This window comes from Callospermophilus lateralis, chromosome 16, assembly GCF_048772815.1.
Source record: "Callospermophilus lateralis isolate mCalLat2 chromosome 16, mCalLat2.hap1, whole genome shotgun sequence".
NCBI lineage: Eukaryota > Metazoa > Chordata > Mammalia > Rodentia > Sciuridae > Callospermophilus > Callospermophilus lateralis.
The window spans coordinates 50,352,422-50,424,510 of NC_135320.1; the positions used below are offsets into that span (position 1 = coordinate 50,352,422).

General features: G+C 38.6%; 1 long non-coding RNA gene across 1 annotated transcript; it reads left to right on the plus strand.

Moving 5' to 3' along the window:
• The first annotated feature begins 34,182 nt into the window (after nucleotides 1–34,182).
• On the plus strand, nucleotides 34,183–37,163 carry LOC143382326 (uncharacterized). Its single transcript, XR_013088960.1, has 3 exons — nucleotides 34,183–34,791; nucleotides 35,149–35,241; nucleotides 37,072–37,163. It is a non-coding gene; the product is annotated as an uncharacterized LOC143382326 (long non-coding RNA).
• The last annotated feature ends 34,926 nt before the right edge of the window (nucleotides 37,164–72,089 follow it).

Consider the following 72,089-nt stretch of genomic DNA (forward strand, 5'->3'; position numbering starts at 1 on the left):
GTTCACTGATAAATAAAGGCACAGTTTACAAGATTGTTAAAATATTTGCAAGGTAATTTTGGAAAGACTCTCCTAGGGGTTAACTAATAAAATACTCCACAGAACACTGTACAGAACAAACCCACTTCCTTCTCTGTCAGAACACATTTGAATGCCTTTCTTTCCGATCATCTGAATGGTCTCTTGCTTGACTAATTATTTTCCCATGGAATGTGTGCCTTTTGGTCTCAAAATTACCCCAACTATCATTTAAAATTTTATCTTTGACGTATGTTAGGCAAATAAAAAAAAATTAAAAAGTAATGAGAAGGGGGCTCAACCGCTTTGAGAAGTTTCCGCATATGTGCTAATTAGTGATTCCATCTGAAAATATTCCCAGAAAGCTGGATGGGTACAGCAGACTGGGATAAATAATGCAAAGACCCCGTGGCAGTGTCACAAACACCATAATGAAGGCTGCTTGTGAGTTCAGAGAGAATCTCCTAGTGCAGTGGGGCTGAGAATAAAAACATCAATGAAGTAAAACTGCTCTAACAACCTCAGGGTTCTCTCTCTCTCTCTCTCTCTCTCTCTCTCTCTCTCTCTCACACACACACACACACACACACACACACACATACACACCCCACTTTATTTTTTCAACATTTTGGTTCAGGCTAAGCAACTCTTTTAAGGTTCTATCCCACCCACCCTCCACTTTCAGGTATGTTTTTACGTAAAGTGAAATAGAATTTCTTCCATCTAGTTTGCAGTGCTGCTGAAATGTATAGTCCTCATTCAAACACTGGTCCAGTTACATAAGCACATGGGGATGATTAGCTGTGAAATAAGGCATTAGTCCACCGCCTGAAATACCAAATGAAATACTCTCCGATTACAGGGACTGCAACCTCTGGAAGTCCCTTTTGTGAAATGACAAGCCTGCTGCTTTAGTCTTCTGATACAATGCCCAACTGTGTCTTTTAAGTACAATTGAGTTTCATCAACTGGACCAGAAGCACTGCTGGTTGAAATGCATTCTGTAAAGTCAGTAGAAAAATAACACTAGTAGCTCCATAAATGAGGGGTAAATAGCACTATTATGGTAATTTCTGGTTTTAATGCTTTCAGCTAACACAAGAAGACTATGATTTGGAAGTTGCAATGGAGATATTAGGAGAAACACCTAGATACTTCACTAGATGTGCCGCAGAAATGACAGCATAAATTGCGCAATTTCATAACCCCCCCAAAAAAACCACACAAGTACTTAATGGTCTTATGAGTATGTATGTGACATGTGTGTTTTATTAGAAGCATTTCTAAGGTTTTGTCATCCAAGCTGTTAAGATTGTACATGACAAAGTCAAAACTGCTTCTGCCCCTCCCCACCTGCTGAAATGAGCACTCTGTGGTCCTAATTGCCCAGGGCAAAGGGGAAGCTTGAGTGCTCCCCAACTGACCCATTGGTGTCCATATTCATGGGACAACAGCACTTTTGTACTTTGCAAGACCAGAGTGGCTCCCACCTGTGTCTGTGAGCCACTTACCGGACAGATATTTTTTGCTTTATCAAACTTACTGGGCATGAAAACAAAGTCTGCTCTATAGAAGTAAACAAAGGGTCTAGAAACAGTTTGAAGCCTGCCTGCTAATGAAGGCCCTTAGTCTCTTCCTCCTTGAAAATCAAAGCTTCCTATAAAAAGAATAAACTGCCCTCCATGACAGAGAGTGAAGTAACCAGGTATTTACATTTAGACAAGATAGAGTCTCATCTGGCAGCCTAGAAGAATGCACAGCTGTCAAGAATCAAATAAAGGCTTTCAAACATCGTTCTCAAGCACCAAGCATGCCATTTGAAGAGCAAAGTAGTGAGCAATTTCCTCTAACATCACAGGAATTTTGAAAACTAATTCTGTTTGAAAGACACAACCTGACCATACCCATCAGAAAGCCTATGGCTCAAACCTTTAAAAAATATTACTATAAATTTTAACATACTATATTTTTTCATTCCTGCACATAAGCTTTTACCTTTAATGGAATAAAAGACATAATGCACTGATTTTTTATGATAAAAAGGAATTTTAACATTTGAAAAAAATAGTTTTTTCTTCATATATATACAAATGTACACATATATATGTATAGTTTCTTAACAAGTTTGATCATTCTGTCAGAATTAATTTCTATCTTATCTCTTAGTCTTGTTATAAAAGAAGTTTATCCCTATCATACATGAGGGTCCACTCATTTTATTAATTTTAGTGCTCTGTAGACCTCTGTTGTTCTGTGCCCCAGAATTTGGGTGTTTCTGGAAATGTCTGGAGGATGATGAGGATAGGGTGTGAAGATTTGAGGGCTTGCTTGAACAGCATCAGGTGTGGAAAATGGATGGGTAACCATTCTGAGTGTGCCTCAGCCTGCCTGGCCTCCTGCCTAGGTCCTGGGGAGAGGAACACACAATAAGAGTAAAATTAGCCAATAAGTAGATAGATAAACACATCTAAATTCATAGATGGAGCGTTCCATCATTCTGCAAGTATTTATTGAGCTCCTGGCACTCAGAACACTGACATTAGTTACATCAATGATGGATGCAGAAGACCCTGCCCACCTGAAGTTTATAATTCATATAAATGAGTTTATATAATTTATAAATGGAGAGCAATGAGATCAGAATATATATATAATTATATAATATGTGTATATACAATTATTTATATATGTATAATGAGTGGTTTTTTTCTATAATACATAGCATATTTTTTTCTATAATACATGGCATATATATGCCATGTAATATAGAAAAATAAATAAATTAGGGAAGAGAATATGAGACAGAGGGTGAGTTGACAGTATAAATAGGCTAGCCAGGCAGATCCTTCTGAGAAGACTTAAGACTTAAGTAAAACAATAGAAGAAATGGATATCCAAGGAAAGAGCCTTATAGACAGATGAGCAAATGTAAAGGCTCTGAGTCAGGATTGTGTCTAGAGTGTTCAAGGAGTCGTGAAGGGAGCAAGCAGAGGGCGGTAGATGGAGTCAGAGTGAAATGGTAAGGACAGGCCAGTTAGGTAACCCCCAATGTATCACATCTACTTTTACTTGATAGGAAGCCACTGGAGTGTTCAAGAACAAGACAGATGTGTTCTCACTTATGATTTAATAGGATCAGTGGGCAACTCAGATGGGAATAACCACAGGAGGACTAGGAGAGAAAGAGAAAGGCTTATCAAGAGATGACTGCTGCCTCCAGGTATGAAATCATGCCAGCTCGACAGGATGTTGGGATTAGGTTTAAGGAAAAGAGATACCTAGAGCACAAATTCAATTTGAGGAGGCTCTCAGTGTCAGGACTTTTCAAATGTAGTGTCAGAAGCAGCTTCACTTGCATGACTGAGAGTAAAAACTTTGTGATTGAGGCATCTCTTCTGCCTCATTCTACTCTTAGACAAGCTGGGCCAGGTAGAGACGGTAGAATATATAAAGAAGAGCTACCCAGACTTGCTGATGGTTTGGAGTATGAATGAAAAAGAGGAGTCCAAGATGACTTCAATATTTTGACTAGAAAAACTGGTAGAAGGAGACTTCCTTTTTGTTATAGGAGTCCTCTATAAGAAGGGTGGAGAAGGAACACAAGAAGCTTAGTTTTAGACATGTCATATTCAAGATGTTCATTAAACATCTTTATGATGATGATCCATGAGTCTGGAGTTCAGGTGCTGGGGATTTATAAGGATAAGCAAGAATGAGAGTAAGATGTCATGGGGCCCCACAATCCAGTGTAGATATGAACAAATAGGGAAATATCCTACAACATAGTACTTGCTATGAATTGATAACATAAGAGTGCTATAAATGTTCTTAAAAGAAATATCCAACCTGGACTTGAGGACATCATAAATAGTAAGTATTTGAAAAATACTTGTTGAATGTAGAATGCTACCCTTATTTATTTACTTATTTTAATCTCTTTTACTTCAGATTTACTTCCCAGGACTCAGGGATGAAGTCGTGGAATTTGGAAGGAGAAACACTCAAATTGAGATTTTAAGGAAAAATAAGAGTTAGCTAGAACCAAGTGGTTTCAGGGGAGATGGGACAGAAGACTCTTTTGAGGCAAAAAACAATATGTAAGAAAGCATACAACAGGATTGTTTCAGGCACTTTAGGAACCATTGGCAAATAACGCCCATTCCAAATCAGACAACGTTTTCCTTCCATAGCAAGTATCATACAGTAGTTTGGGGGCATTTTTGAGAATATCACAATGGTCATGTCCCTGGAATAATCAAGGCAGTGATAGAAGGCACGGCTGAAGCAGAGGGGAGGGGAATAATAGATGTCCCATGGTAAGCAGTAGAGATCCCCACCCTGAGAACCCTAGAATACTTAGGGAGGAATTTAGGGATCTGAAGCTGGAATTTTCCAAGAGCAGGCTATAGCAAATCCAAAGAGTTAGGAAACAGCTGTAGAAACCTGAGCTACAGATGAAACCAATGAAAAATGGATAGTACTTATGTATTATGTCAGAGCTTTCTTTTGAATGTATTGCTTCCCTTTGTCCATACCAATACACTCTGAGTTAGAGAGGACAAGAGAAGAAAGTGGGTCACAGAGAGAGTTAATGAATTATATAACACCACAGAGATAATTAATGGCAGATGGGGAATTGGAACACACCACTCTTGGTACTCAGTTCATGTTCTTTTAGTCCAAGCCTTGATTAAATAAAGGCAGGTGGGGGAAAGAGGGAAAAGCAAAGGAAAAAAAACTCATTTAGAGAAAGAATTGTAGGCATCTCTCAGAACAATTGACAGAAAAGAGCTATTGTTTGCCATGTGCTCTGATGATAAGCTTATAGTCATGAAGCACAAAATAAACTTTAGAATGTTTTTCAAGAAACTGTACCACTTGATTTTAGGAGAATGAGTTAGTATGAACTTTTGGGTGGAATTTTCTCATTTTACAATTCTTAAAATTGGAATTTTAAGCACTAAGAGCCTTGATTTCTAATTTCTGGGCTATAAGTAACTGACACATCCAATCAAACTACATTAGAAATGAAGAAATAAATTGGATCATATAACTAAATATGGAAAGCTTGAGTAGGTCAAAGTATTGGCTCTAATTCTAGAGTCTAGTGGCTCTAATTCTGTTCTCCACCACTGTCATTCCCATGTTGAGCTTCCTTTTCAAACAGAGGAGAAGTCCTGGGTTTCTGAGGTCTCACATGCACACACAACTGAACAAAAAAGAAAGTCGCTTCCACATGTTCTCACAAAGAGTGATGGATAACTTTATTAGCAGATCCTAGAAAACTTTTCTTGCTATCTTTGGGTCCCAAAGCCAGTACTGAATCAATCATTGACAAAAGGAGTAAAATTGGCAAATCTAAGCCATTCTTGGTTAGAGTGGGCTCAGTGTCTCCCCAGGCACTTGAACTACATGAATGAGAAGTAGAAAGCTATAAAGAGAACTAAGATACTGGTGAGAAAAGAGGAAGAAGAAAAAGGATACAGAATACCAGCAATGTCTACCTATGTGACATTTCACCTGGAAATTCCACCTTTCCAATTTTTTTCATCTAAGGAATTGTGTGTGTGTATGTATGTGTAATATATATATATATATATATATATATATATATATATATATATATATACACTATGAGAATGTTTACAATATTATTTTCAACAGTAAATATTGGTACCACATAAATGTCCAAAAGCAGAAGGTTGACTTAGTATTGTGGAATATTATGCATCCATAAAAATATGTTAGGGTACTTTAAACATTTGAAAATATGGTCACAATATACCATTAAATCAAACAAATTCTTTAAAGAAATATGTTTAATATGATTTATTTTGTTGTAAAAATATGCAGTATGTTTACAAAAAGAACTAAACAACATATACTAAAACGTTAACAGCTATAGTTTCACTTGAGCCATGGAAAGCAGAGACATTTTTTCCTCTTATTTGATGTAAGAATTTAAAAATTTTCTACAATAAGCATATATTGTGGGGGGAAAGTGGAAGTTATTTTATTTTTACATAATGATATTTAGGAGTTTTATCCTTAAATTTGTATGCAATTTTTCTTTTTGGTCTGGTACTGCTTAGCCATTGATAACTTGAATCCTTAAAGGTCAATGTGATATAGCTGCAGTCAATTCACCCTGTGGAAAACTGCCAGGCTGTTCTGCTAGGTAAATTACCAGAGCCAATCTAAGCAGATGATGTGGAAACAAGATTCTTAGAAATCCTCAAGTTAGGGTCATTCTGAAAATAAACCAGGTTGTTTGCAGATAATCTAGGCAGTTCACACCATGAGAGAGATGAGATTTCTTCAAAGCTACTCAGGAATTTACACTTAATGATAATAACCATCATTTGTTAAAACTTAGAATGAAATTGGCACTGGGTGAGGTGCTTTATTAATATGCTTTGATAATATATTATTAATCCTATTTTACTGATGAAAATTCAGGGGCTAAAGAGGTTAAGTAACATGGTATGGCTCATGTAGATGGTGGAACTGGGGTTTGAGTTCTGGCTTCTTGCTGCAGAGGCTGTGAGTTCCATACTGCCCTCATAAGACTTGTACATACAAATACTGAACAGCTTTCATTTTATAACCCTTACTCATGTCAGAAAGCAAAATTTTTGATCACCCAAAATTTTCAACATTTCATAGATATGCTTAGAAAAATTATATATAGGTATGATTTTATTAAAATTCACTAATTTTACTAAAAAAGCTGCATTGCTCAAATTTAAATATTGTTCATAAAAAACGTGCCCCAAAACATCTTCATTAAACACATGTTTAATGGACTTCCAAATGGACTATTACTCATTTGTAATATAGGAACTGCCTTTCAATGGTATGCACTATTTCCACATGAGCCAAACATGAAACAATCCATTAGAAAGAATTATTTTCCTGGGCTAAATCACAACTACATGAGAGGTCTCCCAATCAAATCCATCCCTATAGACATTAACAATTAGGAAAGATCCCGTGATATGCTTAAATCGAAGGCCCCTGCTAAAAAATGAGCAGTGGACTTAAAATATAGAGAAATTACAAATATGAGGAAAAATTGTGTAAATTGCATTTTGACATCTCTTTTTGACATTCCTCTTCTTTTCTGTGTGATATCAAGAAATTTCTGGCAATTTACTATCCCAAAGATAGATTACCCTGTGGCAGTTATAATCTGTTTATATATATATATATATATATATATATATATATACACACACAAGAACATGGGAGAGAAAAACAGAAAAACAGTTCAAATACCCTTCACACATGTTCATTATTTATAACAATTCTTCACTATGCATTGCTTCTGACAAAGTGAAATACCTATGTATTAATTTTTCCCTGAGGGAAAAACAACTTACACAAATATATAAAAACCATATAACAATGCATTCTATTCAATAATTATTTTCTCACATAGAAATATAACCTCCCATGTATTATTTAATATGTAACATCATAAGACTAGAATATGACTATAATATATTCCTAATAATACTTAGCAGATTATTCTCCCAAGTTTTGTCCCATTCATTTTTCTTCCTTGTATATAAATGATTAGTTCATTTAATGATGGAATTAACATTTTTTTTAATTTCCAAGTAGGAAATAAAACAAGGGATTTCCTGTCCTCTTCTGAGCTCCCACATGCTCTGATGATGTTTTCATCCAGTTTAAATTAAGGTAAACCTACGTGACATTTTATAAGGAATTCACATATCACATGGAGCTCTTTGGCTGCTGGCTTGTCTTCTATATGATACATAAAACCTTTGCTTTTAATCAACAGAATGGAAGGCAGAAGAGTCACAACTACATGTAGGAAAAAAAATAAAAAATAAAACCCTTCTGTCTGGATGAATGAGCAGCACATGCGATATCTCCTACAACAAAAATAACTGCAAAAGTTGGTCTCTCCTTTGTGGATGCACCACCTAACAGTTGATTCCTCTTGTAATTACGCCATGTTTACTTATAGATTTGGCTGTGCCTATTAAACTAGCAACTCTTTGAGAACAATAATCATCCTTGATCTTCTTTCACATGACATGGGAGTCATGGAACACTCTGGGAGATCTCCAAAAGAAGACAAAAACTTTATTGCCACACATCATTTAGTTGGATAAAGATATCCCAAAAAAGTCACATTCTTTTCTTAGTAAAATTTGGAATCTTACAATGAATCTCTGCAAATTTGTCTTACAGGTACCTGACCTTTCCTGCCCCAGACTGTTGATGTACAGACCCTCTTAACTCCCACACAAGAAGAGGGATGAGGACTTCCTCTTTGCACTGTGACAACTTCAGCCCCGCCCCCTTGACTTGCCTAGGAACTGCCCAGCCACATTCCCTACTGGTCAGCTTTTAAGGCTCACTGAAAGTTACTTCCTCTTTGTTCAGAAAATTCATTTGCTTCCTTTTTCTTTTTTTTTTTTTAAGGTCCTCATGCTTTTTACTCTATTTTCTATTTAGTATATGACAGCATCTAGAATAATATTGCATTCATTCATTCATTTGACTCCTATTAAACTAGAATCTGTCTGAAAATGATAATCATGTTGAAATCATCATTGATCTCTCTCCATGACTCTAGCTCTTAGTACATATTATTTTCTTATTAGATGTTTGACAACATGAATTAATAAGTTAATGATAGAGAAATGAGAGAAAGTGAGATAACAGAAATTAAGAAACTTGCCCAAGGTCTCACAGAACTGGAAGAGTCAGAACTGGAAACCAGGTGACTCTATTTGTCAGACTCCAAAACTCACATTCTTTCCACTATAAAACAGATTAATAAAAGCTCTTTTCTTTATATTATAAAGATTTCTCAGGCTGGGGTTGTGGCTCAGTGGTGGAACGCTCACCTAGCATGTGTAAGGCCCTGGGTTTGATCCTTAGCACCACATAAAGATAAATAAATAGAGATATTGTGTCCATCTACACTAAAAAAAAAATTTTTTAAAAAAAAGTTTCTCACTTTATGTTATGACACTAAAAGAACTTCAGGCATTGCCCAGTTTCAGTAGCCCAGTAGCTTCCAGTAAACCCTTCTCCATTCCTTCTCTATCTTCAACGTGGCCTTGTTATGTTAAAGTTAGTGACACAAATTCAAAGAAGGCAAGGGCCATAGGAGTTGGGCCTGAGAACCCTACTCCACATACCTCAGGAGGCCATCGTCCAATACGCAGAATACTGAGTCCCCAGGGACCAACAAACCTGATTCTACCACTCAGAGCATAGCTTTGTCACCTCCATTCTCCAGCACCCTGTGATGTCTCTCATCTCCTTAGTAGTACTGATTCCCTCAGTACCTCCTCCCCTAGTTGGTCATCAATGTCTCTTTCCTGATGGTGCCTAAAACTCAGCCTGGCCTCTTAGGAGCTGCAGGTTTTACAGATCTTCACTCTCAGGCAGACTCAGAACCACAGAAGCTAAAACCATTTGTAAAGTCTGTTTGCCACTTCCTCCCTCCCTCCCTCCTTCCCTCCCTTCCTTCCTTTCTTTTATTCAGTAACATTTGAAACATCATTTTATTGTATTAATATCCATAATAATCTATCTATTCCTCCCTGTAAACCAACTTTTAAGTGAAAAAAAGGTTTATCTTTTTAAAATCATCTATATCCATACTTCAACAGAGTAAAAGCAAATTCAAAAATATGCAGAAGAACTAAAAGTGGTTGGATGGAGAATTTGCCTATGCTTTTTCTCTCCCTCACCAATTGATACCCAAAGGAGAAGCTCCCCGATCGTGATGTTTACAGAATGACATCCATCACACAGGTAATTACTCATCCATCTTAATGCTTCCTTTTAAGTTTGCCCTTAAGAAGCCTGTGATCTCCCAAGTCCAGGGCCTCAGTAAAATCAATAAAACCCCGTCCTATCAGGCCACCAGCCAGATCATTTTCCACCTTTTAACAAGGCAGTGGTTATTAAATGCCTTGTTTGAAAACCCAAGTGGGGTCATCAGACTTTCATGATGAGAATAATCCATCAATTGTACATGTGCTATCTTTTCAGTGTCTTTGATATGAGTGATAAAGTAGGTAATGGCCTACGGTTTTTCAATATCTGAACATGTTCTCCTTTTTCACATTGGGGTTGCAACATAGCAAAGGGAATTTCATGACTGAAGGAAGCTTGTTAAGAGAGAAAGAAATTTCACCACTTATTCCAGTCAATGCATAAGCTACGCTGTTGGTTCCAACTTTGAAAGCTGAACTCCAAACTGTCAATGCTTTAGCCCTTAACGCACCTAATCAATGGCCATATTTTGAAACCTGTACATTTATAAAATGGATACACCTTATCACAATGATTTATGACATACTTTTTCATTAGTTAGATTCTTTCTCTGAATTTATAGGAGTGACTAGAGATCTAGGATCACACAAATTAAAAAGCGTCATCTGATATTAGACTCTTTTTCAATGCCAAATGATCATAAAACAACAAAAAAAATACAAGTATGCTATTTGTGCACATCTGTGAAAATAAATCTGTCTTTCAATACCTTTCTGGCATCGTAATTGCTAAAGACTTGTATTCTGACACTGTCAGACATCTACATGAATGATAAAATCAATCCATCACTTGACAAATGGAAGCTCCTTCTCTCTTTGTGTTCTGCTTGATTTGGTTGGGAAAGCATTGTGGGAATGATGCATTTGCCACTTAAGATCTAAGCCTTTTTATTGTTTTCTCATTAATGATGAAATTAAAAGGAGACTATTTCAAAACCCTCACTGCATTATTCCAAATTTACAGAATTAATCAATGAATTCAAATTTCAATCTATGACAGCTTCCAGTAAGAGATGCTGATCTGGCATTCTACCAACTAAAATTGTCTGTTAAGCCATACTCCTGCACTTCATCTGGGCAGTAGCAATGGACATGATGGTAGGAATCCTGAGAAACAGCACAGTTCTGAAGTGTCTTCATATTTATTAAAGAAAATCAAATATGCTTTTATAATTTTAGTGTTAGATTACATTTTATACTCTAATTGTTTGAAATTATGTAAACCTCAAATGGTGATTTTTCTCAATTTACCAGATTATTTAATTGCTCCAAATACTTGATTTCCAGAACATAAGAGCGTACATGGAGCAAGCTCTTCTAGTCTTACTGTTACTTCAGATAAGTTCTGGTACCCAGGCCAAAAGGAATGAGCCACAAGTCAATGAAGACATGAATGCACTTGGCATCTTTCATTTTTATTAGAATTTATGTAGAGAGAAAATGAATTAGGAGAGGAAATTATATAGGTCAACTTCAGCTGGCTGAAGTTGTTATAATATTGTGTAGACAATAAGAGAGGATAATATGAAGAATCACAAGACTTTTATTTATGGATTAGGTTTACTCTACAAAACACTCTCAGTGTGTAATCTCATTTATTACAGAGTCCCCACCGGGGGTGGGTGTCTCCTATGGTGGAGAGCACCAGCTCCATATAGGCAGACGTACCATGTTTCAAATTCTTGCTCTCTGGTGATTTCCCTTATGAGCTGGAAAACTTATATAACGTTCTCTGCCTCAGTTTCTAGACACATCTTAAGGCTGATGCAAGAATAAATGGGATCACGATGAGGACAATTAGTAAAATTCATGGAGCATTTGCTGTATACACATGCATTTTCTTATCTGAACTTCACACTCACTAAGAATAGTAGTTCTTACAGACTGTAGAGCAGGATGTACATCATCTCATTTATGATCTACTAAGAACTACTATCATTGCTATCTCTCTATTATCAATGAAGGCACGAAGGCATGGAAAAGTCAAGTGACTTGCCTGTGGTCACTTGTCTGAATCAGTAGGAGTTTGAATAACATACTTTGAAGTGCCAGCATGGTACAGACACAGTTACTCTTACTGCTGTAATGACAATAGCCATCTTTAGATCCTGTCCACTCACTCTCTTCCCTTCCTCCATGAGTATTTGTATCATCCACTTCCTTTCTCTCTCTCTGCCTTGTTTAGTCCAAATATTCTCCATATCTTGATATAGGAATCACTTCCTAGGAGAGTCTTCCCCAAACTTCCTTAGGAGCCAGATCCTTTATTTTAAGCCCTCATAATGTAAGTCACTTGTTATGATTTAGATATATAATGTCCCCCAAAAGCTTATGTGTGAGACAATGTAAGAATTTTCATATTATGAATTTTTTTTTTAAAGAGAGAGAGAATTTTAATATTTATTTTTTAGTTTTCGGCGGACACAGCATCTTTGTATGTGGTGCTGAGGATTGAACCCAGGCTGCACGCATGCCAGACAAGCGCGCTACCGCTTGAGCCACATTCCCAGCCCCGTATTATGAATTTTAACGTATTTGGTGGATTCATTCACTGATATGGATTAATTGGGTGGTCACTGTAGGCAGGCAGGTAGGGTGTGGTTGGAGGAAGTAGGTCACTGGGGGCATGCCTTTGGGATATATATTCTGACCCAGGTGAGCAATGATCTGTCTCTGCTTCCAGTTGCCATGTCCTGAGTTGCTTTCCTCTGCTGTGACTCTCTGCCAGAATGTTCTGCTTTACCTGGGGCCCAGATCTGTAGACTCAGTTAAGCCTCTGTAACCATGAGCTAAAATAAACTTTTCCTTCTCTACAGTGTTCTTGTCAGGTTTTTTGGTCATAGCAACAAAAAAGCTAACTAAAACATTGCTTTGCAGTAGATGCAGTTTTTTATGGTTTATGATTCTTTGTTAGATTATAAATATGACGATGGACATCTTGCTCCACAGTCTGTAAGTTGCTGAGACAGACTCCATGCCACGGTCTACTTATTCTGTCCTCAGCCTCTGATACTCTTCCTGGCATGAAAGAGAGCAGAATAATATGTATATATACATATATATCTCTCTATATATTATATAATATGTAATATATGAAATATATATTTTATATATTTTTAAATTGTGAATGAGTGGCTATATTAAGTTCATAGCACATTTTGGCTCTTACTTCTACCCACTCCAATTGCAGATGAAAAATTTAAGACTCTGGGAGACTGACTCAATTGCCTAAGTTTCTCCAGTGGTTTTGTTTCAAGTCAAACTCAATGCAAGCCTTTGAACTCTGCAAGGCTCTTCTTACCCTTATAATAGACCTTTTGTGTTTAAATACATATCAAATGTAGATGGGATAGATATAATAACACCCTCCTAAAGATATCCACATCCTAATCTCCAAAACCATGAATTTGTTACCTTACAGGGAAAAATGGGTTTTGCAGATGTGATTAAGTTAAGGATCTTGAGATGCAGAGGTTGTCTGAGATTGTTAAGTGAAGATCCATGGAATCACAAGGTCCTCAGAAGAGGCAGGCAGCTTCATAGCAGAAGGTGTAATGATCAAGCCAAGGTCAGAATGATGCCACTGATGGAAAGAGATCAGGAGCCAAGGAATGTGGGAAACCTCTGGATGACAGAAAAGGCAAGGGACAGACTGCTTGCTATATACTAATCTGTCTCTCCCAACATCCTCCCCAAGGTTCTTCTGAAATATTGAAAATAAGAAATCTAAAATTCTAAAATCCATTCTAGAGAAATAAACACCATTTATAACTCATTTATAGAAGCTACCATAAGCTCCTGTGTCTGAGTTCAGAATCATCACTAAACTGGGTGTTAGAAATAGTTCCACTCTAGTCCACCCCTGAAGTCTAATAAAATTCTGACAGGTTGAAGAACCTTCTCATTAATAAATTCTCTGCCCTAATTTATAGAGATATTTAAAGACAATGAATAAAACAGAGCATTTTAAAGCACAGTTTTTTAAATCCCACAATTTTATCAATATGTTTTCTATATCTTAGGTTGCTTTAGGTATTCCTTGTTTTAAAGACTCAGAGAAGACTTAAATAAGGGATGTAAGAGAAAGCAGTCAGAAAGAAGGAGTGAAGGGAAGAGCTTGCAAATAAATCCTTGGTCTTTTCCCCACTGGAGACCTGTAAAAATGAAAAGATTTAGAACAGTCAAAATTAGAGATGCTACTGGCGTCACCACATGCCTGCTGACAGACAGATAATTTTGCTAATACACTCAGTGGAACTTGAAAAATTGAAAAATCTATTGCTTGTATATCGTAATGGCTCAAGCAATGAAAAATTTATATTAATATTGATAATGACATCCTTGGAACAAGAAAGACACAGGGACTGGAAGTGTGTTGCATTTTTAAAAATCACACCAGGCATTGCCTCTGAAAAGCACAGCTCCTGACTTAACTAGTGACTTATCCTCATTAAGTTATATATAAAATGAAAAGATACAGAAGATGAAGAATATTAGTAAAGTTGAGGCAACAATACAAAATGATTTTCTTCCCAAAGAGACGTTTGTCAACATGCTGTATATATCCAGCAACCTTCATTATTAATGAACAAACATATCTTTAGCTCTTTATATATTACAGCATTGACTCATGGTTGGCTCTGAAATGGAGTAGCAAAGAGATTGGTTTCATGGTTGTCTCTAGGACTAGATATTACTCCAGAAGTTCTCACAAGGAGTTCAAAAGGGAAAAGATTCTGATCAGATGAGATGCATATCTTTGCCAAACTATTTTCATGTCAGATCAATGGAGACAAAGTAGCCTCAACTGTAAGGTTCCCTACTCAAGCACTAAATGACAGACCTGTAGGAAGATAGGATATTTCCATTGCTGAAATGGAGAAGTAGATGGAAAAGTGAATAAGAGTGGTAGACTAGAATCTGGAAACGAAGATGTTATGAAAAAAGAGAATAGGTAGTGTTTGGGCACAGGGCTCAGTCTCCAAGATGGCCTCCATGATCCATGCCTGCTGCTATTCATGTACATGTCAGTTCTTCACAGGTTGAATCAGAGTTGGCTGTGTGATGATCACAATGTGGTAGGAATCATGGTATGTTACTTCTGAGGCTAGCTCACAAAAGGTATCAATGCTCAGTCTTGATCTTTTGGATCACTCATTAGGGAAGAAGCCAACCACCGTGCTACAAGGATGCCCAACAGTCTTTTGGAATTATCCACACGGAGAGCAGCAGAAGCCCCCAGCCAGGAGCCAGCACTAATTTGCCAGTCTTGTAAGTAAGCCACCTTGAAAGTGAAATCTTCAAGCACGAGTCAAGTCTTCAGATGACTGCAGATTCAGCCAACATCTGACTGCAACTTCATGGGAGACCCTAATCAGAACTGCCAAATCAAGACTCTCCCGAATTCCTAACCTACAGAAATTACAAAAAAAAAAAAAAAAAAAAAAAGTCACTAAGTTTAGGGAAGATCTGTTACATAGCAATAGATAACTAACACTTTCAAATGTGTGGCATGAGTTAAGAGTGACCTAAGAGGCAGTCTTGCTTAGTGGTTAGGAACAAAGTCATTGGAGTTAGGCAGATCTGGGTTTGAATCCAAGTTAGGTGACTCTCCAACTTATTTCACCTTTCCAGACTTCAGTTTCCTCATTTGAAGAATATGGATAAAAACAGTGCTCATCTCAATTGCAGCAAATTAATGTTTGTACAAAGAAAGCAGAAAACAAAGAGAAAGACTTATATTGTATAACTTGTAGGGGGCTGTCCCTTTTATACTCTAGGGACTAAGAAAAGGCATCAATCCATGGGTGTTCCCTACCAGAGAAACTGAGGCTTAGAGAGGAGCAGCTTTGCCCCCCGGTGAGCAATACTGCAAGTCTGTTTCTACTCCTGGCCTAGCCCTAACCCTCCCCAGCCTTGTACCAAGGCTTGATATACCTTGAGGCTGTGCTTTGATTTACCAAAACAAAAGTATCATTAAACCACCCTTTTGTTTATAAAGATCTGAAAATTCACTAAGTGACAAGTATTTTAAAAAGAGAGAGAGGAAAAAAAAGTCCTGATTCAAACATTTTATTTTGCTTTTCTTTTATTCTCATTCTCCCTTTCTACCCTCCCTGCAGTTTCTGGTAATCATGAGAACCTTGGCTATTATCATTCCACAGTCTCTTTCTCCATTTTTTTTTTTTTTTTTTTTTTGCCAATTCCAATTTGTTCTGAGTCCTGCAATAAATGAAATAAATAATAAATGAAAAGGCCAGAGGCAACAGCACCATCACCCTGCACACCCAGGGGAGAACCCAAAGGTTGCAGGGCGCTCTCTGCAGAGAAGATGGAAAACAATGTCTCAGGGGCCCAATTATTTACTGTAGCTGCTGAAATGAGATGATTTATGGCAGTGACAATGCTATCCTGGAAATAGTAGCCAACCGGTATAAATTTAGATCTATTATTTAAAAAATCATCCTTGCACCTGAAAGAGTTCAACTTAAAAAGAAATGAAGTGACTCAGTCCCCACACCTACTGCACTTTGTATGTATAAACAAGTTTTTGCTATTTAATGACTGTGGGTTTTCTGACATGTTTAATTGGTGTTTAAGAAGCTAAATATATAAACATTTTGTATCTCAAATTCATAATGCCATACCACATAATTTGAGGGAGGTCGTAGGCAGAAGAGAATGAACTTTTAACTGAGGGTCAGCTTTAATTTTCTGGTACATTATATGAATAACCAATGTATTTAATTGCCCACGACCTTGACAGAGGGACATACAAGGGTTAAGCTCACTAGATTGAGATCAAGATTTGGTTACTTCAAAACAACACCCTACAAGGTCACATACTGAAATGAGAAATTCAAAATGTCAAATAGCAATGCTGGTTCCATTGGATGAGCATCAAAAGGAAATTCATTAGAGCCCCTGGGAGAGTCCAAAGCACAGAATTCCCAGGCCTTCACTATCAGAAAAGAGGAGCCAGTCATTGGCTCAAGCTTGGAGGATCAGGTTGCTCCATGATCAAGATAGTTGATAGCAAGTTTTTTGAAGGTTTATAAGATCGGTTAAAGAAAAGCCTGAACATGTGTATTTACATTTTTAAATGAATTGACTCTATTATGCTTCATGTACATTATAAAACACACATAAAAATAAACACTTAATGACAATAAATAAATATACTCAGACTTTCCTTAGTATTTCTCACAACTGGTTACAGTGATGTCATCAAAATTTAGAGATCAGGATAAGGGTTATAGAAATAGGACAGGGACTGGGGTGAGGCATTGGGGACTGTGTACATTTTCGATTTGCCTGCCCAGTAACTAAGGCTGAAAAAAATAAAAAAGAAAAAAAAAAAAACAAGAAAAAGCAATGAGAAGTTATTAAGGATATCAGTACAAATGCCCACGATAACATTCTACTCCTTTCCTTGTGGTCCTTGAAGATGGTACCCATAGGAGGTATTTCCCTGATTTTTCTCCATTCCATCACTCCTAGGACTCTACTCTCCCTACTTCATAAGACAAAAGAAAAGCCAAACATTAATATGATGTAGACAAAGAAATGAAAGTAAATTAATCATTATTTTCATGGGAGCAGCAACAGGACTGATAACAGGATTTTCTCACAATCTGTCCATGGTGGAGCAGTGATCTCAACTTGAAACATCAGCAAAATGCAAATCACCTATTTTAAATGCAAATGCATGAGCTCTACTCCCACCCTTGGAAATACTACCTTTTGGTCTTCTCTCCACCTGGAATTCTGATTTTGTCAGTATTAGAGGATGCTGAAGGAGGTGACTGAAAACAGCCACAGGAAGAGGTGGACTTGCAGAATCTGACTCCTTAGACATCCTGTCCTGTCTCTGTCCCCATACACCCATTCCTCTGAAGAAAGCAGATCAGAAGATGTTGACTGTGAAGACTGGGTCTCACAGGGGATGTCAGACAAGAGGGCAGAGCAAGTCTCCCTGACCCTCTGTAAAATCAGGATCCTCAAATGTCCTCTGTGTATTGTAGTGACCTCTAGTGACCAATCCTTGGGTGCTGACTTCTGCTGCCCTGCCATTCAGCTCCAAACCCTGACAACAGAGCACCTGGGTGTCCAGGAAGGGCAGTGAGAAGTCACAGGACAGCTTCAGGATACTGTGATGAAGTGAGAGATAGGAAAGGTACTGAGGGCTATGTGGGACCGAGGGAGTGTTCAAAATTTAAGGAGGGACTTGGTCCTTGATGGGAGTAGAAATCTACACAGGCCAACAATGAAGTGCATTGAAATGCTACTGTGGAATTGCATATAATTCATTAAGCAATAGGAGCCCTTGAAGGTGTTTAAACACAGTAAATAGGAAAAGTGGGTTAAGCTTAAGGATAACTAAATCTCATAGAAATATGAGGAATGTATTGCAGGCATGGGAATTGGAATGCAAGAAAACCAGATTCAATAATTATAGGTTCAATAGTTCTCTAGTTTAGTTTGACACCTTATTAAGGAATTTTCTAAGGAATTTGAAAGGCCTTAGCCACCTGGCAACCTAGTGATAGGTATAAAAAGGAAATTCTCACATATATAGCTGCCTAAATAGAGATATTTACCTATTCACAGATTAATGTATGTACACAGTCCCATTGTAGCACTAATAAATCAGCATGTTTAAGATAAAACTATGCCCTCCACTCCCATATTTTATTCCCAATTCCCTCCCGCACTTTATTCACTATGACCAAGGAGATAAAACAAATTTAGGGAACAGTTGAATTTAACTTTACACATAGAGAAATTCTTTTCAATATTTCTTTGGTTTTAAACAACAGAAATATAGCCACAATTTTTTGTTCATATAGAGAATTGCTGAAAATAAGTGCAACATACTCTGGCTTCATAACACCCATCACTGTTTTTTAGATATCTGTTTCTCCTACTAAAATAAGATTCGCAAAGGCAGGGTTCATGTCTGTCTTACTCATTGTGTTATTCCCAACTAAAGCAGTGCCTGGTTGAAATGCAGGGAATATTTATGAAATATTTTTGGTTGAATAAGTTGTTCAGGTCCATTAGAATGTCATAGAAATAATTTCATAACTCACTAATGGAAACAGCTGTTTAAAAAACCCTACTGATCTGCCAAACAAATCCAGACCTCCAAGGACTAAGGCCAAGTAGCCTGATTGATTCCCTCCATGTTAGAGGCCCTCTGCCAAATGTTCACACCATGACAGCTGAGGATGATCCCTGGTGTTGCATGCCTGTGTCCTGGGGCTGGCACTGACACCAAGTTCAGGTGTTCCACACGTGGGTTATGTGAACGAATATGTCACACATGGCGTATGTGATGTAGCTGAATGAGAACCAAATGATCTCATTCTTATTTTCATGATCTATTTTCTGTACATTTGATAGATTGAAGTTGCAATACTAACCTTTGTCAATGTCTACAATAGAATTTGGACTCTGCAAACATTTATTGAATTACCCACAGTGTATTATACAATTATCACCTCCAGTGTTATATAGGATAAAAGGAGGGGAGATAAAGAAGATGAATATAAAAGCAGAAATGTATATGTCATTTTGTGGGGGTGTACCAATGTGGAATGACTTTTGCAACAAGCAATCCCAAATTCCAAGGGTCTTGCATAATGTAAGATGACACCTCACTCAACTGATGCAAAGTCTAGTGCATAAGCTTCTGGTTAAACAGAGGTTCCAGGGGACACTTCTAATTGTGCCCCAGGGACTCACATTCTCCCATCCTTGACACCACTCTCTTCAACAGTGGCTCTCTGAGCCCCCATGGAAGGGAAAGGGAGAGAGTAAAAGAGCAAGCATGGAAGATTTTATTGGTCAGTTCTGGATATAGAAAGGGTAATGGGAAACAGAGTCCAGCAATAAGTCCAAAAGGAAAATAAAGTAGGTTTGGAAAATACATAGCATTGATTTTGCCACTGAGAATTAATTAACAAAGTTTCTGTTTATCTCATTAGTTGGTGTTTTTCCCCCCATAGTTAGGCCTAAGTCAGTCAAGCACAAACTAAAAGGCAATGTATTGTAGTAGGAAGCTAGCATTATTATTTATATGAATGATATTGGGTATAAATATTTATTTATTTATTAGCATTTTTTTTTTTTTTATCAACTCCATGACAATTTTGTCCCCATCGCAGTTTCAAAACCTTCCTTCTTAGGATATTTAGGTCTAATTCATTCTGGTAGCCCTTCAAAATCAGGCTGATACATTTTAAATGATTATTTTACAAGAGCAAGCCACTTTCTCCATTCTAGTAGAGATGACCTTTATACAAATCTAAGACCTAATCATTTTAGTTAATTCAAAACAGGTGGAAAATATCTTATAGGAAGTCATTTGTTATGCATAAGATCAAGCTGAAATGTCATCACCTCTCTGTAACTCTCTCTCCTTGAGACTTCCCATCCCAGCTATAATTAATTGCCCCTCATCTGTGTTTTCACAGAATTTTTTTATAGCCTTAGTTTTAAAATGAATCACATTTTATTATGGTTCTTCACATACATATTTGTCTTTTCTGTAGACTTAAGTTCTTTGGGGTTAAGGCAGGATGATATTCAGGGCTGTTCCAGAACAACCCGTCTCAGGGTATGAAAACCAACCCCAAGATGCCCTGTGATGGCAGAAAGAGGCAGACAGATCCAGGATTGTCCAGAGTGCAATTATTGAGGACTTAGTGACAGAATTGTGGTCTGAGCAGCTGCAAAACCACTTTGAGCCAGATTAGGGCAAAAGCAACTGCATGCAAGCCAAAATGGGCCTGGTTTATTTGAAGCTAAGATCAAGAATTGCAGGCAGATTCCTGGCACTGATGGCAGGAGCGTCCAGCCACGGGGCTGCACATACCATTCTAATTCTATCGTCAGTGTGCTGGTGAACCATGTGAAGAAAACCAAACAGCGTTATTCAGGGGTAGCCATGGCAGCTGTGACTCAAGATGGCTGCAGTCAGGTCAAGCTGAATCTGTACAAGTCCTTAGAAGAATTGGTGGCTCAGAACAGGCACAGAATAAGTGCTACCAAACAAATTGGTGACACTTCCTCAGCTGCTCCTTGTAACGCTACGTCCCCTCGCTACCTCAACAACACTTACAAAACAGCATTGCAAGTGTGTGTGTGTGTGTGTGTGTGTGTGTGTGTGTGTGTTTCTGTGAATCTCTAGTCACTATATTGTGGACTCTTAAGGGCAAGAATAATATTTTCTGTGCCAATTGCATAGCTTATATTTATCTAGAAGTTCAAAATCCCCCAAATGGGCTTAGTTTGTAGCTTAGTGATAGAGCACTTGCCTAGCATGTTTGAGGCGCTGGGTTTGATCCTCAGCACCACATAAAAATAAATAAATAAAGGTATTGTGTCCATCTACAACTAAAAAAAAATGAGTTCCAAAATAGGAGTTTAAGTTTTATATTATATGTAGTGGATTAAAATTTAAGAGTACCTAAAGGTAAGGAAAGTGACATAGAGTCTAAGAGTGAGACAAATACAGAATGCCTGGCAGACTATCTAGCACTATACTTATGAAAAATAAGCTATATCTTGGCCCTATGCCTCCACATAGTCAAAGCAAAATTAAAAAAAAAGATTCATTTTCAGCTATGAAATAAAATATCTAAAGCATTCAAGCAAAAGTTTTCTTAAGGCAATGGTGATTTGCTTTGGTTTTTCAATTTTTTGTTTCTGTGTTTCAGCTCCCCAATGGGTTTTTGTTTGTTTGTTTTTTAGTAGATGCTCACAATACAATACCTTTATTTTGTTTATTTAGTTTTTTGTTTTTTTTTTAATGTAGTGCTGGGGATCTATTCCCACGCCTCATGCATGCTAGGCAAGCGCTCTACGACTGAGCCACAACCCCAGCCCCTGCCCAGTGTTTTTTGTTAAACCAGGTTCCATAACCATGAGCTAGAGCCAGGGACTGTTGTTTCAGTGGGAGATGAGACATCTTCTGAGCTCTAAGATAAAGTTTCAAGAGATTCACAAGAGGTCATCACACAAATTTCAATAGCCCCTCAATTTCTCTCTTTTCTCTCAGCCCTCTGATGTTACACATCCAGAAATGGGGGCACATGGGCCCCAGGATGCTTTCAACAAAGACCAGATAAAGCAGGAAATTTTCTTTTCCCCGGTGCAGCACATCTACCTAATAATGGCATTTTAACCTCCTCCACTATCCACAATATATATTAGTACTCAAATGCTGATTTTGAGCTAGCTACCTACAAAATACTAGGGTGGGGATACTTAGAATAGAAATGCCAGGAGATGCTAATTTATTAGATCCAAAATGGAATGCATTTAATAAACCTGTATCATTAAAAATCTCCCAGGGGATTCTGACAGAATACTAAGTTTACAAAAATCATCAATATATTCTTTTTTTATATTTTGATACTGGGAATTGAACCCAGGGGTACTCTACCACTGAGTTATATCCCCAGCCCTTTTAACAATTTATTTTAAGACAGGGTCTTACGAAGTTGTTTATGGCTTTGCTAAGTTGCCAGGACAGGCTTAGAACTTGCTATGTCACTGCACCTGGCTACATTCCTTAATATAAGAACATGAGCCCGGCGTGGTGGTGCACACCTGTAATCCCATTGACTCAGGAGGCTGAGACAGGAGGATCACGGGTTCAAAGCCACCCTCAGGAAAAGTGAGGCACTAAGCAACTCAGTGAGACAATAATAGGGCTGGGGATGTGGCTCAGTGGTCAAGTGCCTAAATTCAATCCCTGGTAACCACCTCCCACTCCAAAAAAATAGAAATATGAACATAGTTTATTCTTTGTTTCCATTTTACCAAACCTAGGTTTTGTAGCTTAGTATATCTGTTCCTAGACATACAGCTGCTAGAAGTAACAATTCCAGCCTTTATTGGTGGAGGTAAAATCTTTCAATTCTATGGCCCTATCTTGGCTCTAAGGCTTGAAGAATAATTAATCCATGTTCTCTCTATTATCCAAACAAGTATATTAGTGGAAATCTAAAATTTTTGCAAAAATATCCAAAATGTTTACAAATCAATCCAGTAATCAAAGAAATTGAACACTAACAATACCAATGTTAACAATTGGCATCTATTAAATAATTCTTGTGGTCCAGGTGCTATTCTAAGAGCTGTAGAGAACTTTTCACTTGATACCCAGAAAAGCCCCACGGAACAAATATCATTATTTCCACTTCATAGGTAGTAAAATAGAGGTATACAGGAGTTGGACATCTTACCTGGTTTTCCATGTAGAAAGTGCCAAAGCCAGAGTTTAGCCTCAGTAAGTCTGTCTTCAATGCCCAAACTTTTAACCTTCTCACTATCCTGCCAGAAACCAGGGGAAAATGGTATCTTAAAACTAACAGGTATTAGAATAGAAATTTCAACCCTGCTTTGGCTAAGGCACTTTACCTTTTATAGACTGAGAGAGAAACATCTGATACATTTAGTAACAAATAATTTTCTAGAATTTAACATTTAATACTGAAAACTACCAGAAATACTCCACATCAGGATATCTACTTCCTTTATTCCAAATGGACATGTTCTAGGAAAGGGATTTTAGAAAGGGATTTTAGTTATGATAATACCTTGCACATGGTAAATTTTCAAGTCATACTAACAAATAAACAAATGCATGAAAGAAGAGATGAATACAAAAATAACCTCAAATTGATGAGAAGATACTCAAAAGAGGGAAGATAGGGGAATGAGATCTGAAAACACAATCTTATTGTAATGTCAAATTGCATCATATTTTATAGAAATAATCTAAACGTTAGGAATTTATTTCATCACTCTGGACCTCATATGTAAGGAAAAGATTCAGCAATATGATTATTAATTTTTATGGCTATATTAAGACAGATTCCATGATTACTTAAATCTGTGACAAAGAAATTCCAGGGAAGTCTGCAGTTATCCTCCCTACTTTACATATGCCATCAAGGGTGTCTGAAAAAGCAGTTGCAAAATTTTAACACTTAAAAAAAAATATTTTTTGTCTCATATATCCACATTGTCTAAACATCACTTTCATGTAATACCAAAGAAAAGTTGCTAGATAAATAATTATCTGAGGGACTAATGTGAATAGGTTCATTTAGGCTGGGACTGCTGGCCTTTGGACACAAAAAGAGCCCAGCATGTTCCATGCAGAGTGCATTTGAAGTGCATACATCTGTTCAGCTAACACTGAACACTCAGGAATTATCTGGACTTGGATGAATTTCCACATCCTGGTGTACTAGGCCTGAGGCAATATGATTAAGATCCCAGAGAAAGGGTACAACATATATGAGACTTTAAGGAAATAGGTATGAATGAAGTAGGACCATAGAGGAGACTACATGAAGTGAGAGTACAAGGATCCATTAATCCGCTGTCCTACCTCTGGAAACACTATTATCCATTCACACACATGCACAAACACACACAAATACACAACGGGCATGAGCAGAGAAGAGCCTACACCGTCATGTGATATGGACCTAAGGCCACGTGAAGAATTTGGGTCTGATAGGAGACTAGAAGCCTGGGGTACATCTATTCTAAATTTAGAGAGAATGTTTGCCTCCTTCCCTAGTAAACTTTTAAAGAGATGGATCCTGCTTCTTCATGTATGTCCTGGTATGTTGCATAGGCCCAGACACAATCAGTTTTGATGCAAGTTTGTTGAAATGTTGGAAAATAAATCAATGAATGAACAGTGGATTCAAACATCCCACTGTATACTAGAACCCCCAGCCTTCTGATTACTCCCACTGCCTGGTCAGGAGCCAAGTAATAATGTCTTCCACTATGAGAGCTTTAAAAGTTTGTATCTATTAAACTTCTTTTATCCCCATAACAAGAAGTTGTTGTGGACAAGTTTAACACTGTTATGGTTTGGATGTGGGGTGTTCCACAAAAGCTCTGGTGTGATTGCAAAAGGTAAAATGATATAACTGTAACCTAATCGGTGACTTGACCTATTAAGATTAATAATTTGGAAGGACTACTGTACTGGTGGCAACTGTAGGCAGATCGGGCGTGACTGGAGGAGGTGAGCCACTTGGGGGTGTGCCCTTGGGGATTACATTGTCCCTTTGGCTCCTTCTTCTCTCTCTTTCTTTCCCAGATGCCAGGAAGTGAGTGACTTTCCTTAGTCAGGCTCATCCACCATGATGTTCTGCCCACCTTGAACCCAGAGTAATGGAATCGCCTAACCGTGAACTGATCCTGTGAAACTATGAGCCAAAATAGACTTTTCCTCCTCTAAATTGTTACTGTGGGTATTTTGGTCACAATGACAAAAAGAAGACTCACACAGACCAACACCTTGACCCCAACCTTACCCCATTAGGGAATCATGGGGCATAGAGGTAAATTAACTTTTCTCAGTTCATGCATTCAGTGGACCCTATTAATGAAAACAAAACTGAAGCCAAGGTCTATTTATTATTCCCTACCTATGTGTCTTCTGGGATATCTCCTTACCCATCTATCTAAATACCTATTTATATACACATACATAAAAACACAAATGCACACAAATATACATATAACAGTTGATTATCATTATTCATTATTCATGGTCTTCTAAAAAGTCTCCAGGAACACTAAGCATTGTGTAAGTCAATACTGAACCATTCCTCCTAAGGATCAATGTATATATGTGTGTATGCATATAGGTACATTTTTTAATACTTTTATATATAAAGAGATCATATCCTAACAAAAACTCAGGTAGACAGACTCCATTTTCTTTGTTTTGTAAAAGAGAAAATGAGGCCCAGAAATGTTTAGTGACTTGCCTGAAGCTGCACACCTGTGAATGGGGATTCAAATCCCATACCACTGGCCCCATAGCCAGAACTTCTTGCTCTACCCGACATTTCCTCTGACTATCTTCATCCTCTGGTCACTTCTGTGGGAATGGAAACAAAAAGAGAGGGAAACCTTGTTTAACCTCAATTTATGGTAACCTGTACTTGGGGGACTAAGCTCTCTCATGCTTTGCATATGACTGTGAATAACTGGAGAAGCACTGGGAGAATTGACTTTTATTACAAATAAATTTTAGTGAGAAGGTGAATTCATAAGTATGGCTCTGTGAATGAGGACTGACTTATATCATATGGGTTGGGGATGTAGCTCAGTGGTAGAAGGTTGTCCTGTCATGCATGAAGCTCTGGGTTTGATCCCAAGCACTGAAATGTGCGGGGGGGTGTATTTTTTCATATCATATCACAGGATCATAGGAATCACATTTCCTCAAGTTCTCATCTCTTAAACAAGGGAAGCAAGACCAGATTTGTAATAACAAGGCTGATTTACAGGTAGGCAAGAGAGACGTCCACCAGTATTCTACATTTGGTCCCTCTCCAGTCTGTCAGATGATAGACATGATCAGTTCTGGTGTCCATACTTTCATAGTCCTTATAATATCTATGGGCAAAAGGGAAAGGAAATATATTTTACACAAAGAAGCCAGTTCCCTTTTAATCTACCTCATCCTTCAGTGTTGAGAGCCACAGTCGAAGGGGCCCCAGCAAACTTCCAGCTGCCAGCAAACTTCCAGACTGCTGGCTGATGATTGGCTCACAGCGGCCCCAGCAACATCTAGCTGATTGGCTCCTCTGCGGTGATGCTCATTGGAGATGCTCATTGGAGATGCTCATTGAGCTGTTTCCCTGCACTTTCAGACTACCAGCTGATGATTGGCTCACAGCGGCCCCAGCAACATCTAGCAACATCTAGCTGATTGGCTCCTCTGCGGTGATGCTCATTGGGCTGTTTCCCTGCCCTTTCAGACCACGGAGCTGCTCATCGGGGGACTTTTTTGGCTCCACCCATGCGACCCAGCCAATCAGCCTCAAGAGCAGGAGGATTGTGGGAGGTGGAGAGGCTGGTGGATGAGAGAGAGGCTTGTGGGAAGCCGGTGGTGGCAGTTGGGCTCTGAGGGTTTTTCCTGAGGAGCTGTGTGGTGTGGTATGTGTGGTTCTAAAAATAAAGTTAGTTTCTTTTGACAAGTGGCTCCTGAATTGTGCCCAGCCAGACTGCGGCATTTGGTGGCTTGCATGGGGAACGACTGAGGGTAAGTGATAAGGTAAACTGCTCGCCCCTGAGGGCAGGGCGAGAGGATGGGTAGCCATTTTAAGATTCCTCTTTTGTTTTGCTTCATTTTTGTTTTAAGTTGCCTGTCCCTGGAGATGAGTGAGACGGAAGAAAAACCGCTCACATCTGAGGAAAAACTATTTACGTCTGAGGAACAGATAGGGAGAGAGGACAGATGGACATTTCAGGAGGATAGAAAGGCTATAATGATTTTCTGTTTTTCCAATTTTGTTTCATTCTGTTTCAGTTTTGTTTGGTGTTATCTTGTTGGGTTGTATTATAGTTATAGTAGAAATATTCAAGTAAAAGAGAAGGTCTCTCGAGCTAGTCAGACAGAGAAAAAAATTCAAGTAACAGAAAAGGCCTCTCGAGCTAATCAGACAGATAAAGAAAGTTTAGAGCAGAAAAAGCCACCAGGGGAAAAGTTACAACAGGAGACTGCTACTAATACCTTTCTATCACCAGAGGGTGTAAGTGTCCAACCAACAGCGCCACCTCCATATGCTGGGAGGCCTCCAACCCCTATAGTTGATAGATGGGATCCTGAGACAGGACCTCAAAGATCAGCATGCTCTGTATTTGAACAGTCAGGAGGGCAGCGAATTCACCATGTTTTAGATTTCAAAACAGTGAAGCAGCTAAAAGAGGCTGTAACAACCTATGGTCCTCAAGCACCCTTCACTGTAAGCATGGTCGAATCCATTACCAACTTGAACATGATGCCAGCAGATTGGGCTAATATGTGTAAAGCTGTGCTAAATGGAGGACAATACCTGTTATGGAAGGTTGCCAATGAGGAATTTTGCAAGGAGACGGCTAGGCGAAATGCAGCAGCTGGTTATCCTCAGAGAAATCTAGATATGTTGTTAGGAAAGGGACCTTATGAGGATCAGCAGCAACAAATTGCATATGATCCTGGTGTATATTTACAAATTGCTGTAGATGCAGTTAAGGCATGGAAGACTTTACAAGGACATGGAGGTTTACAAGGTCAATTATCTAAGATAATACAATGAGCTAATGAATCTTACGCTGAATTTGTAGATAGGCTTATTCAAACAGCTACCAGAGTTTTTGGGAATACAGAACAAGCAATGCCATTAATAAAACAACTGGCTTATGACCAAGCGAATCATTGGTGCAGAGATATCATTAGACCATGGAAAAATGAAGATTTAAACACATATATTAAATTATGTAGAGACATTAATGAACAAGAGCAAGTCGTGGCAACTGCAGTAAAACAGGCTTTAGATGCCAGAGACATTAATGAACTAGGTAAAATTGTGGCAGCTGCAGTAAAACAGGCTTTAGATGCCAGGTCAAGAACATGCTATAATTGTGAACAAACAGGACATTTTAAAAGGAATTGCCCCCATAGAAGGAGGGTTTAACAATACTAGGTATCAAAGGGGTACAATACCGGGTATTTGCCCACAATGCTGTAGAGGGAGAACAGCAGCCAATTTGGATTCCAGAGAGATTAACTAAGGTCCTGACCCAGTGATTGTCTGGAGTAGGGGGTCTGTTTGTGTGTTTCCACAGGGAGAACAGCAGCCAATTTGGATTCCAGAGAGATTAACTAAAGCGATTTCTGCAGACCAAAAAGAAGATGATTTGGCTCAAATCCATAACAGCTGATATCCAAAACTCCAGTTTGGCTATCCTTACATCTGTGACAGAACCAGGATGCTTTTTTTCAATATCTATGAAGTTCTATTTTGTTTTTTGAGCTCATACAGACCCAGGTTAATGTTTTGCTGATCAGTTCTATTTTTTGACTATAGAGTTTTTAAACATTGCAATGGAGATTTCACCTGTAAAAAGTTATAAGGCCTTTACTATTATGTTATGTGTTGTATGTATTATATTATGTGTGCACACTTGTGTTTTGTGTTGTATGTTTGTATGTACGTATGTCCATATATCATATATGATGAGCGCTCATGAAAAAAATGGATCCAAATATTGTTTTTTAATTCACGTGATTTAAATGGTTTAATTTAAATTGGGTAAACAGCTGTTGAGGATTGTTTTAAAATGTGAACAACAAAGGAGGTTAACAGATCTGTTTGTTTACTTTCACCTTTCCTTTTCATTATATTTAATAATTCTCTTCAAGATAAGGTAAATTGTTAAGAAAATTGTTTTCTTTTAGTGCCTTCTGGAATGTTACATAATTTTTTCTTTAGCCATTATTGCCAGAATTCCTATCTTCATCCCAGTGCCGATGAAGACAATGTAAATTGTTAAGAAAATTGTCTTCTTTTAGTGCCTTCTGGAATGTTACATAATTTTTTCTTTAGCCATTATTGCCAGAATTCCTATCTTCATCCCAGTGCATGAAGACAAAGATAAAACCAATCTACAGCTTCTGCAATAGCCATCACTGAACTGCTTACAGAACTTGCCTGGACTATGTATCACTTGTATGCATTGTGAACTCACCTGTATGCATTGTGAACTATCTGTTAGTGCAGCGACTTGTGGTAGTATTGGGGTATTTTTGCTGATGATGTCATCGGTGGTACAATTTTTCCAAAAGGAGCCGTCAATTGGCTTGGTGTATCTTCCTCCCTTCTGCTTGTCATGATCGTTCAGCTAAAATTTGTGGGCCAACAGAGGTGAGGCAAAGAACCTCACCCCCGCCGCTGGTACAAAGACTTCTCCACAGGTGTGGCTGTATACTGGACCAGTAGTCAGTGACGGGTAAGATCCAATTGCAATGGTACCAACCTAATGGGTAAGGACCATATGTACTATTGGACAACCTAAGGCAGGCACAGTCCCTAAGCCACATGCTTGTTGTTTAAACAGAGAGGGGGAGATGTTGAGAGCCACAGCCTAAGGGGCCCCAACAAACTTCCAGCTGCCAGCAAACTTCCAGACTGCTGGCTGATGATTGGCTCACAGTGGCCCCAGCAACATCTAGCTGATTGGCTCCTCTGCGGTGATGCTCATTGGAGATGCTCATTGGAGATGCTCATTGAGCTGTTTCCCTGCCCTTTCAGACTACCAGCTGATGATTGGCTCACAGCGGCCCCAGCAACATCTAGCAACATCCAGCTGATTGGCTCCTCTGCGGTGATGCTCATTGGGCTGTTTCCCTGCCCTTTCAGACCACGGAGCTGCTCATTGGGGGACTTTTTTGGCTCCGCCCATGCGACCCAGCCAATCGGCCTCAAGAGCAGGAGGATTGTGGGAGGTGGAGAGGCTGGTGGGTGTGAGAGTGGCTTGTGGGAAGCCCGTGGTGGCAGTTGGGCTCTGAGGGTTTTTTCCTGAGGAGCTGTTTTGTTTGGCGTGTGTGATTCTAAAAATAAAGTTTGTTTCTTTTGACAAGTGGCTCCTGAATTGTGCCCAGCCAGACTGCGGCACTTCAGCACAGGAAGAAAAAGACCGTTGCCTACGTAGAAGTGTGAATTAGACCAAGGAAACCATAACAAGGCAAAGGAGGATAATTCTGAGAAGGGGTTTCAGAAAGGACAGCTTTGCTCTGTAGCTATCAAGGGGTCACAACTGACTTTGAGCTGCCTTTAGGTCTGTATGACATTTGTGGGGGGTGGTAGCGGGGACTGAACTCAGGGATACTCAACCACTGAACCACGTCCCCAGCCCTATTTGCATTTTATTTAGAGACAGGGTCTCACAGAGTTGCTTAATGGCTCACTTTTGCTGAGACTGGCTTTGAACTTGGGATCCTCCTGCCTCAGTTTCCCAAGCCACCATGCCCAGTTCTGTGTGCCATCTTAAGGGAACTGATGCAGTAGTCTTGAACTAGCAAATAAGGCAAAAGTGGCAGGTGCCCAACACGGAGGCAGCAAAGCACCTTCTGCATTGGGCCCTTCACTAAGCAGAGACCACAGAGGAGTGTGAACTGAGAAGATCTCTGTGCTCTTTGCTACTATTCCCTGAGTCTCTGCCCCCAGCAGGGCTTGCGTTGGGCAATTTGCTCATAGAAGACATTTAATTTTCACAAGAACACAGCCAGGAACAATATTGTGCTCTTTGCACAAGAGAAGGCACAAGACAAGAAAGTAGTTCTTAGAGAATGAAGTGACTTGTCCTGAGCCACTGACTCAGGGACAAGGTCAGACTTCAACTCCATCCTGTTTGAAGCTGATGGCCAGGTTTCTTCCACTAAGTAGCTACTCAGATGCCTTCTGTGGGTACTAGAGAAAACCATAGATGCAGATCTACAAATAGCTGGCAGGAGTTTCCCGGCACTAGAATTCCCTATTCCATTTAATAATGAAGCCATATTGAAGAAATAGGAAAATGCAATTCACTCTGAGAAAAACGAAAATGCAATTCATCAAATTGATGGCTGATGTTCTTACATGAAGAAATCGGCCCTCTGAACTGAGTATTTCAATCTGCATAGTGACGATGTATGTTTTACTAACTATAGATTTTCATTGTCATTATCACAAAAGAAATAATTTTTTTATGAAAGGCCCAGTTCCTATTGTTAAAAAAAAGAAAAAGCTTTTAGAAACATGTAGATTCTATCTGATATATATATATATGTGTGTGTGTGTGTGTGTGTGTGTGTAAACAAAAAGTAAATACAAAATAGTGTTCAGCTAAATGTGTGTGATGCATTGTTAAATATAAGTCATCTGAAAAAATAGTAAGTTGGCATGTCCCAAGATTCCCAGCATGGGTGGATTTCCTCACCCTTGTCCCAGTGGCCTTTGGAATTCAGTCTTCGATGTATAACAAAATATACATTTACCCCATGTGTCCAGGGAGCAAAAGCATCACTTCAACACTTGTGTCCTGACACCTCTTCTGTCTTTTCAATCCATGAAATAGGAGAACAGATATACCAGTCCTTCAGCTCCCAAGTCTTAAGTATCGTATTTTTTTAATGATGTACAATTGATTCAGTGCCTTTGAACTTCCTCTAAATAGTCAAACCACTTAGTATCATTAAGATGCTTTCAGAATGCAGAAAATGTATCCCTCAAGTACTCTTTGCCACTTGCTGTAGATTGAAATTTGCCTCTGTCTCACCCAGCCAGGGTGTCAACCCATGGCTCATTACTGTAAATTACAAACATTAGAAATGGTGAGTCACAAAGTTGAATTGTGGAAAACTAATACAAGAGAAGATATCAGGCCATGTGTCAGTGAGGTGTGCAAGGTGTTATTAAAATAGCAAAATAAAATTCAGGTATTCTCAAGATATTCATCTTCTGTATCAATAATCATATTGCTGTTCAGAAATATAGGTCAGAATTGTTTAAAGCAAGGAACACTATTCTGGGTTCTTTAAGTGAAGGTGATCATCTCTGAGACATGACTCAATCCTGACAATAGATGGAGTACAGTAGGAATGACAGCAGAGAATACTGACTGGGGGATCAGAGGTTGAAAACAATACTTGACAATGTTGAACTGAGTTCATTGCCTTGAGCCCCTCTTCTTATCTTCCATAAGAAATGTCAGGGGGCCAAGGACTCAGGGAGGCTGAACAAGTCAGGAGGCTAATGTAAGTCAGGACAGTGAGTTTAAAACTAAGTAGTTTCTATAAGTCAGATGATAAAATTGAGTATGTTATGTTTATCTATCACATACCTAAGTATCCTATGGTAGGTCTATCCTAACTTTTACATACATACCTTAAACTTGTAAAACTTTTCAGTCCTGGTTTGCCCTTGAAAAAATTTTTTACAGGGGAGTAAGTAGTTCCATAACAATCCTATAAATATGTCAGTGGCATTCAAACTCTCTTGACCTTGATCAATTATAAGTTATTCATTTAACATCATGATACAGTACAAACAGAATTATAAACAAAAATACACACATACTCACACCTGCACACATTTAATGAAAAAATACTTAACTTCAATTTGGTTTAAATATGAAGTCTCCAGCAGTAGCTCATGTGTGAGACAATGCAAAAAAGTTCAGAAGTGAAATGATTGGGTTATTAGAGTTTTAACCTAATCAGTGCATTAATCTGCTGATAGGGATTAACTGGTGGTAACTGTAGGCAGGTAGAGGATGCGGATCACTGGGAGCATGCCTTTAGGATTTATATTTTCTCTCTCTCTCTCTCTCTCTCTCTCTCTCTCTCTCTCTCTCTCTCTCTCTCTCTCTCTCTCTCCTTCCTGTGGCCACATCCTGACCTGCTTTCTCTACCACACTCTTCTTCCTCGACTCAGGCTCAGAGGAATGACACTGACCATCTATGCACTGAGACCTCTGAAACTGTGAGCTTCAAATAAAGTTTTCCTCCTATTTTATTCTTGTCAGATCTTTTGGTGACAGTGGCAAAAAAGATGACTAAAACAATAAATGATTAAAGAGATGAAGAAATGGATCACTGGCACAACCACACAAGAATGTATTATGTACTCAATGATAATAGTTACAAAGAATGTTTAATAATATGGTACAATGCTCATAATAAAATATAGAGAAATGTGGAGAAACTATTGTGACTTCAGTTTTTAACCCAGCACTACCTTAATAAATTCAAACTGTTAATGCAACTTTTTTTTTGGGGGGGGGGAGACTTGAGTAGAGAAAGAACTTTCTAAAAGTAAATAGAATCTTAATCCTTCTTACTCTCCAGAAAATCAACAGAAGTGAGGCTTTCCAAGGAAAATTATGGGAATCTCTCTAAAATTCCAAAAAAAAAAAAAAAAATAGAAGTCACAGACATCTGAAATTTTTAGACTGTATAAATAATCAATTCATTTTGTTCAAAGCAGAGTCTTAACTAATTAAAATGACTCCAGTAACAACTATTAAGTACCTGCATTTGAGAATACTCTTATTGCCTACCAAAAAGAAAAATAAAACTAGAGTGATTCATAATTTATGCCTTGCAACTAATGAGAAGTCTTGAGTTATTTTACAACACATTCATTTATTCATTAACTTAGCTGAGCACACAATATTTTTTGAGCCACTGTCATGTACCAGACTCTTTAATATGGTATGAAGATCCCAAAAAAGAAACGATAGAGATCTTCTCCTTGTGCAGCTCAAAACCTGGTAGTTGTCGCAGGCAAGTAAAACTGACATTGACATGGTAAGCACACATGAAGTAGTGCAATAAGTTAGCAAAAAAAAAAAAAAAAAAAAAAAAACGAAGCTGCAGGATTCTGGCAAAATGGGTAAAAGTTCACAGAGGGACTGAGTCTTTAAAAGACTTTGAGGAGTTTCCCAAGTAGACAAAGGAGAAGGACATTCCAAATGAGAGAATATAAGTTCAAAAGCTCAGAGATGGGGAGATGGCTCTCAGTCTGGGAACCCTATGCATTTTAATAGGACCAAATGTAGAATACTGGATCAGGGAGAATGAGAATCAGGTTTGTTTAGTAGTTGGACTTAGATCTCCAGACACTTGTCACTGTTAGATTGACTCTTCCAAGAGAATTGCCAAACAGAGGAGAGGATCCTATTCTCAGTGAATTCAATGCCCAATTTATAGAACCTAAATCCCAACTTCCAGAGACATGTTCTTTCTTAAGGTAATTGTATTCCGTTTGCCAGCTCTTTGACACAAAGAGAAGTGCTAGCTTCATAGAAATAATTAATCCTCTTTTTCTGCCACTGGGATAAGCAAAGAAGAAAAAAAAGAAATAGATGATGTTATAAAAAAATAAAATCCAAGGCAGATCAAAGGGGATGTGGCAGAGGATTCGGCAACTGCCACCCTTAAGCAAAGAACAGTAATGAAGAAATGAGTTTTGGCAGCCCAGCCAATGGGATATGAAAGAAATTAATCCAGAAGGGATGTAATGACCTGAAAAAAATGATGAGCAAAGTCCAGAAGGATTAAAAGAGAGAAAAATGCTGCAGACAGGTAAGAGTCATCTTCTTCTCTGTCTTTCCTAGCTGAAGGGTATCAGATTTAAGATCTTAGCAAAGGAAGCAATTGTGGGAAAGCGAGCTAAAGAATTGATCTGGCAAAGTCACTTAAATTTCTTATTCTTCTTATTCATTTTTCTTGTTAAGGCAAAGAATGGTATTTTAATTTACTGTCATAACCGAGGTGCCGACCATGGATAATATTAGCCTGGTTCAATCGTGATGAAGTTTCCGTAGACTCGGGACACATTTTCAGATACTTTGTTTTTCCAACTAAAGATTATAGAGTTGCTTTTGAGACTCAGACCCTTAGTATAATGTATGTTGATGGTTTTGAATTTTTTCTTTCCAGAATGGACTTCAGTGCAACAGGGAATTAAACTGAAATCATTAAATTCTTTCTGCTTAGCACTCTAGAGAACATTTCTAGCCAGCCTGGCCTAAGGTTAGTGAATACTATAATAATAAATTGTTAATACTAAAATTTTTTGTATTTATTTGATTTTTAAGTGATTTTCCCGCCTCGTTAAGTAGAGTCTTCTTTTCTTTGAGTTCTTTGAGTTAGAAACAGAGGAGAAAATTTTCTTGATGGTCTGAGAATACGTTCCTGACCAAAGACTGTCCAATAAGCTTTTAAATAACAAGGACCTTTATAAGGACAGGTCAGAATCTGTATACAGCTCTGAGTAATAGTTCCAGGGACTCAAGTTCTCATTTATTAACTGGTTTGTGCTTTTCATACACCATTTGACATCTGTTTCTCAGGCCCTCAAGTGACAGGGCTCACCATGGGAAATTCAAACCATTGTCTTGAATTTTATCCATTGTTTCTGAATCAGAAAAAAAAAATGTGTCTTCAAAAGTTCTGACACTAAAGCAGCTGTAAAATGAAAATCAAAATACAAAACCCTCAGGTAGTTTGGGTTCATAGTCAGCACTGTGTCCCAGAATATGAAAAAAAGGAGGAGGAGGAGGAGGAATCATCTGACAGTATAGGTCATTACACTACTTTTAAACTAAAATAGCTCTTTAGTTTCAATATTCCAAGCACTGGTTAATTGTGCCATCTGATTGTAAGAATTTCAGCTGATTCACGGCCGTGTCTCCATCAGCCCTCCTCCAGTCTCCCTCCTCTAATTGCTGCCCACACTTTTCGCTCTGCAAGTCAAGGTAGGGGAGCATTTGCCAAGAAACTTGCCCTTTACCAGAAGTAGGCAAAGTGGCAACCGCAGCAGATAATGTCCCCAGGGGCCCCATCTCATGGTTTGGCCACAGTGAGAATTTTCTCGGTGTCTTGGGGGAGAGGGACATTGACCCAGCTTTCAGCCAAAGCCTGCTGCTGGAGAACTAATTACTAGTGTGAAAAAAGACTCGATTCAGGTCAATGTTTTCTCAAGCATTGTTTACATTTGATTTTAAATCCATACAATGGCAGAATTGACATTTGCAGCTTGCTACCACATTCATTTGCAAGGTTTTATGTTATTTTATTTTCAGGTTGGCAATGTTTGAGGAGGCATTTATCATTAAAGCCGTGGCCTTTGCTCCTAAAGCTTCGCCTTACAAGTACAATAACAAAAACTGCTAATTAAAAGAGGGAAAACAACCAGGAGTTGAACACAAAGGGGCACCCGTTCTTCATCAGCATAGAACAATGGAGCAGCTTCTTAGCCCGCTTTACACACAAGGCACAGTACTGGCAACCCTGCTCTCCCACCTACCCACCTAGGTTCATCCAGTTAGCCCTACTAAGAATAGGAGAGGAGGGAAGGGCCCTATTCTCTTATTTAATAACAATCCAAAGTAGGCCAGCTTATTCCCATGACAACAATAAACCCAAATCAATGTAATTTAAGCCAACAAAATTCCTTTCTTAGTCACAAAATTCATGTAGGTTCAGGCAACACTCTGGAGCAACTTGCCTCCATAGAGTGACTCAGTAATCCAGGCCAATAGAGGTACCACTCTCATGTTGCCCTCCTCATTCTAACAGGAGAAGAAAGGGCAAGTCTCCAATCAGTCATTCAGTGCTTCCCTTCATCCAGGAAGTAACAAATGGCACAGCTCATCATGACCCTATCTACCTTAAGAGAATAAAAAAACCTCATTGTCCCATGAACTTAGATGAAAGAATCAGAAATGGGTGCATGCTAAAAGTCTGTTCATAACACACTACCTAGTTTTGATCTTTCTCATTTGATACAGCATTTACGTGCATTTAGGGTATCTTTTCTCTTTTTTTAATCTTTTTTAATTTTTAATATTTATTTTTTAGTTTTCCGTGGACACAACATCTTTGTATGTGGTGCTGAGGATCGAACCCAGGCTGCACACATGCCAGGAGAGCGCACTACTGCTTGAGCCACATCCCCAGTCCTATCTATTCTCTTTTAAAATAAATTTTAAATTTTATTTTTTCATCTCTTTGTCATTTGCATTGGCATATACAAATGTTATGTTTGTTACTACAGAACTACAAAAAAAAAATCAGATAAATCTGTTGAGATAAGAAAGTTGATTTATTCCAGTGTGAACAGTTTGATATGCATAACATTGCTCTCAGAAAGGAATTTGGATGTACCCTATCACCATGAACTTTCACCCAAAAGACAATTTTGAGCACTATATTATATGAGATCTATATTGCAGATAAATAAAATGTAATTTGGAAACAATATATTTTCAAAGTTCTCTGCATTAAAAGTCTGAACTACAACCTTATAAAACCTCCTCCAGTATTTCTCCACCAGCCACAGCTGGCCTAAAATAGAATACAGATATGTTCCATTTTATGTGTGGGGAAACTAAACCACAGGAAGGTTAAGTAACTTGCTCAGGATCACACAGCTAATTAGTAGCAGAGCAGAACTAAAACAGGTATCCTGGTTGTACATCCCATTTAACCACCTGTTATATAGCCCTGAGTGTGCGTGTGTGTGCGTGCGCGCACACACACACACAAAATTCCTATATTGTTTTCTATTGATGAGGGAATTAAAGAATAAAACCTAGAGAGGCAAGAGAGAACATGTGTTAGAGAGCCATTAGTGCCATAGCAAGAAGATTTGATTCATACTCCAAAATGGACTTTTTTTTTGTAAAGGGCCAGGTAATAAATACTTTAGATTTTACAGGCTCTATAATCTCCTTCACAGCTACTCTGCTCCACCATTGCATGTAAGTAAACCACACACAATTCATAAATGAGTGAGAACAGCTGTCTGCTAATAAAACTTTTAATAAAGCTGGATGGTGGGCTAGATTTAGCCAATGGGCCATAGTTCTCTCTGGTCTAAGCAACGAGGGACCTTGAAGAGTTCTGACATGATCACATTTGTGGTGAATAGTTGGTATGCGCGGGATATGGAGGGTGAGGGGCAAGATTAGAATCAGGAAGCAGAAAAAATAGTCTCTATAATAATGGAAGCCTGAAGGGCAGCAAGGGTGGTAAGGAAATAGAAGAGACACGGCAAAGAGAGGCCATGACTGGCCCAACTGATGAGTTCATTATTCAACTGACTGTGCAGGAAGCCAATGAGTACCAGGAAACAGAAAAGAGAGTAGAGTGAAGAACATTGGCAAGGGAAGGAATACTTTGGGGTAGAGGTTTGAAATGTCTGGGTTGAGCTGGTATGGCCACCCCCTAGACACTTCAACATACGTATCTGAAACAGGAGAGAAATCCAGGGGAGAGATAAGGCTTCAGTGGCAATCACAAAAAGGTGGATTTTGAGGTGTTGGAATAAACAAGACAGTCCAGGAAGAGTTAAAGAAGAGAAATACACTGATGAGAAGTTCATGATGTCACTATTGAAATAAATATTAATATTTAAGGGTGTTATGGAGAAAGACACACTTGGAAAAAGACCAAGAAGAGGCACACAGAGCTGAAGGAAGAAACCAAATGAGGAAAGAAAATTTTAAGAGGGATGGAGAGTTCATCAGTGTTAAATGTTGGAGGGAAATCAAGTAAGATGACAGGGAAGTGTCATTAGAGGGCTATTGGTCCCATTAGAAATAAGAGCAATATTGGCTAAGGAAAAAATCCAATTTTCAGGAATTGAAGTTCTGAGGGATCCAATAAAAAGAGATCAAGCCATATCATTTTTGAATACTAAGAGGAAACTACAAGGACTCAGGTGAGATGGATCTGCACGTGTTTATGTGATTAGCCACACAGGCAACAGAGTGGGCTAGTGTAAAGACACAAGAAAGAAAGAGAGAGAAATCAATGGGGCAAGATTCCTAAGAGGTGCAAGGGAGTAGATTCCAAAATGTGGGGAAATGGGCTTGAGACTGAGGAGAGGGAGAAATTCTCAGGCAGGCACAGAGACAGACGTCCTGAGGTGGAGAAGCAGAATGGTGAGAAATTTGGAGCTGATGAGTTTCTATTCCATCTTTGAATAAGAAGCAGATCTTAGGTGCCTCTATATCTGAAGATCCACGAAAAGCAGTAGACTGTGTCAGGGTCAAAGAAGAGGACAATTATTAGGATCTAGAAACTACAAAGCCCAAATATTTTTTGGCAAGAACTTATGGATGCAAGGAAAAGCAGTTTACAACATCTTTATAAAAGTTCAGCTACAGCTCCTTTTGAAGTAGTTTCAATAGGCCTTTGCCCTCTCTGATGTATGACCAGCAGATCCTTCATTGCAATGTGCTCTTCAGGCCAGTTACAGTACCTGAAAATCCTCCATTAAATTGTATTTCTGTGGAGCAAACAACATCATCAGGACAAGGATTCACAATTGGGAGAGAGTCTTTGACAACTAGGTGAAAGAAAGAGAGGTGGTCTGAGGTCCAGGTGATGACTTGAAAGCCAAAAGAAAGTGAATTGTACTGAAGTCCAAGTTCATTTCCTTCCACTTAGAGACTTGTGCTGGCCTTGAGTGTGGCACTGTGGTCATCTTTGCAACAAACCCACAAAAGCATTCCTCCTTTTTGCAAACATAGGATGCTCACAAAAGACAATTCATGAAAAGGAAAAAATAAATGCACCTGAGCTTTACTGTTTGTTATTCATGGGAAGATTTTAAACAATATTCTGCACAATAATATGAATGTAGAAAGATTCATGTCTATGGGAATGACAATTTTAAAAGAAACAGTGTTATCATTTTGGGAGATCAGGAAGCTAAAGCAATCTTGGAAGAAAGAAAACATCCTGCCAAGTACCGTGGTGCATGCCTATAATCCCAGTGGCTTAGGAGGCTGAGGCAGGAGGATCCCTAGTTCAAAGCCAGCCTCAGCTATTTAGCAAGGCCCTAAGCAACTCAGTGAGACTCTGTCTCTAAATAAAATACAAAAAGAGCTGGGGTTGTGGCTCCGTGGTCAAGAGCCCTGGGTTCAATCCCTAGTACCAGAAAAAAAGAATACATCCTCAGTAGGAATCCACTTTAGTGCTGAGGTTCCTGGGAAGCAGCACTCTGACGATGGTGTGGTGAAATGGGAATACACAGTAAAGCCCTCACACACAAGCTCTTGATCACTTGTGAGGGCGGAGTTCCTGCTCCTTCCTAATCAGAAGTACAGTGGGGAAGAAGGATGACCAACCCTGAAAATGAACCCCTGCAGAGCACCAGTCCTTCCATGCATGATCCTTCAGATTCCCCAAAGCAGGCACAATGGATGAAGGTCAATTGCAACATGCCAGTGAGACATGGCTCCAAGAACATTTCTTTCCTTTCTTCCTTCCTGTGCCCTGAGTAAAGTCTGCTCATCTTTGACTCAGTCCCTACATCAGTTCCTTGTGAAGCTTTTCTTGATCTTCTTCCCAGAATCTAACAGAATTCAAAAAGCCCACCTCTGCATTTCCCTTAAATGACATGCATATGGCCAGCTGAGCAACTCGTCCTGGTTGGGTGTGAATGTCCCCACTTCCTTGCTGCGTTTCTGGGGCTGCCAAGATGCACCTGCATCCTCCTCATTCAGCTTCCTTCCCTTGGTCCTTTGCACCTAGAAGGAATATAATAAATGTTTGTTGAATTGAAATACATAAGGGAATTTAGCAAATCAAGAATGTTTTTGAAACTTCAATTTCTTGGCTAATTAGACATAAAATTAGGAAAGTGGCTGAATGACAAATATTAAACTCCAAATCTTCTTCAAAATGTATAATAATGTGTGGAGCAGCAGGAATCTTTATTCTTTCCCTCTGAAAATATAATTATAGAGCCAGAAATGACTGGAAGAATCATTTGCTCCATTCTCCTCTGCCTCCAGGTAGGTTATATTAAATTATCTCAGACAGATGAAAATCTATTCTTCTTCTTTTATTTCAAAAAATGAGATTGTAATTCTACCGTTCTAGTATTAAAAAGGCCTCAGCGAAACGTTTCATCTTGACTTCTCCAAAACCCACATGGTAGATATTTTAAGTTGGGATGGGGCCAGCTGAATAAGATTTTTTTTGTTGTTGTGATTTTACTAATTATGTAGATAGGTAGGTAGATGTATATTTAACATAAATATAATGGATATGTAATATGATATAGACATACAATATATTTTATGTAATTTATGTGTGTGTGTGTGTGTGTGTGTGTGTAGGAAGAGAGAGAGAAGGGGAGAAGGTTGGTTCTCTTTAAAATTGAATTTCTGAGATGATTAGCAGGGAGGTTTTTTGTTTTGTTTTGTTTACCTAAAGTGTCAAACTCTAGGAAATTTTAGTCTTGACAAAGGTGGTTTTAGTTGTAAAAACATGCTGATAAAAGAACATAAACGATGGCTCAAATAAACATACAGTAGTGGTTTCTGAATTACTCTTCCCTGTGTCTGAAATTCTAGCATGTGGGAATGTGTGGATTTCTTCCCTCTCTGTTGTCATGAGAATTTTAGATGTGAATTTGCGAGTATCAGTAACCGTTCCTATTGATAATTAGAAGAAAAGTCCTAGGGCATAGAAGGCAAAGAGAAGAGTGGAGAATGGACTGAGGTTGTTCAGGGGAAACCTCAAGAGACTCAGGGCCTGAGGAAAAGCTGGAGAGATGGTCCTGCGTGCAGACATGGAGGAGATCCCAATGTCTCCTCCATGTAATTAGTTCTGGGACTACAGTCACATTCCAGAAGTGGGTTTTCCTAACTTGAAGTGAAATAGAAATCAGAGATGCTTCAGATTGTTTAGAAAGAGAACCAAAAATGAAAAACAAAATGTTTGTAAAGATAAAAGGCAACATAATAGTGTTAGAAGAGTCCAGTTTCTAGGATCAGCCTGGCTTACACCCAGTTCTGTCATTTATTGGTGGACTGGACAAGTCTCTTTGAAGAAACCTTTCTCTCCTCCTTCATGAAATAGGGCTAATGGTACCTTCTTACAAGGTCTTATGAAGATTGAATAAAATAGTAAATATCTGTAATATAACATGTGCTCTTTGTTATATAATTTGTAACAAAGAAAATACATTTGTCTTATTAAAACATGAGGGATGGTAAATCCTAAAAAGAAATAAATAGTAAAGTCATTGTTGGCTATTATTACTGACTTATGGTACATAAAATTGCATGGATACTTAGTATGCATTTCACTAGGATTTTTTCAGTAAATATAAAAACATAGTTGGAGCTTTCTAAACTTAACTTTATTTGTCACCTTCATTTCTCAAGAAAGTCTTTTCCTCCAATGTGACTTTTGGAATAAGAATGTGATCAATGCAGTGGGGCCCACCAAAATCTACTTTTACAGAACTGCAAGCTCATCTCACCAGCTGCAAATCATGTTGGCAGCTAATGGCATCCACCTTAGACCCCAGGCAAGATATGCCCTCAGCCAAAGGGAGCTGCCTTCCCCAAGATCATCCATCTTCCCAGGCCAGCCCACCTCTCCTGCTGTTCAATGCTGGATTACAAAGGCCCAGCTAGACCCTGGCCTCCCTGGCGGGACAACTCTAGCATTCCCTATAGGGCCATCAGAGGCTCTAGCTGTGACTGATTGCACCAAGACCTTTTCCCTCCTGCCCCATCCTACTTCCTGGGATCCACACAGGAGATGACCCCAAGACACAAACCTGTCTCCATCCTCACATCCCAGACTCCAACCTGGACCAGAGGGTTTCAGGAGAATGTCTGTTGCCATGGAAAAAGGACCACAAGGGTCTAGAGAAAACAGCAGAACTGGGGGAGTGAGGGTACCCAGCATGCTCTCCAGGTCAGTGATGATGACAAAAGAATGTCATGAAGGAATTGGAAGTGGACTAGGAGGCGAGTGGCAAAGGAGGGACTGGGTTGGCATGAATGTGGGTGATCCACAATATGGAAAGGCCAATAAAATATGACAATTCTGTGGTGGAAACACAATCTGAGAAAGCAGAGGCCCCAAGGCCTCTTCACCTGGCTCAGCCAGGTCAGAGGGACAAAATGCTAGCCTCAGGTAATCCACTGCTATTCTAACACCTTAAATAACAAAAGGGTTTTTTTTTTTTCCTTTAGAATTTTTTTTTTCTTTAGAAGTTTGTCCTAAAGTAGAAATCAAAGAGAAAATGGAATTTATGTGACTGAAATTGTCTTTACAGGTTTTTCCCCCTGGGCCAAAGCAATTCCACAACAATGCTTAGATTCTTCAGTTTTCTCTTCTTCAGACAGGAAATAGAAGCTTTGTGTTTTGACCTCCACAGCAGGTCAAACGACTCTTTTTATTCCAAACTTTTACATTATAGCAAAGCATTATAAGGAGTTTATTAATGCTGCAAACTCTGGCTTACAGCTTAAAGCATGTATGTATGCCATGCCACCAATTCTGTGCTGTTTCAAAGGGCAGACTTTATTCTTTACTGTAAAAATACTCGCCAGGTGTGCTGTCAACATGTAAATTTGCCAGGCCCTGGCTGGGCCTTCATAATTTGGGGTTTATTGAGCATTTTATTATTTCTAACTAATAGTAGCGTTGTGTTTCTCATTGTGCTTCAAGGTAGAGGTGAGTTGGGTAAAAACAGGTTACCTCCCCTGAAGTCTGGGACCAGGTCCCACCTGGTGGTCCTAGGGGACCTCCTGTGAATGATTTGAATGAAGGCTTTCATTCTCCCTTTGCAGGAGGTGGGACATGTTTTTCTTCCTTCTCTTCACCCCATCATGTGAGCTTTTAAGTTATAAAGAAATCATCAGCATGTGCATTATTCAACAGCTGTGCCACATTGTTCTCCCATCAATTAATGTCACTAGAGGGAATTGGAAGCCACTGGGGGTAGAAGTGTGAGAAGGAGTCTTCTTGTAACCACTTCTGTCTGAGTCTGAAAAGGAAAATCAGAGTCACCACACAGGCCACCTCCTCTTTATCCTCCCATGGTCTATGGTGGAGCTGCAGGGGACCACCCCAGTCCTGAAGCCCAGAAATGGGCACAATGACTAGGGCTTCATCTCAGGCACTTGTATGGTCTCCACCCTGCTCCTTGCACCAGCCACATCCAGGAAAGGGAGTAGAAGATACAGTTGACCACCCAGGGCCAAGTCCACACCTACTGAAACCTGGGAGAGCCATGTGTTAGTTTACTAGGACTGCTATAGTGAAGTGTCATAAACAACAGAAATTGTACCATTTTAGAGGCCAAAAGAGAAAAATCAAGATGTCAGCAGAACCATGCTTCTTCTGAAAGTGCTGGGAGGCCTGCTGCCCAGGCCTCTTCCCTGGTTGCTGGTGACCTTGGCTTGTGTAGATGGCCATCTTCTTCCTGAGTCTCTTTGCATTGCCTTTTCCTTCTGTGTGTCCCATGTCTCCTTTATATAAGAACACCAGACATACTAGATTACTAATCACACCCATGACCTCATTTTCATTTGAATACCCCTGCAAAGAGCCTTATAAGGTCCTATTCTGAGGCATTGGGGTTTGCAACTTCCACACATCTTGTTAAGGGATCATGCAGTGTTCTGATCATTGACTGGTTGGAGAAAATTCTTTCAAAGTTGAGATAAATCCAAGATTCTTCACAGGGTGATCATTAAGAGCCAAGTGCACAGCTCTGAAAGGAGACAAAACTGCCTGTGAATCACTGCTCTGCCAGTTGCTGGTGAGGCCACCTTTTCAAGTCTCAGCTTCCTTACCTGCAAACTGGGCTGAATAATGAGAAAACATTGAATATTAAGGTCAGGGCACATGGTCTAGGCGCAATAAGTGTATTAGCTGTTTTCAGATCTCTTCTCTATAAAAAGAAGGAACTCAGGACTCGGCTCCTGGGGATACTTAAGGCTCTGTCTAAAACCTGAAAGAGCTATTGAGGCTTGCATTCCAGCTCTCTCAGCCAATCTAGAAATCTATTGTTTCCAAGTTGTTCCAAGTTTGTATTTTCCAAACTGAAACATTTTTTTTCACCTCCTTTACAAAAAAAAAAAAAAAAAAAAAAAAAGAAGAAGAAGAAGAAAAAGAAAAAGAAGAAGGAGAAGAAAAAGAAAAAGACATTGACTGAGTCAATAGACTGTGGGTTGTGGAAGCAAATTACAAAGCTAATACAATGGATTTGAGAAATTGCTAATGTAATCAGATTTTGAACAAGCTTTGGAAACAGTCCCTATTTCACAGTACCAAGGGTATTTTTCTAAACTGCTCATTGCTTTCAACAACCCCATTATAAAACCAACCAAAAGTGAGAAAAGCAAATTCAGCAGCAAGCTATCTTGTCAGGACAATGAAACCTTCCTCACCAGGAAGCTGTGTTCAGAGAAATATTCAATGCCGAATAATTCTATTTGAATTTTGCCACTCATAGATGTGGACAAACGAAACCTGGGAGAAATTGCAGTGGGACAGGAGGTGGAGTGTGCATGAGAGGCAGAAAAAAAACTTCATTGCTTTATACCTAAGTAAAGAAGAATTTCTGGACCTTTCATTATAGGAAATGAAAATTATGAGATCTCACACCTTTATTTCTTAATATAATAGTTGCAGATTTTATAATAAAATGTCACTGAAGACCGGTGACACCTACCCAGCCAGAAAAGGACACACTAAAGTATGAAAGTCCTCAAGGCTTTGGCCTCGCAATAGTAGCTATTCAATTAATGCAACACTGCTGTTTTTCCACATGTTTTTCCACATATCCTAGTTCCCCTGAATAAAGCGCATGTTACAACTTACAAAAACGCCCCCCTTTGGACAATAAGTTATATACTCTACCCTATGGATATGCATTCTAGGGAAAGTCGACAAGTACCCTACCACTTTGAGTTCTTTTTATTTGTACTAATGACACCCAAAATTTTTCTTTGGGATTCTAGTTTTTATTGAGACTTATTTTCGTTGATATTAGGGATAAGCATTTTTCCTTTGTATGATGTTAAACTTATTTGTGAGTGGAATCTCCTCCTTCTTTTTAAAAATAACTTCACTTTTTCTGAGTAGATCTATAAATTGACAAATATTTATTGTCTGCTATGAACAAAACTGCTTCATATCCAGTACAGGCAATATTCTGAAACAAAAGCTCTCATTCAACTGAAATATATATTCCGCCCATGTTTCCTAAGTTACTTGTAAAAGCCCTTTTGATTTAGCAATACTTAAAGTCATTAAATTGGTAGGAAAAAGAGGCAGTTCTCCAGGCTGGGCATTTGGAGACCTGGGTTCTCGGCCCAGCTGCTAATTAGCCGCTAGGAAGGCCTTTTTCCCTCACTGGATCCCAGTTTCCTCATCCATAAAATGAGAGCATGGGATGAGATAACCTCTGAGGCTCCTCTCAGCTCTAAAATTCTATGATCTGATGAACCATCTCTTTTCAATTGATTAAAATGAGTGTTAAGAGATTTCCTAAAGTAAACAAGCCAGGCATGATTCCAATTTGTTTTGTTTCCCATTTTTCTTTTCATTCAATTTTCCATCTCAGAGCGTTTGGGGGAATGCAAAGTAAATACTTCCAAATTGTCATTTAGAAACGACACCTGAAATCTCCTCCATTTAGAATGCCTCAGACACGGCCCCTTTTGTGTCAGGAAGTTGAGAAGTCGACAGAATCTGAACAAAAAGTTGACTTCGCTTTAGCCATGTACGGATTCAGCCACCAATTTTTGTTTTGTTTTGTTTTGTTTTATACGTTTGTTATCTTATAAACTGCAATTTGGAGGAGTTAAAAAAAAAAGCACAGGGGGATTGATTGAAAAATAAACCATAGTATTCCCACCACCAACAAGGGACCTGTCAGCCCAACCAGCTTAAAGTCACTTTTGAACCAGCCCCTTCGTGGATGCTCACAGTCTTTCAGCACTAAATGACCTCATTTGTTGGCTCAGTGGTTTAAAAGAAGCATTCTATTTCCCATGGTTGTGCTTCATATGCTCTAATCCATAGGGATTACTGTGGCAGAATGCTTCAACCCAGTGTAGTTTTCTGGCACAAGTAATTTTCATCAGAGCAAAACTCATAGTCAATTTATAACTGACAGAGATATTAAAATCTTAAAGTTATATGGTAGGAGCCAAATTCAAATTATCTCGGTGACTTGATTTCTTTCTTTCTGTTTTTTTTCCCTCCCTTAAATTACACTTTTGAAAATATTTTAATGCCATTAAAAAGAAAAAAATGCAGCTCCCACATTGGTGGAATCAAAAATGAATTTGTGTTTTGCTTTTATGGACAGCGGGTGGCCAATGTGTTTATCTTGTAGGCAGAGGGGGCAGGTTAGGGATAAAAATAGTAGTTAAGACAAAAGATTTGATCTTAATACAGAATTTTTAAATAAAGGAGAGGAAGTAGATGGCAGAATTGAAAATCTGAATGCCCCACAGAAGGCAGGTGTTGGAATAGAGGGAGCCCCAGCCCACGCTCTGTGGAATAGCAAAATGGAAACATAACCAAAAGTCCATACACACTTCCCTTCCAATATCACGTTTGGAATTTAGGGCTTCCTGAAGAGCACTATTATGTGCCTACTATGTGTCGGGGGCAGAGCAAAAATAAAATGCAAGGACGCTTGTTCAATAGTCTTGGAGAACTTCAGGATGATAACAGCTGAGCATTAAACCAAGTCAGAGCCCCGTATAAGCACACCCATCACAACCCTGAAGCTGACTCTGATGCTGGGTATATCTCCATGCCCATTTCAGCTCCCGTTCTGTCCTCTGAATTGTGCAACAACCGTAGAGGTTTTTAATACTACCTGGGCTTTACAGATGAAAACATTGCAGCTCAGAAAGCTATTTCACTCTAGCTTCAATCAGTTAGGTTGAGTTCAGGTCTCCCACCAACAAGCCTACTGCTTTCTACCAGTTAACCAACCAGTCTACAGTATACAGGAGTGAGTAAAACAATATCATACCCGAACTTCGATTCTCCAAAGAAGATCTGGACTTCAATCTGTAAGTCTCCTAAACATACCCTAACTGTTCTAGCTGTGCTTTGCTCACAGGTTTGTTTTTTTTTCCAAGTTAGTATTACCTAAATGAATACATACATGAACATGACATTCATTGCAATAATATTATACTTCAGCAAATTGTTTTTACATTTTTTGAAGCCATATACTTTATTTTTTCTCAGGGATTTTTTTTTTTACTGGTGTTTTAAATTATACTTATGATTTATAAATCTCAGGCAAGTCTGAACCTGAAATAGGAGAAGAAAAATACATCTGCTAGCATTCACTCAAAAATTATTCTATGTGCAGGTACAATTATATCACAGTGAATTCCATTATGATGTATAAGAGCACATTAGCACCAATAAAAAGTTAAAAAAAAAAAAAACCCTGTTTGCTCAATACTATGCCAAGAAGTACACACACATATACAAATGCATAATGCAGTTCTTTCCTTTAAAGGCAGTACTACATAATTGGGCCCACAGGAAAATTAGAGAAAGCCCAGCAGTACAGTGAGCACAGAAATAAGGTGTGGATAAAGCTCAGCATGGAGCCAGAGAAGTAAATGAGACTGAGAACTTGGAAAAAGTTTCCAAAGGACAAGATGCTTTTTGAGGGTGAATAAAGGTGTTAAATGAAAATGTGAGAGAAAATTTCAGAAGTAGGGACAATGTTTGCCAAGGTTTGTAAAGTCTAAGTGTCAAGGCATAAAAAGATGCATGTAGTAAGCAAAAAACGAAGATGCGGACAGGCCATCAAAGAACCTTGTATACCAAGCCCAGGACTTTGGCTTTCTCTTATAAGCTGTGAGGAATCACTCTGTGAACCAAAAGGCATTCCCATGACAAAGACAGGGTCCTCAAGCAGAAATGGAAATCCTAGGCTGCATAGTTAAAAACTGATCTTGACCTTCCCAGTCCCATTCAAAAACATTCTCAGGTCTCTATAATAATTATTATGCAGCTGTCCCAGGGTTCCTGAGCATGAGAAGGGCCAGCCTTCATGGAATTTTTATAAGAATTGATTCCATATCTGAAAATACCAGCCCTGCCAGCCTTACCACACAATTAAAGGTATATATTCTGCTTGCAAAAGTGACCTGTAGATCTTCAGGTCTACAGTGGAATATTCAATCTCTCTAGAGTCAGTACTTTCTGTGGCAATTCCATGGCTTAATGAATCTCTAAGTCACCTTCTATGCACTTCATCAATCTAAGTCCTGCTGGTTTAACCCATTAGCTATAGCTCAACCCTAAGCCCTCTCTATCTTGCTGTCACTGCCCTAGTTCAAGGCTTTGTCCTGGAGAACTGCAACAGCCTCTGCTAGTCTTCCTCTGCTGAAAGTCATCATGTTCATAGCTGCCCAAACATCGTACAAATCTGAGCTGTTTCAATCCTTGCTTAATGGGCCCCCAATCTTCTATTGGATGAAGTCCTAGCTCAGTGGTATGGCATGTAAGGCCACTCATAACTGACCTCAGCCCCTGCTCACTGGCCTGACATTTTCCTCTGTCACCCACCTCTTTTCTTGCATTTCTGTGACTTAGAACTCCTTGTGACTCATGCTTGCACTATGTGTCAAATCCACGTGCATGTCCTATCTAAATTCCCTCTTTCCAGAAATCCCCTCTTTGCATTCTTTTCTGGCTGTTTCTGACTCATTCTTAAATAATTGGTTCAGCTACTACCTTCTTTAGAAACTACCCTTTGCTCCCCTTGCCTAGGTACCCCTCCTCAGTGCTCCCATACATGTTCTTCTTCCTAAGTTGCATTGCCATTTTTATGAAAGTATTTATGTCCCCTCTATACTATGAATTGCTTGAGGATTCTAATCACATCTTGTCAACCTCGAAGGTCTAACAGAGTACTAGTCCCGTGGCATGGAAGTGTGTATATCTGATGACCTCCTATGTTGGAGTCCCAAAATGGACCAAAAGAAATTAGGAACATAGCTAGAAATAAATGTTAAAGAGTCATAACAGGCCATAGAAGGAATAGCTTCCTTTGATTTTCTACCTATAGTTTAGAACTAGAACACTTCTTAATTACTAAATATATCCTATGGACATCCATGGAGAAAGAAAAGGGGATGGCCCTTGCTCTACCTTGGATTCCGTACAGAACAGGATTTCAAATAATGACCACCCCTTCAGAAAAGACTAAAAAGCATCAGGAGTTATTCAGTTCCCCAGGACAAGACAGACCATGGGAGGCAACTTTATTAAGACAAAATAGAAGAGCCCTAATGCTTTTTTCTTTCTGTCTTTAACTAAGTTGTTAAAAGGCAACCATCCATTCTGAGATGGTAAGAGAGTCTCACTTGAGGTGGCAAGATAGCCAGAAGGGTAAAACCTCCTTTTTTTTTCTTTCCTTTTTTTTTTCTTTCTTTCTGGAATATAGCTCAGGACTAATTTGAAGACGAGAAACGATTCCAGTGCCTTGTAAATTGCAATCCACATTGCAACTCCTAGCAGCCACAGTTCAGCACAGTTAGAAGTCAATTAAGGGAGGCCCAGGATTAAGACATCATGGAGACTGAATTATCTCACACCAGCAGGAAAGAGTCGTTTCTTCAGTTCAGGTTCATGGTCTTTGGAGCAGAAGTGGTTTCGAAGGGGAAAGAAAATGCAGGTAATTGTGAGCTGTTGCTTTTTGCAAGACAAGGAAGTAAAGAAGATTCAAACTAAATATATACCCAGCTCTTCAATATTCCTTAACTATTTAATTTATTTTTAAATATATTTTGGGTACAAATTTCAAACCTGTAGTTTCATTGGGAACAGCTAAAAACAGCAAAATATGGAATAAACCACAACTTCCTACAGTTCCCTCCATATGTTTTATTTTCTTTCCCTGTTTATGGGATAAAATAGGTGAAGTAAAAGTAAAAGTTTAATTACAAGAAATAAAGTGTCAACAGTGACGTTCACAGCCAGTTGCTGCACTTGGAGTCATGTAGCATGTTCCTATGATACAACTGTAAGGTTTTGATTGTGCAATAAAATAATTTCAACAATAAAAACCATTAGTATGCAGGTGTTCTACAATTTTCTCAGGGAGTTTGCAGGAGCTGGCATGCATTTGATAAATGCACTCCTAAACCCCAAGCTTCTATGCAGAGGCTTGTGGTTTCTCACAGAAAAAGGCTTTTGCACACCTGCAGTAATCAAATACAAACATAATGGGAGGCCAGGGGATTGACGGGACACACACCTTTCTTTCTTTAGGTGAATGTTGAAGTATTAATGAGGTCTCATATGTAAAAATGCAGTATTGTCATTTGCAAACTTTGCCCACCCACATTTTTAGTTAACTGTCACTTTGGAGATTCGTGTGTGTGTGTGTGTGTGTGTGTGTGTGTGTGTGTGTGTGACTCTTCAAATAAGCACAAAGGGAACAAGTCACCTTCCAAATTGTTGCAAAATTAAAAATTATAACAAGGCCTTTAAAATAATTATATTGCCATTAGAGTGAGGAGACATGAAGGCAGTTGGTCAACAAACATTTACTGCACAAGTTCTTAAGAGGAGCTCTCACCCTGGGCATGAAAATAAAGAGGATGTGAATTTTTATCTAAAGCCTTTCGCTGAACTCTCCAGGCCAGCAGAATCCCTTTACAGGGAGCTTTTATGCATCACTCTCATTTAAAGCAGATTGAGGCAGAGCTGTCTGTGGGCATGGGGGCAGGAGCCCTCTGCACAGCTCTGCAGACACCTGCTGCTCTAAGGTTTACAGGACCCGAGAACCTGATCTCTGAGCTCCAGCAACTCCCAAGGTATACAGTAGGCATTGTATATGCCACAAAATAATTTCAATGAGGATATCATTACATTCCTAGGTTTTAAATGTTAGGTATATTTTATTTCCTTCCCTTTGTCTGGTTAGCAGGCCTGACTTGAGCCAACTATTTCTAAAGCCTGATGACACAGAAAATTCAAAAAGATCAATTCCCAGGAAGTCTTTGTCCCACCTCCCAGTAGCTCATTTTAGCGAACATCTCTTGAGGATTCTCTCTCTGAATCAATTAGAGAGACCCGAAAGAGATCTCTCTTCCTTCAGAGCTTCAGCAAATCTTGGGAAGGAGAGGAGGTCCTCATCTGGCTCTCATTGCAGTGCTAAGAATTTTCCCACAAGGGGATTTCCTTGGGGTCCCAGGTAAAAGCTGGAGCCCTGCCAAAGTCAACAGATGTGACCAGGGCCTTCCAGTTCTCTCCTCTTCTAACCTATTTTTCCCTTCACCACTGCCCATCATTTTGTCTCTGGAAACCATTGTTAGTCTCAACTTCTCCTCATCACTGGGGAAAAATTTAGGATACATTATTAGTCTATGAAGAGTGAAATGAGGTCAGAGTGTCCTTTCTAAGGCAGTTCTGATGGAAAGATCCAAAGGGTGGCTCTGAGCCAACATCTGTACAAATTACTAATGGTCCAAGCCAGGAAAACTTGGTAGCAATGCCAAGTTCAAAGGAAAGAGGTATGCTGTGAATGGGAAATGAGGCCAGAGGTCAGGATCCAGGAGGAGATAGGAACAAAATCAAATCAGGAAGGAAGCAGGATGATTCCAGGCAATTGTTCTAGCTCTCACTGGCCCGCTTTTGACTTTTCTGGGTATTTTGATTTGAGGGTTTGATTTTTAGGCCCAGTAATGAATAGAGGTGTTGGCTGAAAGGTTCAGAATTGGACCCAGTATTCATCTCTGCCAAAAACTTTCAATTCTTGCCTTATCTATTAAATTCTTTTCTTCTTTAAATAATAGTCACTTCTTTACTACCCGTTGAGAGTCTAACAGAGAAATTAAAAAATAAATAAATAAAAATGGTTCTCTCTGACCCATGATTGAAAATAAAACTTCTTTGAAAATTGGAGATAAGGAAGATAGTGAACAAAATCCTGTGCCACACCTAAGCCAACCCAACCTTTTTCTTCTGGTATTCTTTTACTTTTCAAACTGTGTTTTTCAACAGAGTTTGAGGCACATGAAAGGCATTCCAAAAGCAGTGTTCTGTGCCCATCCCTGTGCTAAAAGTTATGGAAGTCATGAAAGTTGAAAAACACTGCCACTGCCCTCAAGGATTTCATCATCTCAGTGGGAAAATATAAGAAATATGTGAAATGTGTGCAAATGTGAGTGTGTTTCAACTGGATTTTTCTGGGTAACAAATCTAGAAAATAACAAACCATCCCAAAACTTAATGACTTAAAATAATCATTTATTGGTTCATGACTTCACGGGTTGGCAACTTGGGTTGGTCTCAGATAAGTTATCTTATCGCTGTCCTACTTAGTATCTGCTGGGCTCACTTTCATATTGGGGATCTCTAGGCAAATCTAGGTGGCTGATCTTACTCTTCATTAGAAAAAGAAGTCAGGCTTATTCAGAGGGCAGGCAAGTTCAAAGATAGCAAGGACAGAGGCTGTGGACCTTTGGTGGATTAGGTTCCCTTCTTGGTTATTGTCGTTTATGCCACAATCTGTTGGTCAAGTCAAGAGCATGAGTCAGTCAAATACAATCCAAAGATAGATAAGTCTACTCCATCTGTTTATGGGAAAAGTTGCAAAGAATGTGTAACAACAACAACAAAAAGAATATGGAACCATATTTAATTTACTACAGTTACCTACTGATCATATATATTAATATTCCTCTTCCATGCCAGATAAAGTCTCTCCCTTCCAAGATTTTCTAAAATTCACTTATATGATCAAACCTAGAGTTCAGTATCTCAGGAACTGCATCTGGCCCAGGAATGGATTAGGTTCCTGAGTTATAGCTTCTTGCACATGGTTTCTCTTAATCAAGAAATCTGTGAATTAAGCAAAATGTTTGCCTCCCTCCTCTCCCCTACCCAACAGACAATGATGAACAGCAACAGGATAATAATAACAGACATTCTATTCAGAAAAGGAGAAATGGGAAGCATATACATGTCATTGGTTCACAGCAATTTAGAAATAGTCATATACAAGTTACCATAAGAAATAGCCCTTCAGAGACAACTAGCTTTTCTCATCCTACTTCCTGCCCAAAGAAACTTTGGAATCCAAAATCATTTGTTCCAGTTTTGAACTGCCTTGGTCCCTTTTAATCAAGCTTGTACAACCCTCCCTGCTTAAAATTTTGTGGATTTCCTATGTATCAAGCCATAGTCTGTTTCAATAGACAGGATACATGCACAACTTTTTCTCTTCAGTATGTTTTCTTCTTTGGACAGTATATCAGGATGTTGCAAATTAATGCCCTAAATCTTTAGAAGTTATTTTTCCAGTTGAGAGAATCTACTAACAACAAATATCTTTCAGAGGCCTTCACAGGGCCTTAAAATGGCCCTCTTAATAAAAATGTATAAGAATCTTAAAAATTGGAGAGAATGAGAATGAAAAATGATTTTATTTTCTAATCTAGAAAGTTCTGAGCCCTCTCTCTCCCCCCCCCTCTCTCTGTCTATATATATATTTTTTTTTCACTTTCTGCTTGCAAACTGAATAGTTCTTTTTTTTAAATTGATTTTCTTCTTCCCATATATTATTAAAATTCTGTCTAGAAACCTCTTTAACCATATCCACAAGTTTATTAGGTATATTTTCTATCTCCCACACATAGTAGATGCAATAATTTTCTGATTGTTTTGACCCAAAGCCAGTGCCATGTGTTTTAAGTTGTTGTTATGGAAGCATCCCACATAAAAACACCAATTTCTGCTTTTCCTGCCCAACAAACTACATCAAAAATTAGTGGCTTAAACATTTATTTGCTCATAGTTCTGTGGGTCAACAATTTGTACTGGGCCCAACCACATGCTGATTTGGCTGATCTGGTTATAGTCATTGCTGAATAACTGTCAACAGCAGAGACCAGCACTGAGCCCCTGATATGGCACCATTTCCTGGGGAACCCGCCAACCACCTAATGACAGTTTGATTACATTGGACGACTTCCATGTAATGGAAAGGCAGCACTTTGTTCTCTCAGGAATAGACACTTTACTCTGGATATGGATTTGCCTTCCCTTCCATAATACTTATGCAGAATCACCATCATGGACTTACAGAATGCCTTATTCAATATCATAGTGCTATGCATAGTATCTCTCTTGACCAGGGTACTTATTTTTTTTTTTTTTTAGCAAATAAAGTGAGTTATATAGACTTATATATTGGGCTCATCTTCCTGAAGCTGCTGGCTTGGTAGAATGGTGGAAAAGCCTTTAAAGACTCAGTTCTAGTGCCAGCTGGGTGCCAATGCTTTTCAAAGCTAATATCCTAAAGGATGCAGTAAATGTTCCAAATTCATGATCAATGTATTGTATAATTTCTCCTATAGAAAGGATTCAGAAGCCTGAGAGTCAAGGGGAAGAAATAAAGTGACTTTTCTCATATTTCCTCTAATCATCTAAATTTTGTATTTCTCACAACTTTGGGCTCTACTAGTTTAAAAGATTTGTTGCTAAGGAGTAATGTTTCCAGAAGCACCAAAAAAAAAAAAAAAATGGTTTCATTAAACTAAAAGCTGAGAGAGCCACCTTGACATGTGGGTTCTTCATGGTAGTAAACCAATAATCAAAATAGGGTGTTACTGTATTGGTTGGGGTGACTGATTCTATCAAGGGAATTGGTTTGCCACTTGAGAGATTTTCTTCTTCCACCAACTAATTCTGACACCAGCTGGGTGTTCTAAAATTCAATTCAATTCTCAATTCTGTCATAAACTACCTAGTCTTCAAACTCTACAGATTTTAGGGGTTTTACAGTCCCACAAAAGTACCTTTACTTCAGACTCCAGTCACAATTATGAGGTCCCCATCTTACCCACACTTCTGTCCAATTGACTATGAATTCAGAGTTTCCTATAACTTATCTCCTCAGATTTGATAATCTGCTAGCACAACTCACAGAACTCAACATAATGTAATACTTACAATTACAGTATGTTATAGAGGATATGAATAAACAGCCACATGAATTACTTAAGGTGAGGTCTGAAAAGATCCCAATGCAGAAAGTCCAGTGGAGTTCAAGTGCTCCCCCCACACACACCACTATTGCATTAATGTGTCTACTAACCCAGAAATCCCATAACCTGTCATTCAAGAGCTTCTATGGAAGGATTCATTATGTAGACACAATTGATTAAGTCACTGGCCATTGGTAATCTCAGCCTCTACTTCCTTTACCCTCTCAGGTGTTAAAAAGTGGGGCCAAAAGTTTCAACTCTCTGAAAATGCTCCTGTCACATTTAACACTTGGGAAATTCCAAGGACACTAGATGTTCTGTGCCAGAAACTAGGGACAAAGACCAAATATTCTTCTAATTATATTATAATACACACAATGGAGGTAGACATCTTTAAATGCTTCCATTCTCTATGATAATGAAAATAAATATAAAACAACAATATCCCAGTATAGATAGGACTGCTAATGGCAGAGATCCTTCAGGAGTTGAAGTTTTAGGTTCCCTTCCTACTAACAGGCAAGGAACCATGATTATTTGAGTTACTTGCTTGGGCAAAGGAAATATGGAACTATAAAAAGGAAATAAGAAATACCATCTATGACCATCTGACCCCTTACAGAAAATAGAGCAGTAATGCTTCCTAGTATTTCTCCTTAATTTGATGTAAGTATATTTTTCTTTCTCCTCTCCAATTCCCCTAATTTCTATTGTAGTTGTGTTGATAGTGGTCAACATTATATATCATGATTAAAATCATAGGGCATCAAAAGAGTATAATTGAACTAAAAGGATGAAAATTCCCCATTGAGCAAATTGACACACAAGACTTCTTGAATCCTCCTTTGGATTAGAGTTTTTCAACTATATCATGTAAAGCAAGACTTCTCTTCTTAGTTTGAAGTTAACATGGTTAAAAGAGGTGTATATAGATATCAAGTTATCAAGGTGTTGTCTGTACTGGATTGTCCTATTGTCAACTTATTTAAGCTAGGTACTAATTTTTCCTGGAATCCCCTCCCTTGTATGGTTCCCAACTAGAGTTAGCCAAAGGGATGGAAGAGAAGCAGCATTTATTATTCTCAAGGTTTTCAGTTAGATAAAATGGAAGACTGATCAGAGGTGCCAGGAAGGTTACAAAATGTCCTCACTCTTTTCTGCTTATGTTTAGTTCTTCTCCCTGACCACAGCAGCCCCTGATCCACTACCTGGCTCTTGGTGATCAAACCACAGAGACAGCAGTTACACCGAGATAAGAGCATCCCAAGTACTTCCCCATGTGCTCCTGGCCCCACTTTGGCAACCAGATGTCCCGGCTTCTCAAATTCCTCCCCAGGTCGCCCACTCACCCCAGTGCTTGGGAATGAACAGTTGGTGATCTTCACCAGCCCTAAGCTCCTCCATTGAGGCTTCACATGCCCACTTTCCCCACAGTTGCATAAGGTTTAATATCTACAATTTATCCCATAATATGTGCTGTATTTCTGTTTCCTGACTGAGCCCCAAAGTGAATCAAGGCATCCAAGAATGTGACAGGACAAGCCACTGAAGAAGTATTTTTAAATGGGGACACTACTGGTCACTATTTTCCCCAACCCTAATATTTTTCCCCATGAAAGGGGAAGGGGGTCCACTGGTGAAACCCTCCTGGCCTCTCTCTGTCCCCTGTCTCACTCTTCTGTTGATAAGTTGGAATACAGTAAGTCTGCATAGCCATCCCTCCCTCCTTCCCTTGGGAGTAAGGCTACACACTGGCAGGGCACATTCGCTCTAAGTTTGACAGAGGCAAATCGCTGTTTTGGGCCGGCTCTGCCCCTGATGGGGACAGTAGGATCTTCCCATTCTGGATTATAAAATGAATTTGTCACCCTCTCCAACATCTGGTTAATCCGAATAAATACCATAGTTTGGCCTTCATCTGTCCTATTCTGTGTATTTTCTATCAGGTTCAGAATTCAGATGATGAAGAGCAGTGTTCATTGTGGGGCTCCTTGAACCTCAAAAAGGATTACTCAAGGAGAACTGCCTCAAAAAGTTTTCTGGATAAAAAAGAGAATAGAATAAAGGAGAAATGAGAAGGCAAGCAGAAGCAGCAGCATGAGCCAAGAAAGGACACCATTGGTAAGAAAAGTAAGGTTAGCCTGAGGAATACAGCTAAAATTTTCAAGCAAATGAAAACTCATGAAAGGATGGAGTTCAACAAGGGACAGGATAGTGGGTTAGCTGATGAAGGACCTTGAAGACTAAATTTAAGTTTTTAATAACAGTTACTTTAATTTTTCTCCAATTATTCCACTTCCTCCTAATAATAAATTTTATGATCAGCTCCACTTCCAATTTAATGAAATATGCAATCAGCTCTTTTATAGATCTCTTTTATTGCTAATATATGCTTCCTATATCTAAATCAGAGAAATGGCCTATCAATACTAATAATGGGCCTGAGTTCTTATTAGATTCCCCTGCTTTATTTGACTTTGCTTGAAATTATTTGTCAGTCTTACAACATTAAAATTATTTCTCAGGCGTAAAACTCCTTTTCTATGCTGTAAGAATTATTTCAGGGGGCTTTACTAAGAAAAAGATAAGAGAAATACAGCAATAGGAACATTTTACCCTAGCCCAGTGTCTGTCAGAAATGTAACCAATAAATTTTGTCTCTCCATGTCTGAGTTCATCCATGTGTTATGAATCACACTGCTGGAAAATGCACCAATATTTCCCTTTGGTCCCCTTCCTCTCTTCCCTCTCCCTCTCCCACATTTCAAATTCATTTTTGTTTCTGTTCTGGGCCTAATGAGACTGTGATCAATGGGTCTCAAGTTGACCCTGCCTTCATGTCTTCAATCACACCTTCTCTGTCTAATCCACTACACTCTTCTCTTTGTCAACTGATGGATTTATTTAGTTAAGACAACTAAAAATACAATCATGCCTCAACTCCACAAACAGCCCTCTGGTTTGATATTCTTCATTTTATGAAATCCAGCCAACCACAGACACTAAACTATGCTTTTACAGAATCTGTCTCTGAGCTAATGGTATTTTCTTTTTCTGTGAAGACATTTTAGAATCTGCCTCTTTCTGCTCAAGATATTTCATGGGTGGCATGCTCTGCTGGATGGCTTCCTGAGGCCAAGGTTCTTGGGTAAGATCTCAAAAGCTTTGCCCCTTGGCAATTTTCTGCATGAGTTACATCCTCTCTCCTCACTAACTGGGACTCAGTGCACAGCCAACACCTGCCAAGGGAATGTGAGGATACCCGCAGCAAGCAGCCCATAGATAACCCTGGTGACCAAGGACAGGAAAAGGGTACAGCTTTTCATACTCGATCTTATGAGAGTGTTATATGTGCACATTATGGAACAATGTGGACAAAATGCTTTCACAAATGCCATCCCATTTGTTACTTCCAACTTTCCTAAGAGTCCACCTTTTCTCTTTAAAGTAGCTGGGTGTCTGACAGTTCAGTTACCCATTTAGTCAACATGATACCAAGTGGATTCATCAAGTCATCTTCCTCTTCCTTCCTTCTATGCCAAGCCCCACAGCCACAGGCTACATCTTTATCTTTTATGAGCCTCCACAGCTGTCTCCACACACTCTGCCTTCTCCTCTTCCTACTTTTCCATTCTACTTGGTCCTCTCCGGGGTTCAGAGCTTCCTGTCATCCTGACATACTCCAGCCATGGATGCTTTCCAGGTCCTGAATACCGTCAAGGAGGAGCTGCAGAAGCTAAATGCCACCAAGACACTCATGGAAACATACCTCTATGCTTTGGATTCATCTCTATCCTTTAACTAATGGAAATAACAGAGGTCCACTGCACATGCAGAGGAAGGGGTGAGGAGTGGGATATAAGTGTCTCTCTCCCCCTTCACCTTAGCCTGATTTGTTTTTAAACTTTTTTTGTTTTTCTTTTTTTTTTTCCCCTAGGATAGAGGGATTCATTTTAACCTGAATTTTACATAAGTGGAATTAAGGGAATACACTGTGATTCCTCCTAATATTTCCTTACCTAATACATTTCTGTTGTCCTTACATCCTTGCAACAACCATACACCTACATTATCTATCACCATGATGATCTTAGGTACCTTGAAGCACCACCTTTCCCTGGTAAACTTGCTTCAAGTCTACTTTCAAATGGTGGCCTGCAACTATGCAGAGAAAATGGAATTTTTTTCTTACTAATCCAATTTGAGTTCTCATCAGTGTAACAGATCTCAATGAAATTCATCTTTTCTTTTTTGTTATTTGTATATTCAGTGCTTTGATTTTAAAAAATTCATATTTGGCTGTGCACAGTGGCGCACACCTGTAATCCCAGTGTCTTGGAAGGCTGAGACAGGAGAATCGCAAGTTCAAAGCCAGCCTCAGCAACTGTGAGGCACTAAGCAACTCAGTGAGACCCTCTCTCTAAATAAAATACAAAATAGAGCTGGGGATGTGGCTCAGTGGTTGAGGTCCCCTGAGTTCAATCCCCAGAACAAAATTAAAAATTCATATTTACCAAAGGAAGAAACATGTAATGCATAATTGAATTTCAATACCACATGGGAAATATGGTCATAGATGTGAGAACACTGATTGTGCAATGGACAATAAGAAAATCATTGTGCAGCTAGTCTAGTACATATTTTAATCTTCAGGTTCCTGGACATTTCATAAGAAAAAACTATCAGATAACATCATTGACATTTTTCATAACAGTAACACATTCATGGGAGGGTACTTTTCAGGATAAAGCAATTGGGAGAAATAGTTTCCTTGTAGCGGCCTCAATACTCAACAAGGAGGACAGTCAGGAATTAATGACATGGAAGTCACACAAGGAACAATAGGGAAAGTGGGATTATTTCCTTTTTTAAATAATTTGCAATGCATTTTTCATGCAATTGCAATTAACCAAATAGAAAAGTTTGGGGACTATCTCTACGTATTTTTAAAAGTCCCTAATAGCACATATTACATCCAAGTAATGTCTGATATCATTTTAAATGCTTTCTCACATTCCTTCATTTTATTTTCTTTACAATCACGTGAGACAGTCAGAACGTGCATTAGTTTTGCAAATGAGAAAGTAGAGGGATAGGAAGTCACTTGCCAAGGTTGACACAGCTAGTTAGCGACAGTGTTGGATTGGAACCCAAGTTTGTGGAACGGCCAACCAGAACACCCAGCAGCACATCAATCTATTATGCGAGTCCCATACTGGCCGTGAGCTTCCAGGCATTCCTGGAATCCATGAAAATTGTATTTTTGATTGAAACTCTACCGACTAATTATGTTCTGTGTTCAAGCCAAAGAATGCCATATTTAATTTAGGAAAATGGAGGTTTAAATGTAAATGCATCCAACATCTTGCATGCAAGGCTCCTGCCTTGAATTTCTTGTAGCACCTCTCTTTCAATGAGCTAAGGAAAGCCTATAGCCTATTGCTAATCCTCCCAACATGCCTGTGAAAGGCCCAGTGGGCAGTTTTAATTATGCCTGATTTACAAATAGAAAAACTGAGACACAGATGGTGAAAAATGAAGCTGAGTAAGGGATTTTCCCAGAACCACTAGCATATCAGACCCAGACCACTGCTTGCCAGGCCTGCATAATCTCTAGTTGACCACGTTTTCTGAGAAAGGTGCCTCAGAGGGTTGATGGGTTTTAGAGACTCAGGTGTGTTTCAGCTATTATTCACATATACTACGAAAGGTAGTAAAATAAAGGGTTCAGTAGGGTAGTAAAATAAAGGTTTGTTGTGTGGAGGCAAATGATATGTATGGAAAGTGCTTGGTACCCAGAAGAGGCAGGCAGTCTGGACACAAGAAACAATGACAAATAACTTAGTCTCTTCCTTAAAAGGAATGGTCAATGTGTTTGGAAGAAAGGAAGTAAAAAAGAAAGTGTGGGAATCTTATAAGATAGTTTTATTTTCTGTAACGTGGAAGGTTTGGTTGTCTGAATATCATTTGAAAATGTATATTTTAGCCTTGACATTTCTTAACATTACCCTTTCTATGTAAGTCAACTGCCACCTCACTGTTAAGACTTCTTTGTTTGAATTACCAATAGTTGCCCCCACTGAATTCTATAAATTTTATGCAGACACATTCTATGAAAGTTGGTTTTAGCCTTAATGTAAAAGAATGACAAGCTGCTTTTAAAGTAACTACATATATTTGGCTATATTGCAATAGTTCATGAAGTGTTCATCATAAAACCAAATCTTATTCTTTGTCACTCCTTTTCTTCATCTCCCAAAATAAAACACCTCTCACTTTCCTACACGTCCCCCCACCCCATGCACCCTGATACACTCTGATGGGTGTAGGGTGTGCATTAGGAGTTTGAAAACTTTGCTTAGCAAATTCAAGGGAATAACATTAGAAAAAATTCATGTAATTCACGAGCTGCTTGGCTTTCTTTATGGTTAAATTCAATCGTCTACCCCTCATTTCTAACACAGAACCCCCTGACACTAAGGAAGCCTGGAAATGGTTATCTGGCTTCTGGTTTGTCAGACGCAGATGCTCTGCTCAATATGATATTATGAACTATATCTACACTAAAAAATAATGGGCAACAACAAAAAAAAAAAGCTTGATTGCTTAGAATGAGGGATTGCTAAGTATGGAAAAATGAATCACTTTTCACCTTGCCTAGGTAATATATCCACCTATTCTTTCAGTGTTTAATCCCATTATTTATTGTGTGAAAATAAATAAATAAATAAAAATGGGCTGACAGAGTGGCAATATAATATCATTTAATCTGCAGCTCACAGTGCATTTAAAAATAATAATTTTGAAAAGAGCATTTGAAAACATTTGATCTTAAAAAATGCATATTTTGCTTATTCTAGTGTTTGTTGATTTGAAGGCTTTGAGGTCAGCCCAGTAAATATTCAGTTTGCTTTGCACAAACTGTGCAGGAATCTAATAGAAAGCAATATTGTTGAAAATGGATATCAATTGAAAACAGAGAGCAGTGTCAACTATTCCCCACTGGGAACAGACAACAATAAAACCAGTCAAGCATTACACAGCCGAGCCTGCCAAATGTCATTAGAGTGGAGAAAAAAGGAAAGGAACATGGTAGGAAAGAAGCACTTTGCTTTATTTTTTTCCCTCCAATTTAAAAAGACACACACACACACACACACACACACACACACACACTTTGGCAAGGGGTAGAAGAAGAGAATTTGGAGAATAGGACAATAATACCTAGAATTGTCCAAAACAATGTCACCACTCCCTTAGGGCTGGCATGTTCACTTTTCCTTCCAAGAGTAATTACATTACAAAGATTTTCAAATAATTTTTCTGTTTCTGCAGGTGATTATTTTCCCCCTAAAATCTCTTTCAATCAGGTGCCTTTGTAATCACGAAGTTGCCAAATCTTAAACTAGCACTGCTATGATACTTATGGCAATCATGCTTCTATCATCATTTAATTAATTGATCTGAGTTCTGGGCTTTTGAAAATGTATTACTTTGTCATTGTTATCACCACGCTTCAGTGGAGAGCCTTTCAGAAGGTACGGGCTTCAGAGAGGCCCTATCTCTGGGTGAAAAGAGATATTTACAGTACTTCTGAAAATCTGTTCAATGATGAGAACTTGGGGAAAGAATTGATGGGAGGAGGGACCAAGGGGTAAAGATATCACCACCCCCAACCTCACCTGAAGCCAGAACTGGTTCCCAGTGGCTTTGCCCCAAAACTTCTGCCATATTTGTGGCATTTTCATTGATGATTTGTAAATTTTCAAACAAAGAAAAATTGTCTCCTACAGACAATGGTCAGGCTGCCGAACAGCCAGCCAAGAGCTCCCCCTAGTGAAGTTGCACGCACATTAGTGTGAGCGCTCTGCTGCACACCACACTCACACACACAGCCTTAACCTTGAATCGGTCCAAAATGTTGTCCACCCACATTCTTTTAAAAGAGCATAAAGAAAAAAAAAAAGTCCCAAACTCACCTGAATTTTTCCACTATGCATTGGTAAACCCCACACCCAGTGGTAAAGAGCCAGAGAGAACTCCCTCAGAAGGCAAAAAACTGTCATTCTGATCATCTCATTTTGAAATAGTAATAATCACATATTGGCTCCAAATCTGCATCCTAACGTAGATGCTATCAATGTAGAAAGTCCTCGGGGGCAGCTTATTACTAGGTAATTAGCATAATAACTTTGTTGTGTAAACAAAATAAAAGACAGACTTGAACACAAGAAATATATCTTACACCGCATTGATATCTACAGCTTCTAAAAAAAAAAAAAAAAAACACTTGTCCAATCTTTTATTTTTGGTGAAGCATGATTGTGATTAAACACTTGATAAGTACAGCTGCTTTCTATGTAAGTATACCTACACACACGAGCATATATTTTATTGCAGAACAATATACAGAACACTCATCCTACTCATATTTAACAGAAGTAATTTGCTATAACACCAGCATTGCATGTCCCAAGTCAACCCTAATTCCTTCAAATACATTTTGGATTCCTCCAAAAAGATACTTTATTGATTTTATGATTCTTGATAGGGCTCTGAAGGGAGACTAGGCGTTCTTTAGGGGGAAGAAGGTAGCAAATGTAGAAATCAAACAGAGATGAAAGGGATTTAATGTCTTCCTAAAATTCTTTGAGAGACATATCAACATTTTTAGTAAATACAAATGACTACAGTTTTATAATTAACAGCTGCTTATGTTAAATACCGAGTGCTCCCTAGTTCCTGCTAAAATATTTTTTCTTAAGTTGTAGATCCACAAGACAAGGGATAATAGCTCCAAGATGCTAAAGGTAACCCTAGAATGCAGTTTGTGAGATGCCACACAATTACACACAATCCTTGAAGCTGGCTAACATCAAAACTATACAGGATTGATTGTTTTTTATGTAGTGTGGCTTTTATCACCAGGCTATTTGAGTTAAAATCATATGCATGTAAAAAACAAATTCAAATAAGCCCATTGGCTTATAAACACTATTTTTATCCCCGAGGTTGGTGACAATTAATGCTAAAGTCTTTGCAAAGCTTTGGTGGGACCTGCTGCCATATCAACATAAACAATATAATTTTGTTTTACTTGCAATATTTTCTAAAGTATGCATTTAACAAATTCATTTAATATACTCAGATCTCTTTTCTTTCTATGATTCTCATACCTCTGCAAAAAAAAAAAAAAAATGAAAATAAGTGGGGGCCAGGGAAGGCAGAATCAAACAATTGGGTCAGACTAATGTGACTGTCAACAATTTCACTATACTGGCCAAACTGTTAGGGCTGGAATTTCATCTTCATGAAACCCACACCTCTGATGAACTTGCTCATCGTCAGGCTGTGTGTGTATCTGATTCAGCCTGCTAACACTGATTTTTCTTCCCTCACAAAAGGGGAAATTACCAGCCTCAACACCTCTTGGAATGGAAAGGAAGCCACTACATAAAGAGCTGAATTTAGACCTATTATGTTAATTAAAATTCTGCGGGCATCTCTGAAAGTGTAATTTGGCCCAATGTGTTTAAAAAAAAAATCATGAAAATTAGCTAATGAATATTGTGCAGTCACTTCCCTAACATAAAATAACTCAACCATTTAAATTGCACAAACTCCAAAATGGTCTAATTTACAATACGTTGTTGTTTACTGGTTTGCTTTAGAAGTGCTTAACCTAATAACACGGTGAGATTGTATCCTTTTAAAAATTTCAGGTTTTGATAAATTAACAAGAGACTCCTGGCTGAATTTTTCTTTGAGTTTAAGCCATAACAAATGCAAATATTAAATTCTGACAATATTTACTGCTGTTTAAATTCATGAATCAGAATCGGGTTCTGTTAGTTCACACTGCGTTAGGAGCCAAGAATCTCGGACTTGAACCACTGATGATTATTACCAACTGGTAGATTTTGAGCAAGCCACTGGGCCCTTTGGACTTTTGCTTTTTAATTCTGTACATTATACGTGACCTATGCCCTACTATCTCATAGGATTGCTGAGAGCATTAAATGAGATGGCATTGTGTAATTTAACTATTAGGATGTGCTGGATTTACACGTACACTATTATTTGGAAAGTAACGTCTTAATCAGTCAATGACCTGATTCATCTTTCTCTCTTTTTTATCCTTTCAGTACTGAAAAATGAACCCAGGGCTCTGCACATGGTAAGCAAGTGCTGTAACACTGAGCTACATCCCCAGCCCTTATAATTTAACTCTGAGACAGAGTCTTGCTAAGTTGCCCAAGCTGGCCTTGAACTTCTGATCCTCTTCCTTCAGCCTCCATCAGAACCAAAATATAAAACTCAACTAGCAAATATATTCCTTTTTAAAAAGTGAAACTATATGAAATGGAATATTATTTGGCAATAAGTATGAGCTACTGATTCAAATAATGACATAGATGAATTTCAAATACATTATGCTAATGAAAGATGCCAGACTCAAAAGGTTATAAATTTTATGACACCATGTATACCACATTCTGTAAAAGGCAAAACTACAGAACCATAGGAGAGAAAACAAGTCAGGAATTGTCAGGGGCCAGAGGTGGGAAGAATTGGGTTGAATATAAAGAAGCAAGAAAAAGTTTTGCAAGTGCAAAAACGACACCCTGTCTTGATGATGGTGAAGATTACACAACTGCACATGTTTGTTAGCGTTCACACTCAAAAGGGGGTAATTTTATTATACACAGAAGACCGAAAGAATCAGAAAGTCAACATAAATTTGTTTCTCTGCTTGGATTGCAATTCTTTCTTTAACATCAAATTGTATTTCCATGTAAATTCAAAGTGTTTGCTGGTGAGATGAAGTTATATTAAGCTGATCAAACACTTACATGAATATGGTTAAACTTTGAAATAAAGTTTTCAGTACATATCCACCACATCAGTGATTAATTTCCAGAGAGTACAAAATGTGTAATTGTCTTACAATGATAATAAGCATCTCATTTTTATTGTTTCCCAAATGGTACAAAAGATTCAAGTTGTAAGCCTAGTTATATAGATTGTACCTCTCCCGCATCCTAATCTAGCCCTTAGAGAATTGTTTATAACTCTGTTTTATAGACGTTGCCCATAGGAAAGGGAATATGTTCCTTCATATGGGGTTGTCAGTCAAAATCTTCAATTGGTTACAAGAGGACCTCACTTGAATTCTGAGTAAATTATGTCCCAGAAATATCTGATCAAGGGCCTAAAGAAGAGAAAATAAAATGAATGAATCAAAAATAGCCCCTAGAATTCTGCCAAGAATTGTAACCCATATACTACTGTACAGATAGCATGCTATAAAGTGCTAGCACTAACAATCTTTCTTTCGAAAGATTGGGGTGCAGCTTCCAGCATAAATGATTTTATTTTCTGAGCTTCCAGCATACACGATTTTATTTTCTTACCAATCCAATTGTAGGATTTTAAAAGATAGACAGAGGCACCAGTGGGCAGTGCGCCTTCCAGTGCCATCCACTGAGATGGGAAATGAAGGGAAGTGGGTAGCCCTGAAATGGAGAGGAGCTGGAGAAAAAAAAATACCATTCTCCAAATCCCCATTCCATTCCTTCTGTTGTTAAATGCTATATAAAACAATGCTCAGATAATCTAGCCCTGGAAAGACAATTATTTGCAGGTGTCTCAAACCCATTTAGGCTCATTCACTCTTCTTTTCTCCTCATTGACATTAGTTTAATCTGTGAAAATCAGATCACAATCATGCCAGACTTTTTACCTCATTAGTTTTCTATTGTCTGTGCTGAGGCATCGAATACATTTCTATCTCCAGGCAAGACTGGCTCTTGTCTGCACTCTGATTCTCTCCCTTCCCCCTCTTCATTCTTAACGGGAGAGAAACAATTTTAATTCAATAATTTAACTACTTCTGAACAAATAGGAAAGATTTCACCTGCATTTTTTTAAACGGAAACCTTTGAGATGTAAACGTTTTCCTTGTTATCTGAATCATGCATGAGATGTATATGAAATACCCATGTCTCCTGGATTTTTTTTCTAGATATAGGGTAATTCCCTTAGATGGCAAACTATATTAAATATATGTAATTCCATTTTTCTGATGTGCTAAATCATAGCGACATTCTTTTCTTGATAAATTTGTGTCTCCTGTGTGCCTTTATCACTATGCTCAGAGAAGCTTTACCTAACCTTTTGTAGCTGTATTTGGAATGGGGTTAAGGTACCCACTCTGTACAGTAAGATTCATGGGATCAAACCAAAAACATTAACAAGAGAATGGAACAGTTTTCTGTGAAGATGTGAATTCAGGTATTTAAGATCACTGTGATTGCTTGTTTATTCCAATGATGATCCATACACATAACAGATAAAATGTTGAAATTCCTTGTCAACTAGTTGTACAGCAAGAAAATGTATATCTTTCATACTTTAGCTGAAATACTATTTCTAAATGGACTTGATATGCATTTGAGTCTCTGAAATTTAATTTTCTGACTTGGAGCTCAGAATCAGCTATTATTGCCCTGAGAAGTTGGGGTCAATAAAGAAAATTGCTAATAGTTCTCTGAGTAAACTACATATTTCAGTGTTAGCTGTGTTATTAACTTCTCAAGAAATCTAAGTTATATTTATAGAATGTCATGAACTGTTCTACTCATTGTTTATTTCTTTATTGAATGTGAGCAGAAATCATCTGCCATGCCAAGAAGCATCAGATGTCCCGACAAAACAAGTTTTACTTCCTTTGGGGGGAAAATAGTAATAATAACCTTTGATTGCTTAAGAACATCATAATCTACATTGCCATTCTTGATTCAGCCCATGCCAAGAGCACAGGACGATTTACATATGCTCTAATCAAATATTTGGGGGCTGGGGATTCTCACTGCATATCTCTAGATCAGGATTATGTGACATGCCTTGGATTTCAGCCAGGTTTAAGGCTCTTCCGTTTTTTTAAAACAATAACCACCTGCTGAAAGAAGAAAAAAAGCCATTTCCTTCTTGACATTCCTTAGTTTAGGATCAGCAGAATCTTCCTGCTGCTCAGATTGAAATGTAATAGCTGCAAGGTTGAAAACTGAAATCTTGCACTAAGCACTTCATGGCTGCTGGCTTGTAATTTTTTTCTCTTCAAAAATTACATACACAAAGCAGTTTTAGACTCTGTAATCAGATATTTTGCCTCATACTACTGTGTGATTAGGATGTTTTCTTTCTTCTTCTTCTTCCTATTTTTTTTTTTTTTTTTTGAACTAAAATGGCACAATGCATGCTTTCAGGGCTCTATAGGACACTGAACCCTCATTGCTGCTATATGACATTTGGGGAATTTTGACCAAATTAAATGAGTAAGATGAACTTGAACTAGTGACCTCTCATAGGGTCAAAAGCCTCAACTCAGTATTGTAGCAGTCAGTACATTTTGAATGAAGCGTTTGGGCAGGGGGAGAAGTTTTGAGAGACCAATGGAAAGTGGAAAGAGATACTTGACCTCAGCCTTGAGTTGTTACTTTACAATGTATTTTTCAGGGTATGCGCACAATTTGGCTTGGACATGGTGATTCCCCCAACAGTGCTCTGAGGTCTCTCCATGCTGAGCTGACATTGGCTTTGACATTTTATACTTTCTCCAGGCCACCTCTAGTGAGGAAGCATTCAGAGGGAAAAAAAAAAAAATCAGATTTATAAAATTTATAAACAAGTAACAACATTTTGAAAAAAAAAAAAATCCTGTGTTTTGTTCGCAGAGTGTCCAATTTAAACAACATGAGGCTACACTTTTTTAAGCACCACCACTTTAGAACCAACAACTTCCCCTCACAATGTGTTATTATTTATAAATGAGTTCAATGATTGTTATACATATTTTTAAAGTGTAATATAATACATTGCTTTAGAATGCTGTAACAGTAACACTGCAATTCACAGAGATCTGAGTTCATGAATCTATTTTTTCAAGATATTGAAAATGGACTCTTTTCTTTAAGCATATATCTTTGTGTTTACAATCCTGTGTGTATGTTTTATTCAACTTTGTCTTAAATGTCTTCTGACCTCAAACTCATCCAAAAAGCAGTATCATGCAGAATTTAATTCTTAGTTTTCCGTAGCACAACTCAACAATTTCCCAGGACTGGAAAACTCTGAAGTCATCTTGGAATCTTCCTTTCCCTCTATTTACAGAACATTAAGGAATAGAGGAAGCAGGCAACAGAATTGGATCAGGAGGTACTATGTATTTCAACTCTTGATCTCAGAATGTACAGAAGGAACTACACAGTAAACCAAACATACGCTGAGGTATGAATATAAAACTACATTTCTAACTGTCTCCTTGACGGTCAGAAAAACTTTTCAGCTGCTTTATTGTCATAACTGACTGAAGTGTCTCTAATCTCAGACTTTATCCTCTGAAGAAGATGAAGATTTACACTGGGGGCATAAAAAAATGTCTGCTGTGATATTTCCTTTTCTCATTTGTTATTTCATTACTAACATTGACTTCAAACCATGGATTGTTTGCAAAGTCACAGAAACCATTTGTCCATTGTATGAAGATTGATATTATGGGGATGGAGCCCCATGCTTTGCATGGTAAAGTTCATGCTTAGTATGCGCAGGGTCCTGGGTTCCTTGCCTAGCACCAAAATAAATAAATAAGAAAGATAATATTAACCATCAAAGCATTTTACCATCAGTGGGCAAGTTGTAAAGTGTCAATGGCTGTGCATACCACTAGCAGATCGTGAACTTTAGGTAGTCGCCTTCTAGTCCACAGATCCTCAGGTCTTGTGGGTGAAACGTGACCATTTGATATGTGGATCCAGGGAAGGTTCTGGGGTCAATCTTCATATTAAACACTGATGAAGCTGATCTTACTTTTATTTCTTTGAAATAACAAAAACTTTTCATAGTCGATAGAAGTGCCAATATTTTCTTGCAGCATCCTAGGGGAACATGTCATACCTTCTCTAAGTATACACTCTATTTGAGGAATCATTACACTGATCTCTAGAGAAACAGAAACAGGCAATTCATCTATAGGTATCTAGATACATTATGCTTTACAGGTGAGTATATATATATGTGTGTGTGTGTGTATGTGTTACATATATACATATAATACACACACAAACACATATACAGTCATGACAAGCTAACAGTATTTTGATCAATGATGACCATACTTACAATGGTGGTCCCATTAGATTATATTGCTTAGTGATTTCATGGCCATCTTAGTTTGTGTAAGTACATTTTATGATGTTTGCACAATAATAGAATTGCCTAATGCATCCCATCATTATGCATGACTATGTATGAAAGAGAGAGTGAGCGAGCCAGGTGTGTTGGCAGACACCTGTAATGCCAGCTCCTCAGGAAGCTAGGGCTAGAGCATTATACTTTTAAGACCAGCCTCAGAACTTGGCAAAGCCCTGTCTCAAAATTAAAAAAAAAAAAAAAAAAATTTAAAAGCTGGGGATGTGGCTCAGTGGTAGAGCAAGCCTGGTTTTAATCCCAAGTATCCTAAGCAAAACACAAACAAACAAATAAACAAACAAAAATCCACAAAAGAGAAATTTTAAGGAATTGGCTCAGTACTGTTATGGTTCGGAGGTGAGGTGTCCCCCAGTGCTCACATGTGAGACAACACAAGAAATGATTGGATTGTAAGAGAATCCAATCAGTGAATTAATTCCCTGATAGGGATTGATTGAGTGGTAACTGAAGTGGTAGGGTGTGGCTGGAGGAGGTGGGAATTGGGGGCATAGCTTTGGGGCATATGTTTTATATCTGGAGAGTGGAGTCTCTCTGTTTTCTGATCATCACGTGAATTGCTTTCCTCTGACAGACACTTTTCTGCCATGACATGGTGCCTCACTGTGAGCCCCTCAGTCCATGGACTGAGACCTCTGAGACCTTGAGCCCTCAAATAAACTTTTCCTTCTCTACAATAGTTCTGGTTGGGCCCTTTAGTCACCACCACAGAAAAGCTGACTAAAACGAGTATAATTGTGGGAAGTAGAGAGAGGATGGCAAATAATCTGTAGAAGCAGACTGGAGATTGAGGTAAGG